The 59,469-nt window shown below is 52.1% G+C and overlaps 1 protein-coding gene across 1 annotated transcript; it reads right to left on the reverse strand.

The window, feature by feature from the left end:
• Positions 1–5,532: 5,532 nt before the first annotated feature.
• On the reverse strand, positions 5,533–32,972 carry IGFN1 (immunoglobulin like and fibronectin type III domain containing 1; the record flags this gene model as incomplete). Its single annotated transcript, XM_084245538.1, has 24 exons — positions 5,533–5,582; positions 6,150–6,476; positions 7,181–7,483; positions 8,199–8,394; positions 9,900–9,988; positions 10,858–11,160; positions 13,259–13,387; positions 14,281–14,454; positions 14,939–15,238; positions 15,666–15,965; positions 16,284–16,422; positions 16,982–17,106; positions 17,492–17,630; positions 21,909–22,189; positions 22,874–23,146; positions 23,877–24,045; positions 25,325–25,438; positions 26,382–26,559; positions 27,235–27,280; positions 27,502–27,546; positions 29,136–29,235; positions 29,995–30,134; positions 31,176–31,298; positions 32,909–32,972. The coding sequence occupies 24 exons, from the start codon at positions 32,970–32,972 to the stop codon at positions 5,533–5,535; spliced, it is 4,107 nt and encodes a 1,368-aa protein (XP_084101664.1).
• Between the last annotated feature and the right edge of the window lie 26,497 nt (positions 32,973–59,469).

The raw sequence follows: 59,469 nt of genomic DNA on the forward strand, positions 1-59,469 counted from the left end.
TAAACACATGCAATTTGCTGCAACATGGATGGCGCTGGAAGGGATCATGCTCAGCGAAATAAGCCAAAAAGAAAAAGAAAAATACCGGATGGTCTCACTCATAGCAGGAATCTAGAAAACTTAAATAAGGGACCAGGAAAATGAATAACTATAAGAAAGTGAAAATCAAAACCAACAAAAAACTATGAACCAGAGACACTTTTAGGGGGGCGGGGGTGGGAGGGGAGGGATTGGGGTCAGAATGGGGGGCTGCAATTGTATGGGGAATATAACAATAAAATTTATAAAAAAAAAAAAAAAGAAAAAAAAAATGAAGGAGGTGGGGTTGCAATGTAGGCTAAGCTGAATTTCCTGCCACATGTAAGGAAACATGATCATTTATGAGTAGTTGCTAGTCAGCTCTATGATAATCAGTAGAATAAGAATCTGCTCTGATTTTTTACTTAGATTTATTTTTGTAAATATGTGTATATATTTCTGTATGCATTTGGGAAAAAAGAGTCTTCTCTTTTGAGATGTAATGATATTTACTGTATTACATAGCGATTTGAGCCTTATTATTTTCAATAGCAAGTTAATTGTCTTAAATTTGATAAGTAATCACATTAACTAAGTGAAGATTACTTTGGATCAAGCACTTGAATGCATTCATTTCTTCAGTAAAAACTTATTGAGCGCTAGTATGTGTCTGGCAGAGTTCCACCTCTAGACTAGGATACTTTATCAAGTCTATGCAAACTTTTCCAGAAAAGGAGTAGGAAAGACAGAATCCAAATAGTGAAATAATAAACTAAGCCACTGCCCTCGTGGAGAGTAATAATTAATAAATGAAAAAACATTTATTTCATGTTGCCAGCTATTCATGTTCCCCAAATAGAACATCTTGACTTCTAGTTTTCTGAGATTCTGCTCTAAAGAATTGCCGCCATCCATAACACACATCATTTGAAGAGGAGATAAGGATGTATTTTCTCTTTTATAATTTAATTACATATAGTAAGAGGAAGGGGAGTTTCGAAGGTGAAGATAAAAGGTGTTGAAGTTTTCTTGCTGGATCCCAGATAATGAGTCTTTTCATCTAATTGATACTATTTAACATCTGTGCAAATTCTTGGGGAGACCTCCCCAGTACCTGACACTTTGGGGATATAAACTAAGGTACTTTCTGGTGCATTTTATGGCATTTGGACGCCCTCTAGAGGCCAGATAGTATACCTGAAAAAATCTTGCTGCTATGCTGAAGTGTTTTTTTTTTTTTTAAGATTTATTTATTCATTTATTTTTTATTTATCCATTTATTTCTTCGTCCACACAAGCATTGGGTATAGTCAGAAACGCGGGAGGGCGAGAGAATTCACCAGAGCCAGAGCGGGGAGCGGAACTGGTAGAAGGACCGAAGTACACTGCTGAGGGGAGCAGCGGACGGCAGGAGGGAGAGGTCTGCGCGCCAGGTGGGACCCTCCTCTGGTGGCCGGGGAGCAGCAGGGATGGAACCGGCGCCTTAGAGGCTGCAGGCAGCTTCCCAAGCCAGCGCTCAACCGCTGCGCCAACGGGGAGGCCCTATGCTGAAGTGTTTTTTTGGTGATAAATGTCTGCAATTTACTATGAAATGTATTAAAAATAAGGCCAGTTAAAAGATGACTGGACAGATACATAGATGGTTACATATGTAATAAAGCAAATACAACAATGTTATCCTAGAATCCAGGTAAAGGGTATATAGCTCACTGTGTAATTCTTTCAACTCTTCTATGAACATTTATATCATGAAATATTGAATAAAGATCTGTGTTAGACTCCGAAGAAAGAAATGGAGAAATAAAGATTTTTCCAGACAAACACCAATTGACAAGATACATTGCTAAGAGTCTTGCAAAACAAAAAATGTTAAAAGAAGCTTGTTAGGCAGAAAAGAATGATTCTAAATGGAGATTTTGATCTACACAAAGGAATGAGAGTACTGAAAATGGTGAATATGAAGGCTTTTTTCCTCAGTTAAAATATGTTTGATAGATAATTGTGTGCTTAAAGAAGAAGTAATAACAATATATTTGGAGATTATAATTTTATATAAACTAATAGATGTAAAGGGTATAACAAGGAAAAAACAGCACAAAAACGCAAAACTTGAGATCGATGGATGGAAGTATAGTTCACTTAAACTTTATGTGAAGTAGGACATTTGAAAGTAAGTGGAGGTAAATTAAAGATATTATACACCCTGGACAAATCCATAATTTAGCTGACTGTGTTAACACGCCTTTTTCAGTAATTGAGCGAACAATTAGAATGGAACTCAGTCAGGACACAGAAGATTTGAACTATACTGTCAAACAACTTGACCTAACTGGCATTTACATAATATTACTGGCATAATAATACCAGCAAAAGCACAACACATGTTCTTTCCAATGCACAGAGAACGTTGAACGAGATAGACCACATTCTGGGCCACGAAACAAGTTTCTTTAGACTTCAAATGGTTAAATAAGAAAAGTATGTTATTGAACCACAATATAAACTAGAAATCAATATAAGGAGATTGATTTGAAAACCCCACCTATTTCAAAATTTAATAACATACTTCAAAATAGTACACAGGTTAAAGAAGAAATCATGTTATATCAGAAAATATCCTGAATAAAAATAAAAACAACATATCAAAATGTATGAGATATAGTGGAAACAGTTTAAAGGAAAATCCACAGTATTAAATGTGTGATCAATGAATGAAAATTTAAAAACAATGATCCAACATTTCAACTCATCAACCTAAGAAGAAGAGAAACAAATTAAACCCAAATTAAGCAGAAGAAAGAAAAAAAAAAGGCCAGAAATCAATTAAATCGGAAACATAAAAACAATAGAAAAAATAAATGAAGCCAAAAACTGGTTGAAAAAATCAGTAGTCAAAATGATTAAGAATTAAAAAGACACAAATTATCAACATCAAGAACAAAAGAGGAGACTCATTGGGATCCTAAAAATAGTAAAAGGATAAAAAAGGAATATTATAACATGCCCAAAGAGTCAACAACCTGGATGAAATGGATAAAGTCTCTGAAAGTCACCAATTTTCAAAGCTCATTTAAGACGAAATCAACTCCTGAATAGCCCACCTACTGAAGAAATTGAATTTGTAATTCAAGCCTCCCCACAAAGAAAATTCCTAGCCCAGCAGCTTTATTTTGGTAAATGCAACCAAACATTTAAGGAAGATACTGTATCAATTCTATGCAAACTTTCCCAGAAAAGGAGTAGGAAAGACAGAATTCAAAAACAGACTCACACATATATGATCAATTCACTTTTAACAAAAGTTCTAAGATTATCTAATGGGGAAAGAAAAATCTTTTTTTCCTGAATTGGTGCTATATCAACGGAACAATCAAAACAGAAAAAAACACCTTAACTATTCCTTACAAATTATATTCCCTATGAACTATTCATTCACACCACATACAAAACTTAACTCAAAATGGGTACACCTAAAGGTGAGAATTAAAAGTGAAAAACTTCTAGAAAACACAAGAGGATATCTTTATGAACTTGGATTAGGCAACTAGGACAGTTTACAGAAGCTGTGGAAGCCACACAGCTTGTACCACTAGTAGCAGAACCAGTCTCCAAATCTTTAAATTCATGCTCAGACTTGGTCTACTGGACGGGCAAGGGATTATGGGCTTTGTGTGAAAATGAGTGAAAAGTCAGTGACTGCTCCCTTTTCCTTGTCAGCGTACCCCAGTTAGAGAAGTAAGCGAGCCCCTTCCCAGGGACACCTAACCTGCTGTCCCTGGGTGCCAGCACCCTCCTGTCTACCACCACACAGACCAGCTTTTGTAACAGAGGCAGCTCCTTGAAAGGGGGCGGTGCCACACTCCCCAGGCAGGTGGGCTCAGGCGGACACACAGGAGAGAGACCGGTGGAGAAAAGGGTGTGGGTGCATCTCACCTTTGGACATGCACCAGGAACTTGGGGGACAAGTGTCCCTCTGGGGGACTCTCGGTCTGTTTTGGACAGACAGCTTTCTCTCCAATTCAGAAAGCTCTCTAGGTCCCCTAGGCCTACTTCCCAGAAGGTGTTTAGACATCCATCCTCCATACCCCTGAGCACTCAGACTCCTTCCTTCCTGCACCTGCAAGGGGAGGGGGGCAATGGGGAGACTTAGAAAGCAGGATCTAAGCAGGGGGAGTGAAGAGTTGACTGTGTTCCAGCTCTATGGGCCACCAGCCAGGCCTCAGGGCTCACGCTCTGGGAGAGAGGCTCCCCCTTCCCCGGGGTCCCCTCCTCTCTCTGACCCCTGCAAATATTTCCTAGGAGTCTGGGAGATCAGGGCCATGCTGGAGGGTGAGGAAGGACAACAGGGGTACATCACACAGAGGTCCTTCCCCGGAAAGGGAGGTTCCCCTCCCCTCTTTGACGCAGGTCAGTGGGGACTGAGGAGAAGACGAGGAGGGCCCCAGAGCAGAGCCCAAGTGAGGGTCAGATCCCTCATACTTGATGGACTCTCAGCCCCTCCCCAGGGGCCCCCTCAGCACTTTCTGGACCCAGACTTTTTCTGGCCTTGGGAGCTACAGGCCTGAGTGTCGGTCCTGGGCGATAGTGATCCTGTGGTCCCCCCACCCAGGGGTGCCTCTGGTTCTTCTGTTCACACCCTCCCTGAATGAGCCGTCTGGGCTTTCCTGCCCCTGGGGCTGCAGGGCCCCATCTGACTCAATTCTCCTCTCAGGTCAGACCCCCTCATCCTCCCAGCAGGAGCCTGGTTGAAACACTCTGCACTGGGAATATTTTCTCTGACTCACCAGTCCCAAGTTAATCTGCAAGTGATGCATCTCGGTGGGTATAATGTTTTAATGAAGAAAGGTACAGAAAGCTCCCCGCAACACACATGCCAGCGACACCCTGCCCCCCCACCCCAGGTCCTAGGACTCTTTGGCTCTTCCCTCTTGTGGTCTTACAGTCCCCAATTCTTTCTGCACTCCTGCTAAGCCCCAGCACAGGAAAATGAGGTCTTGGCCTTCATACTGCAATGTGCTCTCTCTGGATCTCCTGGGGTGAAGAAGAAAGACACCCATATGCGAGGGTGGGGAGCATGCTGTCACCTCCACAGTCACTTGGCTTGGGACTGAGGCTAAGTAGCCCCTCCTTTTTTCTTTCCTCTATGCCCTCCTGGCCGAGCCTCCTCACTCCCAGCAGACTGGAGTGCCCGCCACTGCTGGTGCCTTCCATCCTTCCACACTTGGGATCCCCGAAATCCGTCCTCTTGGTGGCTGAGCCAGGCAGGGCCACCTGGGGAGGCAGGGCTAGCAGCTGGGTTCTGCAAAGACACAAGGCTGGAACGTTCCTACTGGTCCCCAAGTGCAGCCGCCCCACCCACACACCTGGTACTGGTGAAGGCAAAGGAGCAAGAGGTCAGCCTGGCTGCTGTGTCCTCGGGGGCACTGGTCCCAATCCAGAGCCAGCATGTGCTCTCCGAGCCTGAGTCAGGCCTCTCCCTGGCCCCGGGGTGTCCCTACCACCTCTAACACCCCTTCACCCGGTGCAGGCACCGGCCAGGGTGCTGAGAATGGCTTCCCAGGTCCCTGAGATCACAGACAGAAGAGACACCCAGTGCAGCACAGGGGCCACCTTTACACCAATTTCCATTCCATGTTTAAGGTGTACTTTTTTTTCTCTCCAAAACAGATGTTTTAAGTCCTATTGGCAAAAGGTGTTTTTGAGCCAACATAGGCTATTTGTTTTTCTAAAAGATCACAGAGGAGAGAATGGGCTTTGGGGGCACAAAATGCTTGTGACTGCATATTCGTGAAGCTGCAACACAGAGAAAGCCATAACGGCTCGACTGGAATGTGCTGCAAGGCCATAGTGGGAAGGTGGGCTCACACTCAGCCCTCTCTGAGAGCTGGTGACCCCACATCCTGCTCAAATGCAGCCTCTTAGAGATGGCAAAGTGAGGGCAGGAGGGAAGGTGATATAGCAGAGTTCTGACAGAGCCAGGTGGAGAACCCGGGGCCCTGGTGCTGACCCCCCACCCCACGCCATCACTCTAGAGCAGATAGGCCCCCAGGAGCTCCCTGAAGACCAGGTGGCCACTGCTGTGGCTCTCCCCGCCCCCGCCCCCCCGCCCCGGCCAGGACAGACACCTTTACCAATGACGATGAGGGTGGCAGTGCTGACCGCCTGACCCAGCATGTTCTCAGCCACTGCCTTGTACTCGCCGCTGTCCTTGAGGGAGACGCTGGGGATGACCAGGGAGCACACGCCCAAAACATCGGTGCTGTACACATCAGGGTTTCCTGCCAGGCTCTGGCCATTCTTGAACCAGGTGATGTGGGGCCTGGGCCAGCCCCTCACGGCACAGCTCATGCAGCACTGGCAGCCCCTGGGCAGCAGGTGAGCCCGCAGGCCCACCAGGAACCGGGGCTTCTGGCTCAGGTCAGGCCCCCGGTAAATTGGAGTCTGGACTCTGAACTTGTCTGTGGAGAGGAAGGGGGCGGGGGGTGGCCGGAGTGGGAAGGGCTGGCTGAGGCACCCATGAGGTAGGAAGCTCCTGGGGCCACATGAACATCTCCTGGGCCCACCTTTCACATCCTGCCTGCAGTCTTAAGGTCAAACACTTGACTCTCTTTTTATCCTTCACTCAAAAGACATGTTTCTTTTTCCTTTTTTTTTTAACTTCAAGGGGACACACTCACTACGGCCAATTAGAGTAAGAACCAAAAGGAGAAAGAATAAAAACAATAATCTTACTACCTATGGATGACCAAACTGTGGAACTTTCCAGACGTTTTTGGAAAAATGAAATCATGCCACCAGTTGTAGAACTTGCTTTTCCTACTGAATGTGTTCAAGGTTTGCATCTATTTGACTACAAAATACACTTTGTGTTCAGAGAAACATTAGCCTTGGGTCACCTGCTGCCCATCACTGATTTAACAAGTGCAGCATGGCTTTCTGGAGAGCAGCTACCCACAGCCCCTCAGCTCTCCCTGCCAACGTGGAACCCACCCCAGGTCAGGGCCCAGGAGAGATTGCAGGTGGGGCAGCCGGCTGGCCTCAGCTGTTCACTGAGAAGTGCTGCCAGGGCTACCCCCCCACCCACACCAGCTCAGCCGCCCCCCCAACTCCCCCGGACACTCCCCCCACTACCGTGCTAATCCAGCCACCCCGCAGAGCTCACCTCGCCACCGCCGGGGAACGCACCACGGCCAGGTGGTGTCCGAGGGCTCGCTGGTTCCCAGCTCGGTCTTGGCCACCACCCGGAAGTGGTACTCGTGGCCGGGGAGCACACCCGGCAGGGTGAAGCGGTTGGTGTGGACGCGGGCCGCCACCTCGCGCCAGGGACCCAGCGCTGAGGAGCGGGTCAGCACCGTGTAGTGCAGCGGGACGCCCGCAGCCTGGTCCGGAGAGGGCTCCCACTCAGCGGTCACCGTCCCGGGCACGTTCTCCTGCAGGCGGATGTGCCCAGGCGCCTGGGGGCTCGCTGCAGGAGGGGGCAGAGGGAGCCACATTTGGGACCACCCAGCAGCACACCCAGAAATGCCCATGGGCTTCTGCTGGGGGCCCTAACCCAGTCGGGGATCCTGGGGGAATGCAGTCTTGCAGGGGTGAGAAGAGGGTGGGGGGAGGCGCTGGAGCCACAGAGAGCCGGGTCAGGGGTCTACATTTATGCCGGAGGGGTGGACAGTGTCTCCAAAAAGAGTCAATTTAGTTCATTTTGGTTTGTAAGTAAAATGACACAGGGCATGGGCAGATAGGGACTTTCATATGGCCAGGCCACAGAATCCCCAGGTTCATTGATTATCCGTTCTGTATTCTAGAAACTTCTCCAGGTGGGGACTGTGTGAGAGGTGCACCAGGGAAGGTGACCTGTAACTCCCACAAGGAACATAGACGCACTTCCCAAGACTCATTCAGGGGATGCGCTGGTGACTGTTTTTGCTCACTGACTCAAAATGAGGAGTCACCAGGGCCAGTGGCTAAACTGTCCCTAAGTTTCTGAGGCAGCAATAGTGAAGACGTGAAGCAGTGACTCTCCCTCGGCATGTCCTGCGCTCCCTCTTCTAGCACACAGGAAGGGCTAGGGTGTGGCTACCTAGCACAGCCAGAGGGTAGGACAGCTGAGGCCTGCGGCCAGGCCCAGAGGAGCCTCCAAGTGTGTCCCCGCCAGTGTGGGGGCCCCACACCTGCTGCCTCACCTGCCACCCTCAGCAGGAAGTTATAGGTGGCCTCCTTGCCCCGCAGGTCCCTCAGCACCACTGTGTAGAGGCCACTATCTGATAGGCTGGCGGCAGGAATCAGGAGCTGGGTGAGGCCGTCCTCAGTGGAGGTCACACTTCTTTTAGGCAAGGGCAAGCCGTCCTTCAGCCAGGTCACCTCAGGCAGGGGGCCAGCCTGGGCAGCAGGAGAAAGGAGATGTGGAAAGGGAAGTTTTATAGCGAGAGGACCTGGAAGTGGACTAAGGTAATGTAGAGAGAAGCACACTCCAGGAGCGGAGCTGTCTGCTGCTAAGAGGGGCTGATGAAGTGTGGGGCTAACAAGTGGGTGTGGCTGGCATAGTGGGAGAGTGAGGAAGCTGGGTGGGAGGAGCTGGGCAAAAAGGTCAAGCGCCCTCACAGGCACCTGTAGAGATGTCTGGATTGTATTTGTAAGCAACGAGCAGCTTTGAAAGATTTTGAGCAGGAAAACATAATCAGAGCTGCGCCTCTTTGGCGAGAGTGGGAACGCAGCAGGACAGACTCCAGGGGAGGGGAGTGTAACTGGCTCGGTGGCAGGCCCATGTGGGGGTGATGTGGGCATCCCTGCAGGAGTCCAGGGAAGTCTCGGTGGTCTGGCCCAGAACAGTGGTGATGCTGACTGCACCTGTTGGGGAGACGGGTCCAGTTGCCCCATAGCCACGTTGCCCATATCCATGAGACCCTTGGTGCTGGCACAGCGTGAAATGGGGATGCTAACGGTGTCCCACGGGGCAGGTTGAGAAGTCAGGAACTTCATTACTCATGAAAGCACAAGGGCAGAGCCTGGGACGCAGTAAATGCTCGGCGTGAGTTACTTCATCACCATCATTGTCACAGTTATGGTCTGATAGCTGAGAACATCTAATTTTGGGTTAGATATAGGTTGGTTTGTTTTTTATATCCAAAGGGGCAGTTTTATTATATAAAAAAGGGAAGGAAAGAAAGAGACACCTGCATAGACACAGGCGGGCAAGAGAGCTGTCTAGAGATAGGTTTGAATCTGGTTCTGCCACTTTTGCGCTTCCCACACAAAGATGATGATTTGAATAATAATAACAACAATAATAGGGAACTCATACTGGGTGCTTTCCATATGCCTGGCACGATCTACGTGTTTTCAATATACTAATCCCTTGAATCCTCAGAACAAACCCTTGAGATAAGTGACTGTTATTACTCCCATTTTATAGTGAAGGAAACTGGGGCGCAGAGAGATAAACATGTCTGTCCAAAGTCAAACAGCTGGCGAGTGGTGATGCCAGAATGTGACCGCAGGCAGCCCGAGCTTCTAACCACCACTGCTGTACATCCAGAGACAGGTGCTGTTGGTTGAGGGTCTTCCTGAAGTCCACGGGGCCTCTGCAGACTGCAGGCCCCCTGTATTCCCAAGGGGAGGAGTGGAAGAGGAAAGTGGGTGCCCTGCAGTACCAGAAGCTACCACTAGAGGGATGTGTAGTCTCAGCAGAATGGCCACCCGGTGGCCAGGTGAGGACTCTGAGTGCAGGGAGGACCCTCCTCCTTCTTTCCTCACCTCTGACCTGACTCCCAGATCACTGACTAGGAGCCAAAAAGAAGCAAGGAAGAAAAGAGAACCACAGGGCTGAGTCTGGCTCCCTTGGCTACCCTGGGTTCCCCTCCCCACACCCCATTAGATATACTTACTACAAAGGGGACAGGCACACGAATGGTGTCCCCAACTCTGACTGTCAGTGAGTCTTTTGTGCTGGAGTCCATGAGGAACTTAGGAGAGACTGGAATACAAACAGCGTGTCACCTCCTTCCACAGCAGGCCCTCAGGCCCAGGTCAGCACCTAGGCAGGGCTGGGGCTGTGGTCGGGATGCAGCCAGAGGGAACAGGAGGGGAAGCTGGGGTAGAGCCCAGGGGGCAAGCTGCAGGACTGGTGGGGAGAGGCAAGCAGGAGAAGGATGGAAGCTGAGAAAAGGAAGGCACCTGGGAGAGGGCTAGGGTTTAGGGTGGAATAGAGGACAGTGAAAAACTACCCAACTCTTCTGTTTTGAGGCAACCATTGATCTGAGGCAGGAAGTGCCATGCCTGAGACCCCAATGAGTTAGGGGCAGAGCCAGGACAGATTCAGGGATTTTGGGCTCCAGGGGCAGTGCTCTTTGCACTGGACAAGTCTCCCAACTATTGCACTGAGAAGTAGGGTCAGCATGGGTCAAAGACCCAGCAGATTCCAGAGATGAAAGCCCTAGTGGGTCACAGATAGCTGGGGTGTCTTCTACGCTGAACCTGAGCTGAGCATGAACTAAACCCGAACATGGGCTGAGTAGCACGTATGCCTCTTGGGCCATGCTTGGAGCAGGCCTGGGTTTTGGAGTCAGGGCCTGGCTTTGGTCCTGGCTCTGCATGGACCAGGGGTGAGGCCCTGGACAAAGTACTTGGACCTCAGTTTCCTTATCTATAAATTTGGAATAAAAATATCAACCTTGTAAAATTTGTATGAGTTGTGATGAAATATTTCTAAAAGGACCTGCCTCGACCAGTGCATGGCAATTGGCAGACAATGAACGGAATATCATGACACCAGGAAGGAGCTCCTGGCTCTGGAAGTACACAGACTCTGCGCAGAGCCCTTCAAGGTATGGGCAGACCACTCACCAGTTCGGGGCATGGCTTGCACTAAGGTGTCCAGGACCATGGCGGGGCTGTGACCCCCGTCGTTGACTGCTACCACCCGCACCAAGTAGCTCTCTTGGGGCCGCAACCCCTTGGCTGTGTAGGTGGTGACAGGCACTGTGCCTGAGTGGCATGGGCTCCACTGGACACTGTCTGGGCCACAGAGCTCCACCACGTATCCCTGGGCCTCGTCTTTGCCCTGGGCATCTGGCCGGGCCCATCTCAGGGTGACACTGGTGGATGATGTGTCTGTGACTTGGAGATCCCTCACTGGTCCAGGCGGTCCTGCCCAGGCACATGGGAATGTCAAAAGTAGCCTCACCCTCTTCAGAAGGAGGCCACTTCAGGGTGGACAGTCCTTAGCTCTCCTATGGGAGACTGGGGGGTTCTGTCACTTCAGATTCTGTCTCTCGCCTTGGCTGAAGCTCTTACCTGAAACCAAACCCTTATTCGATCCTGCACTCAGTCTCAGGTACATACCTCCTCTACCAGGAAGCCTCCAACTCATTCCACTCAATTACAATCTGTTTGCCCTCTGTCCCTAACCATAATTCCTGAAATTTGCTCTTTGGGTTGATGGCTCCATCTGAGGATGAGAATTCTGTATCTTTTTATTGTGAGCTCTAAGCTCCTTGTCAAGACTGCCTTTTAGGCCCTTGGTCCATGTTCCTTATTCTTCACCTGGTAAATGTGCTCGATAATAACTCAGACTCTCCCTACCTACCCACAACAGTTTGGAGCAAACAAAAGTTGTGACATGTGTAAAAGTTCTTTTAAAATTGCACAGCAGGGCCTCCCCTGGTAGCACAGCGGTTGAGTGTTGGGCTGCGAAGCTGCCTGTAGCCTCTGCAGCGCCTGTTCGATCCCCAGCCACTGGCGAGGGTCCCACATGGCGCGCAGACCTCTCCTGCTGCGCCCACTGCTCCCCTCAGCAGTGTATTTCAGTCAGTCTGCCTATTCTGTTCCCCACTCTGGCTCTGGTGAATTCTCTCACCCTCCCAAGCTTCTGACTATACCCAGTGCTTGTATAAATAAATAAATAAATCTTAAAAAAAAAAAAATTTGCACAGCAGCCTGGGACTCTGGACTTCAGACCTGGCTGCACCTTGGAATCACCTGGAAGTTTCATGTACACTAGTGCTATATCCCTCCTCAGGAGATTCTGGTTCACTTGTCTGTGGGGGGCAGCCAAGGCATTGGGGTGTTTAAAAGCTCGGACCCCTAAGGGTTTCCAAATGCACAGTGATGTTTCAGAACCACAGGCCTAGGGCTGAGCTTCTCAAGCTTTCATTTGTATACAAATCAACCAGGGACTTTGTTTAAAATGCAGATCCTAACTCAGTAGGTCTGGGGGGAGATCCTGCATCTCTAACAAGCATCTAGGTCTCTGCTGGTCTGTGGGCCATGTTAGTAGCAAGGTCCCAGAAAGATAGTGGCTGGACCTCCTTCCCTCCCTCTCCTCTCCTTTCCACACTGCCCTTTCCAGAAGGAATACTTGGCTGCCCCTTAACAATTAAACTTGTACAATGTTCCACAGCTGAGAGCCCTGTAGAGATATAAAGGCTCTACAGGTATTTCCCACGTGGCCCAGCCAGACAGTGCCAGCCCTCTGCCCTTCCCGCCATGCCTATTCCTGGCACGCTCATGGGGACTGAGTCATCCAGGGCAGCGGTGGCGAAGCTGCATGCCTTGGAGTGAAGTTTTTGACAGGTGTTTTTTGGAAGAGGTATTCTCTACACAAATTTGGCAAATTTGGATCAAAGCAGGATAGGTTTCTTTGCTGCAGGGTTTTGAAATACCACACATGTCATAAACATCCTTGATCATGGGACTCTTGTTAGACGGTGTCTATTGTTCTCGAAATGTCCCTGAGGTTGCCAAGACTACAGGTAGGGAAATGTTCTTCTGGACTGGAAGTTTCTCAAGAGCAGATACCAGGATTTAGTCACCGAGTTCCTGGCACAAAGCCCACCACCAAGCAGATATCAGTTGACCAGATACTTGATGGTGAGGCTCCCCTATGGCCCCTTACCTGCCCTGCAGGGATGTCGACACCTCACTGGGGTGAGTGGATGGTGACAGGCCTGGGATACGTGGGCTACTTTGGGGACTGGCCTGCCCAGGAGGCAAGGAGTGAGAGCTCCTGTGAGAAAGTTCTTGTGATTCCCCAATATCTGCCCCCTCCCAGGCCTGCTTGATATCATTTGAAGGGCGTATGCCTGCCCTGGCCCCTAAGCTAGACCTCACTCCAGAGGCCTTTAGACCTTCATCTTTAGTCCTCCTAGCCATTTCCTTCAGGAAGGCCCACTGGCTCTGCCCACTGCCCTCTGCCCACTGGCTTCGGAGCTCCCCACACCACATCCTGAGTGCTTGTTCCACTTACTCACGGGGTCCCGAGCAAAGACGGCATCTGATGGGGAGCCAGGTGCTCCTGGACCAGAGAGAGTCACGGCCGTGACCCGGAACTCATACTGGCAGCCCTGCCGTACATCCACCACGGTCCACCGCCTGTCTGTAAGAAGCCCACCCCACTTAGTTCCACCCGTGGGACCAGGCGATAGGGAGACAGACCCTGCCTGGGGCCCTGACACCCCCCCTGCCCAGCCAGCCAGCTCTTCTCCAGGGGGACAGAGCTCTGTGTGGGGTGTCAGGGCCCCAGAAGCCCCTGCCAGTTCTGCCATGAACTCGCTGGGTGGCCTGTTTCCCTTTTGTCATCGTTAAATAAAATGGATGCACTAGGTAGTGACGTTGAAAGAATGCTCCTGATTCGTCTCCCACTTTCCAGAGAAGAGGAAAATAAGACCCTGAGGGCTCAGCCCCTAGCAGCACAGCCCTGGCTAGAAATCCTAGCTCCTGAGAGTTGGCCCCCCACACCAGGCTCAGAGCCCCGAACCCTGTCTTCCCTCTACTAAACTCAGCCTGGGCTTTTCAGAGCTCTCTCTGATCTGAGAAAGCAGTTTCTTGGCGATTACAAGTTGGGGTAGGGGGCACTTCTCCCCATTTAATGGATGAGGAAGCTAACTAATATCTAGAGAGAATGGAGTGTCTGAAGGCAAGATCAGGAGAGGGGCCTGTCCTGAAACTTGTATTAGACCAGGGTTCCTCAGCCTCAGCACTTTTGACATTTACAGCCAGATAATTCTTTGCGTGGGGAGGTGGGGCAGAAGGGGTGCTGCCCTGTGTATTGCAGGTGTGGTGTGTGCAGCAGCATCTCTGGCCTCCTCACAAGAGATGCGGCTCCCTCCATTTATGGCAACAAGCAACAATGTCTCCAGACATCGCCAAGTGTCCTCCAGGGAGCAAAACCTCCTGGGGGGACCCATCTGGCAGGATGAGGATGCAGGATCCTGGGGGGGTTCTGGCTTTGGGGCCCGGACATTGGGGAGCCTTGCTGGGGCTTCTCACCAGGCACTGGCTGCTTGTTCACTGCTGTCCAGGTGTTGCTCCCCCGCTGGCGCTTCTCAATCAGGTATCCTGTGATGTGGGCACTGCCAGGTCCCTGAGGCGCTGTCCACGTCAGGCCGATGCCCTGGCTGGAGGCTGACAGGATGGCTGGGGTGGAAGGGGGTCCGGGGAGAGCTGTGGCAGAGAAGGTGGTGGTCAGTCAGTGGCTGCTGCAATGTGCCAGCTCTGGGACGTCCTGGGGGAGAAGTGGGGTACACTCTGTTCTTTCCTGGGGCATGTCAGGGATGGAGTGCTGTGCCTGCTTTGGGGCCCTGTTCTGGCAGAGCAGGAATGGTGGGAGAGCAGAGAAGCACTTTTTCTCCAGATGTAGAGCCAGGCTGGGCATTCTGGGAGTTGCTACACACTGGAGAGAGCCATGGGCACGATGCCAGTCCCACTTGGGGTCCTGAGAGAGACACTGCATGCCCATCCCCTTCCCAAGACCCCATCAGTCCTGCTTCCTCTTCTGGCTGTCCGATCCCAGATGAAGCTGAGACAAGGTGTCTCCATTGCACCCTGGAAGGACCTTAAGACCCCTGGGTACTGTTGCTGTCCCCAGCTTCCGGGCACAGTGGGGAACCCAGGAGTGTTGTAGCCCAACCTCAGCCTATCCTCTCACCCTCAGGAGCCACCAGCACCTCCTCAGACTCCAGGGCCTCCCCGGCTCCCTCGGCGCTCACAGCCCGCACGCGGAAGGCGTACTTCCTGCCCCGCTCCACGCGGGCATCGGTGAAAGTGGTGCTGTCTGCAGGGGGCTCGCCCACCTTCAGCCACGTGCTCCTGCCCACCTGCCGCCTCTCCACCATGTAGTGCTCCACTGCCTGGCCCCCGTCATCCTGGGGAGGCCGCCAGCGGAGGCAGATCCCAGCCCCCTGGCAATCCTGCAGCTCCAGGGGCCCCTGTGGGGGCTGGGGCCTGTCTGGGGACCCGCCAAGAGAAGGGGGAAGAGAAGGGGCATCAGAGGAGCTGGGGCAGGTGGTGCCAGACATCCCCCCTATCAGCCTGCCATCAGGAATGTGACTTGGACTGCACTAGCCTGACTGGTACCAACCCAACGTCCAGGCCGGCATGGGCATCTGGGCAGCCTCTGCTCACAGGCAGTCCTACCTGGCTGGTACCACTCAAGGCTGGGGTTCCCCACCCAGGATTCCCCCAGCCAGTGTGATAGCCTTCTCCTCACAGAAGCACAGCAGCCCCTCCTCCCTGCAGGAAGGCCTCCCTTCACTTATCTAGATGCTTCTTCCAAACCAATCTAAGGGAGGGAGGGAGGGGGACTCTTCAACAGCATGCAGATGAGGATGGAGCCCAGGCTGGGAGGCCTGCTGGGGAGGGGGCTGCCAGGGCACCTAGGACTTGCAGGATGAGCTGGGCCTGCGCAGAGCCTCCCTCACTCCTCAGCGTCACGCTGTACTGGCCACCGTCCTTCCTGCTGGCACTTGGGAGGCCCAGCCGAGTGAAGCTGTCCCCCAGGGTCACCTGGGCTCCCCTGCTGCTGCTGCCCACCACCTGGGTCCCATCCTTTCTCCAAACGGCCTGAACGGGGAGATGACTCTGGAAAGGTATCTTCACTGTCACTGGCTGCCCAGCCTTGACCACCAGTGGTTCTTCTAGTTTCTCTGTCACCTCTGGAGCAAGGATGGGGGGACCTGGGGGTATACAGGGCAAGGAAGTCAAAGAAGGTCTGGGGTGTGGCAAGAAGGTTCCAGAGAAGGAAGCTGGGGCTGGGTAAAGTGCATCTTCCCTACTTCATAAGTGTTAAGAGAGGGAGGAACAGCAGGAGGGGCAGAGTGGGGACTTATGGACACTTTGAGTAGGGAGGGGTGGGCTGGTTTTTTAATATCATCTTCTCAGACTGAGGTGAGATCAGCTGCTGGCAGCAGAGCAGCCCCCCATGCGGGTGTTAAGAAGCAAAGCAGGATTCCTGGTGAGAGACTGCTGAGCAGGAAGGGCAAGGTGGGCCTCACCCTGGCTGGTCAGGGAGGCCTTGCTCTGCTGGCCGCCGGCTGCGGTGTACCTCCGGGCCTGGGGCCCCTGCACATGGCCAGTGAGGAGCCTGGGCTCGCGACCATCTTGCTCAAAGACCGCTCCGTCCTGGGCACTGAGCTGGAAACAAGGCCACAGCAGGAGCGGTGATCCCCCCAGCCACCACCCTTTCCCAGCCCCCCACCCCTCCCCATCCAGCTGGTTAAGCCGAGCCCTTCTCTAGCTCAACTGCAGCCACCTCACAGCCACCTCACAGCCGCAGCATCTGGAACACGACCCTCGGGCGTTGGCAGCGGGTGTTCATCTCCATATTTAGCAGCTCATTTAATTGTCATCACCTGAAGCAGGCCCTGAGGAGCCCCATGGCACAGATGAGGGAGCCCAGACTACATAAGGGGTACGTGGCACAGCTGGCGCCTGAAACTGCTGATGCCCAGGCCTGTGTCCCAAACCAGGGGACATCCTTCCTCTGAACCAATGGCACGGATGAGGCAGAGGTCCCTCCTGCTTGGGCTGAGATGGCACCGCGGTGAGGGTGAAGGGCGGGGAGAAAGTAACAGGTGCTGAGACAGGAAAGTTCCGCATTGGTAAAATGAAGACTCTTTCTTGTAAAGACTCCCCTCTACTCTGTTTTACCCCCATCCCTCTCCACCCCCCAAGATGCGGGGTAGCGGCATACCTTGACTCCATCCTTAAGCCAGGCCCCAGGCCCCAGGCCACCAATGAGGGTGCAGGAGAGCACAGTGGGCTCCCCCTGCTGTACATCCGTGTCTGCTAGGCCTGGAGAGAAGATACCTGTGAGGCCTGGAAGATACAGAGGGGACTGAGGTCTTGTCACCTAGAGATTCCCCCCAGGCCACACACCCAGGCCAAGGCCTGCACTGCACCCAGGAGGACACCACACTCAGCCAGTGCCAAAGCCACACCTCACATTCTTCTCAGCAGGGCTGGGGGTCCCTAGGAGATGCAGGGTCCAGGTGGATGGAGGGGGAAAAGGGAAGTCTGGGTAACCCATAGACAGTCCACAGCCATTCCAAGGCCAATGTTTTGGAGTTTCCTGAACTGGGAAGACATCCCTAAAAATGGGGGGCCCTGGCAGGGACAAACTCCTGGACTGGAGGCAGAATTGGGACCAAATCATTCAGGCATCCCAGTTTCCAGGGAGCCAGCCTGGCTGAGAAATACCTACCTGGGGCCTCCGTGGAGAATCGGCGAGTGCCAGGCTGGTATCTGGATCCGGAACTCTGGGTGGCCTTCCTCCCCTCACTGTAGACGCCCAACCTGTCCTCTTTGCTCCTTCTTCTGCAGCCTAGATCACTCAGGGGCACCTGGCTCGGGCCTTCACATGGAGCCTCCTCCAGGGGCCCTCTGTTCCCTCCTGCAGGTGGCCGCCCCACACCTCTGGCTTCAACTGCCCCCCCTCTGCTTGCTGCTCCAGCCTCGGCGCCTGGTGGTGTTTGACACCTGTTCCTGGGTGGGCCAGGCCTCATGTCTGACCTCTCAGACCCCAGTCTCCATCCATCATTCTCCTTTAGGGTCCCCAGACACTGGGTCTTATCTATCCCAGCCCCCAGCAACCCCTTTCTTCCTCCTCGTCCTTTGCCTAACTGAGAGCCCAGGCTCTGAGTGCCCCCTGATCTATCTCCAAGGTCTTTTCTTCCAAAGGGACCATCTAGGCCTTCCCAGGCTCCCTGAGGTCCTGAATCCCCAGGTTTTGGGGTGAGACACTTCCCCCTGCGAGAAATCTCCTTATCCAGGACACCTGAGTCCCCTAGGTCACTAAACCTGCCCCTTCCAGGACCTGAATCTTCGCTCCCCAGGACCCAGGGGTCTTGACACCCACCTGTCTCTTGGCCTGAGCACCTTCCTGGCCTCCTTGAGCCCCCCGACCCCATGTGGGTCCCCCCGAAAGTGCCTTCTTTCTCCTGTGGAGAATAGGACGCCCTGGAGCTTGTGGGCTGGTGCCCACCACCTACACCACCTTGGTCTAACCCCTGGTTTTCCAAGTCTGGCGCCCAAGCACAGATTACCCCTGGCCCATTTGCAGACCCTAAGGGCCACGTGCCCCTCTCCCCGAGCATGTCACTGCTGTCCAGAGCCTGACCTGACCCTGCTGCATGCCCCCCTTCTGCTTCCAGCCTGCTGCCTCCCAGCAGCGAGTCCCCCCCTTTCTGAGGTGCCGACCCCCCTGGGCCCTGAGCACTGCTACTCTCTGTTGTCCTTGACCCCGCTTTCCAGGAGTTCTTCTCATGTCCAGATGGCAGGGCTGTCCCCAGCCAGGTCTCTTCCTCCACAGCCCCCCTGCCCTGAAGAAGCCCATTAGGCTGCACACCCCCTGCTTGGTCTGCATACCACCCCTCCCTACTGGGAGAGTCTCTGTCCCCAGGAGCCTGGGGAACCTCAGCGCCATCTTGCCACTCTCTGTCACCTGGTTTTCCCTGAGAGCCAATGGCCCCTGACTCCTCAGGGATTCCTGAGGGTCCAGAGCCCCCAAAACCCTGCCCATCTGAAAGGCAATGTCCTCCCTGAGTCCCCAGCCAGCTCAAGCCCCTGGGGCTGTCCCTGGGTGCTGGGCCGTCTACAGTGGCCAGCGTTGCAGCCTTGCCAGGGCCCACCCCAGGACCTGACCCCTCCCCAAGCCCTGCTCCTCTGCTCCTCCCTGAACCATCCTTGGTGCCTGTGCCACCATGAGGGTCTGCTGACGTGGCCCTGCATCCTGATCTTTGCTCCGCAGCTTCGTGGCCGACGGGTGGCCCCTCACACCTCACTCCAGCCAGTGAGCCTGCTGGTCCCGATGACCCTGAACTGTCCCTAAGGGCCATCTCACCCTCTGACCCTGCTTCCACAGATCCTCCTGAGCCTTCCCTATAGCCTATCTCACTCCCTGATTCCACCCCTCTTGTACTCCCCAAAACACCCCCATGGCCTGCCTTACTCCCTAACAGATTTCTCCCAGGACCCTCTAAACCAACCCGATGTCCTGCCTCACCCCCTGACCCGATTCTCCCAGGATCCCCCAAGCCAATCCCATGACCTGCTTCACCCCCTGACCCAATTCTCCCAGGATCCCTCAAGCTACCCTGATGACCTGCCTCACCCCCTGATCCGAATCTTCCAGGATCCCCCAAGCCACTCTGATGACATGCCTCACTGCCTGAACCCATTCCCTCAGTACTCCCTAAACCACCCCAATGATCTGCCTTACCCCCAGATCTGATTGTCCCAGGACCCCCTAAACCACCACGATAATCTGTCTCACCCCCTGAACCTGTTTCCAAATCTTTCCTATGACCCACTTCATCTGCTGACCCCTTTCTCCCAGAACCCTCAATACCATCTCTAAAGCCTGCCTCACCCCCTAGCCCCAGACCTCCAGACCCAAGACCCCTTAACCCTCCTCTGTAAGCTGTTTTGTCTCCAGTTTGCCAAGACCCTGGAATTGTTGATCCAGCCTCATCACCCAGCACACTGCCAGACCCAGGAGTCCACTGGCTCTCAGAACCAGACCCAGGGTGAGGAGCTGGTGCCTCCGGGTGCCTAGCATCACCCCCAGAGCCAGCTGCAGTTTCAGAGGTTCTGGCACCAAGGCCGCCACTCCCTTCCCCCTCTCTCTCCTTACCCCTTGCTGTCAGAGAACCTGGCTCCTCAGCCTCTGGACCCCCAGAGCCATCTTCTGGGCCTCCTTCTCCCAAGGCGTCCAGAGTCCCTGTGGCTCTGGAGCCCCCACAAGCTCCAGTCTGACCCCAAGGCCTTATTTCTACAGGGACCCCTGGTTCTGTTCCCACATGTCCATCCCCAGCAGCTCCCACTGTTACAGAGGCCCTGGATCCCCCTCTGCCCCCACCTCCCGCTGCCCTAGGAGCCCCGAGGCCACCACCAGAAGAGCACCATCCCCCAGGGCCGGCATCGCTGTAGGCTCTGGAGGCACCCTTGACCCCTAGGAGCATCTTGGCTTTATCCAGGGGCCCTCCCTCAGGGCCACCTGAGCCATTCTCAAGACTAGCAAATCTCCCGGACCCCCTTCTTGGAGGACCATGACCATCTTTGTTCCCAGACCACATTACCCCAGGCACCCCCAAGCCCTGCCTGTGACCACCCCCTCCTGCAGGTGCCTCAGAAGCGATGCTACCACCAGTGCCTCGGCTAGATCCCATTTTCCTTGCCAGCCCAGCTCCATTTTCAGGACCTGTTTCACTAGAATACCCTACGCCCTGGCCATGCCTAGATTCCATGCCTCCCAGGCTGCCTCTGCCAGCCTCAGAGCCCAGCTCACCCCTGGGCCCTTTGGCTCTGGAGCTCCATGACCCAGCCCAGAAATTAGGTTCAGATTCCTTTTCCCCTAGGCCTCTTAATCCATCTGTGTCTCCTCGTGTCCCCTGAGGCCCCTGAGCACCCAGGCCAGGAGATGCAATTAGCCTCTGGCTTCTGACATCCACCCTCTGATCAGACCCCATCAGCCCAGGCACCAGGGTGCTGGCCACACCCCCTTTCCCTCCACCAGACCCTAGCACTCTAGGCCCGTGATGGGCCCCAATTTTGCTGAGCCTGGACCCTGTGTTATCCCCAGGACCTGTGCTCTCAGCCTCCACTTTGCCAGCGCCACCTGCTCCCCTCCGACATATTGTCCCGCCTTGGGGATACTGGAGGCTTCCGGCCCCACCCCCTGCCTGACCAAAGGCCTCTGCTGTGTCCTGGCCCTCCCTTCCTCTGAGTTCCTGTGTGTCCCCCTCAGGACCTCCTGGGCCTCCAGGGCTAGTTTCATAGCCCCTTTCTCCAATTTCAGACTCCCCTAGGCCTTGAGTACCTGCCTCCTGCAGCAAACCTTCATCTTGGGCCTTGGGATGCCCTTGCTCCAGGAGGAATTTTCTGCCACCAGACGCCTGAAAGTCCTGGCCCACAGCCTCCTGGTCTAGAGATTCCCCTGGGTCCCAGTAGCGCCCTGTCTCCCCACTGTCAGCATCACCGCCTCCCGCGGAGCCCCAGCAGCCAGGGCCCACAATGGTCTTGCAGTTAGGGCCTCTTCCTCCAGGGGACTCTGGGGCACCAGGACCTCCTGCACCCTTGCTATCTCTGGCTTCCCCAGGGCCCATACAGCGACCCCACACTGCCCCTGCTGCTCCTCTAGTCCTTTCTCTGCTTAGATCATCACCCCTCTTTAGCTCTCTCAGGTTCTCCTCCTGCAAACTCTTCAACATCACTTCCCCTTCTGACCAAGAAATCACAGTACTAGACTGGGGTCCCTGCAGGGCCCTTTTTTTAATCCCAGGTGCCAAGTGAACACCCCAGAGAGGTCCTTGGTCTTGTCTGGCTGGCTGACTTCCACTGTCCTCTCTGTGCCCCTTTTCTTTGTTGTTGCTCCCCAGTCCTGCAATCTGAGGGGGCCCAGACCCAGCCTCCCAGCCTCCTACTATGCCCCCGCATCTGTTCCTGTCTCTGTCCCTGCCGTGATCTTGTTGCTGCTGACCTTCCATGAGACCCAGCCCTGGTTCTGGGCCCTCTTCCTGTCCTTGGGCCCTCTCTGGAAAGGAACCTCCCTCTCTGTGGGGCTCATTTTCCCCAGAAAGAGTGATTCTGTCTCCCTCTACTTCCAGAAAGCTCTTTCCCACCTGCCCAGGCCCCCAGGCTGAGTCAGCTGCCCCCTCACTCCTCATCAAGGAGCAGCCATGCTCACCAAGGCCACTTCTGTCTAGGCTGGCTGTGAGCTGTGGTCCAGAAGCAGGCCCCACCCCTTGAAGGGAACCCCCACTAGAGGCCCCCGAGCCCTGCTGTCTGGGTTTCCCTCTCTTGCCACTGATATGCCTGGAACCTTCTGCTTCTGAGGCCTGGGCTCCTTGTGCCAGCAGCTGGTGGTCAGCCTTTGCGGTCAGAAGGCCTTTATCCTTCCCAGCTTTTATCCTTCCCAGCTTGGGTGAGAGGTCAACACCCCATAGAGAGAAAGAGGAAAGATCCACGAAGTCAGGTCAGGTCAGGTCAGGGTGTCTGTCCCCAGCTGCTCTGTTTGGCCCACAGCTTCCCCGGTGTAGGGAGGGGGATAGGAGGAAGCCAGAATGTGCCACCTCGTTCTGGATAAGTCCCATCACCACCTCCTCCAGGCCTATACTCAAGGGCCACCCCATCCTGCCACATAGCCCCTGAGGATTTGGAGAGAAATTGTGTAAGCCACAATCACTTCCTTATCAAACTAGAATGAAGAGTTGCATTGGTTTTTAAAGCTCCCCTCGCCCTCTGTCCAAATTAGTTTCCTGGGGCCACCTTCAACCCAAATCCCTATGGGGTTTAAAGATGTTCCTTGGTCTGGCTTGGGGCTACCCCATCCATGAACCTGGGCCCCAGGGCCATCTGGGATAGAGAGAAGTTCCAGAAGCTCATGAAGATGCAGCTCCAGAGGCCTGGGCTGGTGAGAAGAGCCTGCACTGAGTGGGTCAAGGCCAGGTCTGAGGAGCCCTCCCCATTCTCGAGAGTACAGAAATCACCAAAGGGAGCCCCATTGCTCTTACTTCCTCAGGCCCTCCCTAGCTCTGAGAACTTGCTTTGGTGGAGCCAGGGGGAGGGGGAGGAGGGAAGCACTCACCTTCAACCACCAGCCAGGCGCCGGAGGTGTGGAGCCCAGTGCCCAGCGAGTAGAGGCCCATGTCTGAGAGGTCAGCTCTCCTCACAACCAGCCGGTGGGTCAGACCATCGGGGGCCACGAACACTTCATATTTGGGGCTGGGCCGGAGCGGCCGGTGCTGGAAATGCCAGGCAGCATTGGGGCAGGGGCTGGACAGGGTGCACTCGAAGACAGCATCGCCCTGCTCCTCACAGCGGGCTGTGGCCAGCGGGACCACCACTCTGGAGGGGATGGCTGCCAGGAAGCAGGGAGGGGACGTCAGTGTGACAGTCTGACCAAGTGGGGACAGAAATCCCAGGTTCACACCAGCTCAGCCACAAACTCCTCGTGTTCCCTTGGAGGGGTCACCTCCGTGCCCCAGGCACTTCCAACCCCCACCAGCAGGCCAGGCCTCTGCACACCTCCCCACTTCCTACATCCTCAACTTGATTCTCCCAAATGATTGTTCTTTCTGAGCTTCCCACCCACAACCCCCCCCACCACCCCAGGCCTCCTCTCTCCCTCCCAGAGCCCCTCCGAGCTGGCAAGCGCTGGGGTGATGTGGACAAGCCCTCGTGGGTAGGGGATAAGGAGGAAGGGACAGCCCCTGGGCAGCAGTAGGTGGCGGGCACAGGAGTGCCTGATCTGGTGGAGATGCTGGGGTGGGGGCTGCATCAAAAAGGAACAAGGTCCTGGCTGGAGGCTGTGAAATTAGTTTGGGATTTGATCTGAAAATGGTCGGTTGCTGCAGAGACCTGTGAGCAGGTTTGGCAGGCGCGTTCTTTGTGACTGACACTCAGCAGAGCTGAGCTCAACTAAGAGATCCCAGGCCTTGGACCCAAGCCTTTGGGAAAAGAGACCAGCTGGGCGTGCATTCCTCTCCCCAGCTGTCTTTGTCACGGGGGCCATGTCACCCTACACGTGGCACTCACGTGGCCCCGCACTCATCTCCCCTACTCAAACTTCTGCAGGGAAGCCCACGCACCAGCAGCCTCTAGTTCTGTGGAGAAGACCTCAGCCCCCTCCACCTTGACCTGGTAAAGGCCGGCATCCTCGGGACGCAGGTCCCGGATCTGGAAGTGGTAGCGCTTCCCCAGTCGCCGCAGACAGTGCTTGGTCTGGTTGTCTGAGCCATAGGGGATCATCTCACCATCCTGAGGCCAGAAAAAGAAGAGGGGTCCAGGGCCCCAGCAGGACCCCAGCACCTCCTGGCCCACCCCTTTTTCCCCACTGGCCCAGGCACCAGGCCATATGTTCCTGGAGCCTTGAAGGGAGGGGTAAGTGGGTGCTGCCGTGGGGGAGGGACCCAGGCCCGGAGGACAGGGGAACTAGGGTGAGAAGTGGAGGCGAATGAATGCTCTAGGACTGCCCTTGACTCTTAGAGGGTAAGTCATGGGCAAGGGTTATGCAGGCGGCACCTGGGGTGGCCATACATTGAAGGTCAGAGTAGAACTACCCAGCGGCCCTCCAGGTTAGCAGGGGGCAGGGAGGCCACACCGATGGCCTGGAGGCCCCAGCACATTCATTCAGAGGAACAAGGGTCCTCTCTGATCTTTGTGGAGGTGCAAAGCCCAGTAATGGAGACACAGGCCACTTGCACTAAGCTGTCAATAGATTTTCTGCTGGCCAATAGTCACCGTAGCCAGGTACTACTTCAGGTACTGGGGATAAAACCGATTCCTGCCCTCAGGGAGCTCAAATTCAATGGGAGGGATGACAAATGATCAACATCATAAGTACATAATATAATGTATGTTAGAAAGAGCTAGAATTGGGGCAAAAGGAAAGGAAAAGAGGGTCAGGGTTCTCCTGTGTGGGGAACACAACATCTCCACAGGGTGTTTGGTGGAGGTCTCAAGGGGAGTTGAAGGAGGGGAGAGAGATGAGCCATCCTTGTGGATAACAAGGCAACAGAGGGGACAGGTAGAGCTAGGCTGGGGCTGTGGGGCAGCAGGCAGGAACAGAGGTGAAGGGAGAGGCCACTCAGGTACCATCTTGCTGATCATTTCCATAATAGCCTCATTTCCCAGATAAGGAAACTGAGTTACCATGGAGCTAAGCCTCTTGCCTGAGGTCACACAGCCATTAAGTGGTGGACCCAGGATGAGTTTGGCCACAGAACTGGAGTCAACCCGGCCCCCACGTTTACTGGAACCCAGGGATTTGTCATATCTCTGCAGAGAGAGCTCAGAGGGGTTGGGGCACACCTTCTCAGAACCCTCTTTGTACCCCTAAGCCCTGGCTGGAGAGCCAGTTTGCTCAATAAGAGGTAGAGATCTCTGTAGACTGTCTTCAGAAGGGTTGACCTGACTCCATCCAGGAATTACAGGGGATGTCAGGGTTGTTCCCACAGGGATCCATGGGCCCCACAGCTCCTCCCCAGACCAGAGGCATCTCCTCCAGGTCCTCCCACAACAGCCCCACCAGCCTCACCTTATACAGGTAAACCTTGCTCTCAGGATCCTTGAGGTCCAGCTCCAGGTCAAATGTTGCAACGCCCTCCTTGGTGACCTTGATGTGTCTCAAGTTGGAGACAGCGTTGACATACTGGGGAAGAGAAACCCAGCAGGGGAGCTTGCCATGGCTCTGCAGAGCCCTCTGACCTCCCAGACCCCAGCCCCTGACATCCCAGTTGAGCCCTTTACAAATGAGTGACTTAAGGCCTGTGAGGAAGGAATGTCAACAAGAGTCAGGAAGACAAGCAAGGGGGACCCCAGGTATCCAGGTACCCCAAGAATCTGCTATGTTTTTCTGCTGGTCACTGCGCCACCCAACAGAGAGCAGAGCACCCCTGTGCGCGCCCGTGCTGCCAGATCAGAGCAGGTGAGAAATCTCAGAGGAGAAAACCTGATCCCCAGGCAGGTCTGATGAGCCAACTCACAGTGCGGAAAACTACTTGCAGGATATTCAAAACCAGCCGCTCTGTGTTTCCAGAAAAAAAGTCAAATATAAGGTTAGGCACAGGAACAGAACTTCCTGCACAGTTTACAAGACCCTGGGGGTAAGAACGCTCATGGGAACAGACAGACCTTTCCCCAGGGCCTTTCGAAACAAGGCAGGCACCCAAGGGCTGGTGACGATGATGACATGGATAAGGATAGAGGCGACAGTGGTGATGACGATGATGGTGGCGACACAGCTGACTTGAGTCCTTATTAATGTCAGACACTAGGCTGGGAGCTTTAAGAACATTCCTTCATTCATTCTCTCAATAATCCTGTGAGGTTAGCACCACCCGACTCATTTCACAAACAAGGAAATCAAGAGGCTCCAACTTTGCCAAAGTCCTAGAATTTAGTGTGTGTCAGAACAGGTTCAGAGGCAGGACACCACTCGGAAACTGGGTCCTGAGATGGATACTGACTGGGGACTAGAGGTGGTGGGCCTGTGGCCGCGCTACCCCAGGGCCCGTGCCACCCCCGGCGCCTGCGCCATCCCGGGGTCTGCCTCCACCAACTGCAGGTGCCAGGGCTGTGGGGAGTGAGGGTACCTGGGCCGCCTCATCCTCCTGCACCTGGTGCATCTCCCGCAGCCGGCGCAGCATGCCCCGATAGTCCACGATGCCGTACCGCAGGCAGATCTGCTCGTAGTCCTTCCGGTCCGCGGCCATCAGCAGTTGCCAAATCTGCTCAGAGTCCATCTTTTTCTCTGGGGCAGGAGGTGGGACCCTGGGGAGCAGGACCAGTAAGTCAGAGGCTGGGGGGAACCCCAGGAGCTGGCTGTGGTACCCCAAGAGGTTCTGAGGAGCTGCCCCTCTGCAGTGAAGGAAAGGGCAGGGTCTGGGATGTGGCACTGACCACTGTGGGGACAGGAAGGACCCAGGGTTGGGCACCTCCAGCTTGCCACATGGCTCCAGCTTTCAAGGGGGAGACTCAAGCCCTAACAACTTGCTCTGTGGACTTCGGGGCAAATCACCTTTAGTCAGGAGGGGGAAGAAGGAAGAGGATTGTTTGGTTGCTTAACATTATTTGAAGGCAGTGCCTTCTCCTCGCTAGATGTGACATTACCCAATTCACAAATCATTCAATAAAGCCTAGGAGACTTTTTAACTTACAAGATTGATTAAAAAAAGTCTTGATCACTGTTCTAGCAGGGCACCACATTTTATAAACACATAGATCAGGACTCAGAGAAGAGAGATGATTAGTTCAAGATATGGAGCTTGGTCCACACCCCAGCCCAGCGCTCTTCCCCTCTCACACTCCCACTTGCAGTCTGGCATCCCGCATGTGCTGAGGGGGATGAAAGGGCCGAGACCAGCTCTCGTGGAAGTAGCAGGGGAGAGGTGCATGGGGGCCTCCACTCTCCTCCCCCAACCCCACCACAAACAGGCCCAGACCCACCTCTTTTTCAGCATCTTCCGAAAGTCTATCAGCGACATCCTGAGATCTAGAAAAGAAGCAGGACTGAAGCCCCAGTGCCAGCGTGGGGCTCTCAAGGGCTAATGCAGGCCTTTTCTATAGGAAGGGAAGCATTGCGGTGGGAAGAGGCCCCGAGCTCTGTGGCTAACAGTGGACTTTCCACTGTGATGCATCATGAGGTATTCTTGGGGGATTGGCTTGATGGAGAGGGCCAGGCAAGGAGTAGCTCATCCACCAAAGACCACTTACCCTCCTGGGGTTCCTTGTGCCTCTTCCGATTCTTCCGAAAGCCAACTGCACCATCGGGGAGGAGAGGAAGGTGTTAATGTGGACAGGCAGGGAGAGAGGCCAGACACAGTTATGGTGCCCTGAGAAAAGGGCTGAATGGTGGGCCCTGACCTCCCCTCTTCTCTAAGGTACAGTGACAGCCCCACTAAAGGGCTGAGCAGGGTGGGGGGTGGATCTGTCCATCCAAAGCTTTGATGCCCTGGAATCTTAGCATGACGGAGGTTCCATCTCACACAGGGGAGCCCCTGCACGTGTCCATGGGACACAGCGTAATTGAAGGAGGGAAGCAGCATAATTGAGGGAGAAGGCAACCGCCACAGCCAGAACCACTTCTGCAGGGACACAGCTGCTCCTTTCACTCCATTTCAGGGTCCAGACCCCACAGTGCCCAATGTGTCAGCACTGCTATTTGATCCCGCAGCCATTCCACAGCTTCTTCTTCATCACCTACTTCCACGAGCGAAGCTGAAAAGGCCACACCTGCCTTCCCAGCTTCCTGCAACTGGGAAGCCATGGACATGGCTCTGACCACTGAGGTGTAAGCAGGAGTCTCTGGGGAATTTCTGAGAAAGGGGGGGCCTTATAGAGAAAAGAACCAGAGGGAGCTGAAACCTTCTTTTGTCCCTCCTGCCTGTCTTGAATGTGGATGAAGTTTGGATCTGCGGGCAGCCCTCTGACGACCGTGAGGGGAAGGGTGCCAGAGCCCGAGATGGGAAGACTGGCTTCTAGTGACAGACGGAGCCCTGGGCGCCATCTTTTCTTGGGACCCAGGAAGCATCTTTATTTCTTGGGCTACTCACAGTGGGGCTTTCTGTTACTTGTAGGCAAAACAACCAGTTGAGAGAGTAACTGCTTTCCCAAGTCATATCTACCTTCCAGTTATTCATGTTCATCAATTAAAAATTTTTGAAACACTGTGCAAAAAACTAAGCAAACAGGGGGCCTCCCTGGTGGCGCAAGGAGTTAAGATGCAACCTATGAAGCTATCCACAGTCACTGCAGCATGAGTTCGATCCCCGGCCAGTGAGGTGACCCACATGGCGCAGCAGACCTGTCCTAGCTCGCCTGCTTCTCAGCAGTGTATTTCAGTCGATCTGTCTGTTCTGTTCCCCACTCTGTCTCTGGTGAATCCTTTCACTGCCCCTCACCACAGCTCTGGCCTGTACCCCAGTTCTTATATGTATAAATAAACTAACCTTAAAAAAAAAAAAAAGAAGCAAACAAATCTCAAGAAAGGATCTGACCTATTACCCGTTTGCCCCTCTGCTGTAGGCCTGTGAAAGCATCCTCTGCCCGGTGGAGAAACTGAGACCCAGGGAAGGAAATGAAGGCCAGTGATGAGCTAACAGAAGATCCAGGACTAGAAACTGCTCCACTGGCCAAGAACTACCATTCAGAGTGTCTGCAGCAGGTGCCTGCCCCGTACGCTCCTTCCTAATTCTTAGGAATTAGTGTGTAAATTGAGGGCTTGGGCCCATCCCCTCATCCCTCACCCTCTGCCCAGGTACATGGCCTCTGATCCCTCTGAGGAGAAAGCCAGGGCTGAGACCCTGAGACTGATGACACCGGGTTGGAGGGACAGCGGGTGAGCCCACCTTCGATAACAGTGAGCCTGGCGGAGCACACGGCCTCTCCGTACATGTTGGTGGCCACGCAGCGGTACAGGTCCGTGTCCTCGCCGGTCAGCTTGTTGATCTGCAGAGAGGCCAAGGGCAGGACCATTTATGGGGCTACTTGTTAGGGGTGTAAAGACCATCCTTGTCTTCACAAACCTCACAGTCCTCATCAGGACAGACAGACATATATTCGGACATGGGGGGATGTGCCAACTCTGCCATCCGGGCAACATGATGTAGCAGAAAGAGCTTGTTTGGGACATCTGAAGGCTCAAGGGCTGAATACCATTGCTGATTTGCATTATGGATTGTGCAACCTGGAGCAAGTTACCTAACCTCTCTGCACCTTAGTTTCTTTATTTATGAGGATAATGACACTTCAAAAAGTAGTCAGAGGGTCAGCTCAGGGCCGGTGTTCTGTGATCGTGGCTGTGACCGTCCCTGACACTGACTGACATGGGCTGAGAGCTCAGTGCATCAGGTACTGGCTAGACTTTTTGCAGAAACATTTCATACCATCATAACTCCATGAAGTGGGTGTTATCACTCCATTGTACAGATGGGGAAACAGAGGTACAGAAAAGTAAGTAGCTTTCCAGGGCCGAGGTGGTGGGCTGGGAACTAAAACCAGGCAATCGGACTCCAGATCCAGATTTCTTAGGCTCCGGTCCCCATGGCCTCCCAGGTTATCAGCAGAGCTACCTGGGAACCCCTAGGTGCATACCTGGCAACCTCAAGCCCCACCAGTCTCTCACTCCTCTGGGGACCCGGCCACCCCGAGCCCTTTGTGAAACAGGGAAGAGGGCAGAGGGCTGACTTGGGGGGCTGCAGTCCCTACCTGCAGCGTGTGCTGCTCCTGGCCGCTGGGGCTGGAGATCTGGTACTTGCTGGAGTTGCTGAGGGCTCCTCTGCTGCAGAGCCAGTGCACCTGGGGTCTGGGCTCCCCACGCACCACAGCTCGAAAGATGGCATTTTTGCCTGTGACAGCAAGAGGCAGGGAGCTTGACAATTTGGGGGCAGGTAACAGTGTACTCTGTGGAGATTTTAATTTGGGTGCTTCACTGCTAGGGATTTCAACTGCCCATTCCAAGAAGGGTGCCAGGACTTGGTGCCCTTGACCAAGGGCACCAGAGACAAGCCAATCCCTGGGTCCCTGCCCCCTGGAAGGATGCTGCTGGACTGGCTCTGGTGAAAGGGGGCAGGCAGGACTTGGGGTGGGATGGGGTGTCTCTTAGCAGGTGGGTAGAATAAGGAGTCTGAAGGACTCCCCCCAAAATGGGGAGGGGTGACATTGACTTTCATTCTAGAGGGAATGATGCCTTGGAAAAGAATCATTTTTGGGTCCAGGGCAGCTGGTCCTCAGACACATGGTTTTAGTCTCAGAAAATCCCCCCAAGCGCCACGCTTGGACAGGATGCTGCTCACCCTCAAGGACCCCCTCAGCCTCCCACCAGGAGTGTTTCCCTAGAGAGCAGTATGAATACCCAAGGGCCTCCTCCAAATTTCTCATGATCTGGTTGACTGGGGAGTTGGAGTAAGGTTTGGAAAAACAGAATGTTGTTACTTTTCTTACACCAGGATGTTGCAAAGTGAAATTTATTGCAGGAACCAGTGTTGGGGAAAGAACCCCCAATACATGCTTGTCCCGTCACAATAAGCCTTGTTCCCACCAGTTTCTTGGGTACTTTTCTCATGTGACCTTCTAGAATGGGCTTCCTGAGTCCCTGGGGTGCATCTGTCTGGAGGCAAGTGTTGGCGGGAACCCTAATTAATTCCCATGTTTCAGGCCTCTCTGCAGCAACTATTTAAAGATGGGAGGAGAAAGGGCCTCTCCTTATCCTCGTTTCCCAAATATTTCCTGCAGCAGCACTCCATGGTATGTCTTCACTTCCTTTACCCAGTCTGCTCCTCAGGCCCCTGCCCTCCTGGGGAGCCAAGCAAATGTCACCAAGTGTAGGGAGATGTGGAGGTGGGGCAGCAGAAACCTCATCCCCTCTTGGCAGTCCCACCAGGCCTCACCCTCTTGCAGTGCCAAGGTGACAGGCTTCTGCTCAAAATCAGGTGCACTGCATCCCTCAGGGACCTCGTCCACCAGCTGCCGGGTGCTCACCCCAGGGGTGGAGGACTTCTTGAGGGGCTTCCCTGGAGAAAGTAGGAGAAAGGGAGATGGGTCGTCCCCACTCTCCCTGGTGGGTGGCCCTTCAACAGGATCAAGGATCCACTCACTCACTCAAGAAGCAAGAGCCCCTTTCTGCCTCCCCATGGGGGGTGGGGAGGGGGGAGGTGGGAATGGGGGGGGGCGCGTGGGGCTGGCAGCGGGTTTGTCAAAGCCCCTGCCTTCGAGCAGTGCTTGGCTGCATCCTCCAGCAGTGTGAATGGAGCCCCTGGGAAGTAGGGGGAGAGGGGTGCTGGGAAGATCTTAGGAGTGTCACTGGGGAAAAGCAGGAGAAAGGCCAGTAGGAAATAAATGTTCTTTCTGGAAAGCAGGGTCCATGTTGGGGAGGGAGCTCTGCACCTTTATTTAGGAAAACAAATCAAAACCCACAGCTGAAACTAAAAAATCAGAGACAGTTGAGCATGCAAAGATCTCTGAGCCTCCCCTCCTCGCTACCCAGTGAGGAGCCCCAGAAAAGGGTTGGGGGAGGGGAGGTGACCCCTTCTCTCACCTGCCATCGTCCAGGTCCTCTTTGGCTACTCTGAAGGTGGGCACTGGAGGCCTGAGAATAGAAGATAGAGTTACTGATGAGAGGTGCAGCTGGTCTACCCACCCCCACTTCGCAGAGCACCAGCCAGCCTGGGGTGGGGCTGGTAGAGCTGCTGCCCCAAGGGCTTGGATACCCCCAACTAAGGACCCTGATGGGCTTCCTGCAGTCCTCACCGCAACAAAACCGATTTGCTAGGACCAGGGAGGGATAAGATGTTGACCAGGTCAAGGAAATCATTGGGCAGAGCCTGCAAACTGTGCTGGTGGGACCCCAGGGCCCATGCCCGCAAAAATGGTGAGACTCAGCCATCCCAGATCTCGGGAACTTGCACCCCAACATCCTGCAGCTGTTTTACAGCCAGGGGGCCCCTTGACTCAGGAATGTGGTTTTTCAGGGACAACTTCTGGGATCCCTGGCTCCTCCCCCAACCCTGAGATTTTCTAGCAGGGCCCAGCAGCCTCCTGCTTCCCACCCCCAACGAATCTGGCATCTGGAATCCTTCAGGGCGCCAGGGCTGCAGGGAGAATTCCAGGCTCGGCTGCTCTTAAGCTCTTCTCAGTCCAGACCATGGAGCCCCATAAATCTACCTGCCCCCATAAATCCCTCTGAAGTCAGTGAATTATAGCATCAGTGAACAAGAGTGCTTTCAGCCTCCCCAGTCACCATCACCCCTGACTCCCCCTGATTTCCTCTCAGAGGCATCCATCTTTGTAATGATGATGGGGGGAAGGAGGGGCTCTCCAGGAGAAGGAGGGAGCTTGACTCTGGGATGGGATGAGAACCTTGATGAGAGTCATGAATTTGGAGAGGGTGGGGTGGGGGATGGAAATAGCTGAAAGAATTCCCACTGCTAAGTAGTTGGCACATGGCCAAAGGGTTCCATTTTAGAGACTCCAGTCCCCCTCAAAGAGCCCTGTCATCAAGATAGATGACACAGATGGGGCACATTCCCCCCTCCAACCGACATTTCCATATTTCCATGTCACAAGCCTCCCTTCCCCCTCCCCCACCCCTGCATTCTGGCTCATGGTGTCCCCTCCCCAGTACAACCCTTGGCACCACCTGCAGCCACCAGCTCAAGTTCCACGGATGCCTTGGTCGTCACCTTCATGTCGCCCTCTCATCATCCCCACCAACCACCCGTCAGTCCTTGGTGTGCGTGACACAGCACAGGTGCTATAACACCGCTCCTCTCCCTCTAGCCTCCCGCCTGCAGGCCCCAGGTGAGGAGGAGGGAACTTAGGTGTCCCTGGATCTCTGTCTCTTCAGAAATAAGCCAAATTTGGTAATAGGTAAATGGCAGGTGGGCGCGAGACCTGTTTGGCTGAAGACTGCACAGAGGCGGTCTCAATTGGAAGAGATGAGGAAGGAAGTGAATTCTCTCCAGTGGTTCACCCCACATTTGAGAAGAGCCTCAGCCTCTCCTGCACCAAGCGGCAGCTTGTGCTCTTGTGTCAGCCTCTGCCAACCAGACTCAGCCCTTTTCTCCTGGACCCACAGCCCTCCACCCCTTGCCCACCTGCTGTTCCATGCAGCAGGAGTTGAGTCAGAAAGTCAAATGGGGTTTCTTTCCACTGCTCTGGCCATGCAATTGGCCAAGTCCTAGGCCTAAAGCCCTTACTCTGCAGCTCACCAGAGTTTTAACCTGGTCATCACCTCCCACTCTTAGCCAGGCAGTGCCCAGAAAGTCAGCCAGGGCAGAAGCAGCCAGACAGGACTCTGAAGTTCTCTGCCCACTATTCTGGTGCCGTCACGAGGGCTGCACACCAGCCAGCTAGGGAGCGCCCCTGCCTGATTCATGCCCACCGTCAGCCTTTTCCCCAGTAGAAAAGTCAGAGCACATCCTAGCATCTCCACCGCTGCCCTAGCCCACCACTGTGGATGGCATCCAGGTGTGCAGCGCCCACTCACCTGAGCATGGAGCCGGCCTCCAGCCCTCAACTGCTCCTGCCTCCCGATCCCAGCTGCTGAGCTGAAGGAGACTCTGAGTGCACTGCTGGGGACTGCCAGGCTGGCAGCAGATGTAGGGGCTCAGGTCCTGGCTGCTCTGCCCCTCCCACTTGCCGTCTCCCTCCTCCTCCAGGGCAGGCTTGGCTGGGCAAGGCCCCCCAGGGGTAATGCCTGAGCCTCAGAGGGCAGAGATGAAGGGTCCCATGACACCAGCTCATCCAGCAACTCGTTTCTCAGAACTTTGAGCTCACTCTTAAGCAGACGGCTTAGTGCAGTTTGCTCCTGTGTTGCTCATTAGATAACTCATTTTAGCGGGGACGTTTTCATCATCCAAGGCTGATCCCTGGGGACCCTTGACACCATAAGTCACACTGATACATGAAGCTACTGCCCTCTTGGCACTCACAGTCCAAGGTGGCACTGAATAGGCAACACATTCCGGCACTAGTCACAGACCCAGACAGAACAGAGGGCGGGGTCCCCAGGACTCCTGTGACTGTTCTGCTTAGGGGTTTGCCTCACTGAGAGTGGGGGCAGGAGAGTGCCTGGGAGGCCTTCCAGGAGAAGGTGAACTTTCTCAGAGTAGCAGGAGTGACTGGCCAGCTGCAGGGTTAGGGCAGATGTTTGGTCTTGGCTGGAAGGCGGGAATGAAGAGAGGATGGCTGGTAACAGGTTTTCTTAAGGAGAGTGGAGGGCAGGCAAGACCCAGAGGCGCTAAGGTGACACGGCCACCTGCTCTCTCCTTAAGGACAGAGAACTGGTTAGCTGCTGCCAATAACTGGTTTGCTACCACCAATAGGCTTGATCAGTGACTCGGGGAGTAGAAGGAAATAGGGCTGATGTTTCCTTCAAGGGTAGGCACTGGATAGTCATGCTTGTGAGCACCACAGGATTCTACAGGAGCTTCTCTGCCTGTGTTCGGAGAGGGGAGTGCTTGACCTTATATGCTCAGGGCGTGTGTGCGTGTGTGTGTGTGTGTGTGTGTAATTGCGTGTCAGAACTAGTGTTTTATTTACTTGACAATCTGGGTTGAACATGTGTCTGGTACTGTGCTAGCCCTGGAACTACAAAAGGAAGCAAATGACAGGGCCCTCCCCTCATGGAGCTTACAGTCTGATGGGGCAGATGGATGTTAAATGCCAGTGCATGTGCCACAGGAACCCTCAGAGTAGGACGTTGGAGCTTGGAAAGCTGGGGAAAGAGCAACATGAGGTGAGTCTGGACACGTAGGCTCTGGAAGACACTGAAGTTTGATCTCTACCCTTAGGTAAGGTTTGTTTCTGTTGGAGAGTCACAGGGCTCGATTTGCGTTTTTAAAGTTTATTTGCACAGAGCAGAAAAGGGAAGTGAGAAGCAGGAGTCCAGCTGGAAAGGCAGTCCAGTGGCCCTAAGGGGCTCTTTCTTAGAGGCCCTCAGCTTCCGGGGACCTCATCCCAGGAGGGGAAGGGGGACTGTGAGCAAGGGCCCCATATGAAATCTTGCAGAGCTCCAGGTGCCTTGCCAGCCCTGCAGGTGGCCCGTGGGTTCTTCCCCGAAGCCTGGGGTTGGCCAACAGACCACAGCATGTGGTCTCTGCTCTGCCTGTACCATTCTGGGGTCCCTTTCATTGCATTAAGATGGGAATTTTCGAGGTCTTAAGGAACTGATGGGTCACACGGTTTTCACCTTCCCTCTACTCTCCTTTCTCGTCCATCAAATGGGAAACCGAGTCATCTTTAGCTGGGCCTGTCATTTCAGAGTCTGCAAGGAGGTGAGAATATTCAATAGTATTAAAAGGCCAAACACTAGCATTGCTCCCTGTGATTGGCAGCAGCTAACAAAAAGGGCCCATATCCCAGCCCCTTTAAGGAATTCCCTGGGTACCACTCGAGCCAGTGACAGGGGGGTACTGACTACTCTGTGGTGCCAGATTTTAGCTAATACAGACATTTTCACACCATCTCTCTCTTTGGCATAACCTGTGACATGTCCAGCTAGACTTTAGACTTTCAGGACTAAAGAAACAAGCCCCTGTCTCACTGAATGTGAGGGAAAATCCAGATCCAAAGCACTCTGGGGATTTGTATATATTATTCATTTTCCCTTAATGTCGTATGGGAAGGGCTCAGTGACTTTGGGTAGGAAAATGATCACAATTTATTAAAGCTCTCTTGTCCCCACAGAGGAAAATGAATTATATGACAGTTTCCAAGAGGCTCAGCCCCATAAAGTCCTCTTACTCCCCAAGGCCTGGGTTAGATACTCTGAACTCCGAGGCCCTGGCCTACAGAATATTCTACAGTCCTGTCACTGCTGAGTGGGCTCCATGGGCAGGGCCCTGTGGACTTGAAAAGCGGGGTAATTAATTCCATGTGACTCATGGAACTTTGAGTTCATTTGTATAAAGTCATTGCTTCTATTTCATTTTCATCTCAGCAAGTCACTCTCCATGGGACAGTGCCCCCCTCAACCCCCCAGTGTCCAGGTAGATGAGCTGGGAAGGCATGGTCCTAATCTCACACAGACACACACACACACACACACACAGACACACACACACACACACACACACACACATACAAACTCTGCCACTAACAGAACCTGACTCTCCAGGATGGCAGACCACATGCTGCCCTGTGGAGATGGTTTCAGGGATTTGGGCCCATTTCTGACCTGAGGCTAAAGCACAGGATTCCATTCACCAGCCTCTCTGGGCCACTGTCAGAGCTGCCACTCTGTCACATCACACACACACACACACACACACACACAGAGAACTGCCCCCCCCCACGCTGGTCAGTCCACATCTCCAGTCCAGCCCATGGGTCAGCCATGTTCATGTCTTTCTCACTTCACCGGTATGGCATGTAATTAATCCCTTGTGACCGGGTAGGAATGAAGACCTCGGTGACCCCAAGGGCGATTTCATGCTTGCAAAACCAGCTTTCAGCCTCAGAGGAACTCCAGTCAGAAGCCACAAGTCCCCTAATCTGAGAGGGCCTAGCACAGAAGGCCCAGTTGGCCAACAGGCCACAAAAGGGGCCTCTGGACCCCTGGGGGGAGAGGCAAAGAGGCAAAACCTGCTCTAGTTTCTAGGAAGGTTGAGGCCACACAGACGCTTGTCTGGCTAGAATGTGCCTTAGATGTGTGTAGGTTTTCAGGCCTCTGTGGACCTGCTTTGGACCAACAATGTTTGACTGGGCATTTACCCACAAGGGGATGGGTAACTTCAGGTGATTGATTTGGAAACTTTATTCTTTCCCTTTTCTATATTGCACATTAATTGTATTAAAGTTCCTGTCCATTGAAGGTCTTATACACTAGAGTATGTTTTGTCTTGATGCAGTGGATGGCAGAACCTATTTAGAATAGGCAAGTTTGGGGCCTCTGGGGTGTCCCTTTCTCTGCCCTGTAACAGATTTTCAACCAGTCTAGGACCAAGAAGCAAGTACAGTTTCTTCACATCTCTGCTCCATGTGACTTCTCCAGGTCTCCACCTGGCTCTCCTTTCTTCCCTGGTCTCCTCTCCAGCTTCTTCTCCTCCCTCCTCAGCTCCACTTTCCTTTGGGTGGGGGGTAGGGAACCTGGGGACCACCTGTTACAATACCCTCAAAGGAGACTCCAGATTGCTTAGTCTGGCTGAGAAGAGCCCTTCCCAGTCACCCACGCCTGTGAGCTTCCCGTCCAGGAAGGTGGCAAAGTGTCCTTGTGCTTTGCAAGGGAGTTTGGTGTTTATTTTGGAGTGGATGTAGGGTAGAAGTAGTTTCAGGTAGGCAAAATATGTTCGTGTTTTAGAAAGAGCCTAGGTGGTTTGCTTTGGTTAGACTAGAATGAGTGGAAAAAAATATGAGGCCAGAACCTGTCTCCTCCATTAGACTGGCACTCCTTGCACCTCAAAATAGGAGCTCCTAAGGACAGGGGCTCCCAAATCCTGTGCCTGAGCCCAGCCATAGCCAGGGAGAGTTCGAGGCTTGATTTATCTGATAAGCAGATTGATTTACCTGAGGGAGAAATTGAGGTCCAAATGGGGGCCAACTTGTTCCTGGGAGACTTTTTTCCCATAGGCCAGCTGAGACCAGGACCTTGGGGATGAGACTGTGATGCAATCCCTCACCTTCTGTTCCCAGGGCAGCAAAGCACCTTCCCTGGGATCAGTTGTCCCCCATCTGGCACCAACTTCCCAATTCCCAGCAGCCAGACCACTCACAGCTGGTGGTAAAGCTTAGGCTGAAACCCAATCCCTGATCAGTGGGGTGGTGCTGGGCACCTCACCAAAGCAGACACTGTGGGCGGAGGCCAGGCTGAGGGCTGGCCAGGGGAGCTGAAGCTTGCTGGGGACTTCACCTTGGGTGGCCCAGCCACAGGGAGGAAAAGCAGCTGTCAGCCCCATCACCCCTTAGAAGACCACCCAAGGGCAGGACCCTCCCAGGGAAGGGGACTAGAGGGGAGACTCAGGGGACTCCCATGATGGGGAGTCCCAGTCCTAAGTTTTCCAAGCAGTGGTGCAGTGCAGGCCCAGTGGGGAGACATCATATCCACTGTGGGGTCACCGTTGTGTGAGCCATGTCTGTCATGACGGTCAGCTCTAACAGCGGCTCTCAGACAAGCAAACGTGGAAACTTGCCTGAATGAAGCATCTACTGTGGGCAGCTGAGCTGGGCCCTTGGCAGCGTGATGTCACTTAATTCACTTAATTCACCTTATTCACTTTCATGGTTCCGCTGCGGAGGACTGGGGGGTTTGTACATGCTGTCGCCTCTGCCCAGCTGCCTCCCTGTCACTTTCTCAGATTATCCAGAGCAAAGCAGCCAGCAGTCTCCTTACTGAAACAGTCCCCTTCATGTCTTTGTTGGCCCTCAGGCAAGCCTCAGAGAGATTCTGCTTTGTTGACTGAGTTGAGAACTGCCCTCGGCCTTTATCTGTTGAATGATGGGGCTGAGAAAGTCTACGAATCATTTACTTGACCAAGAGTTTCCCCAGTTCCCCTGCTTGATTTTAGATGGGCACGTTTGGAGGCTGTCCCATCACTGGCCATGATACACATGGAAAACAAAAAGGAAACCATGAGACTCAGAGAGGGATAGGTTCTCACAGGGAGTCTCACAGCCAGTTTGGGAGCAAACTATTTAAATAGGTCATCAAATTGAGAATGAAGAGAGTGACCACTTCTTGCCTTGGCCTAACAGTGTTATTAGTCACCCTCCCAATTCTGGAAGGAGTTGGTAAAGGGGAGAATGTTTGAACACACATGAGTCGTTTTTGGTTTTGGTTCAGAAAGAATAATCAGGGGCTCAGCTCCCCAACCAGATTTTAAGACATAATATTTAAATATTCTCAAACTATAAATTCTAGAGCAACAAAAGAAAACAACCTTTGAGTATAGAAGGAACAGCAGTCACTAGTGAGCACAAGAACTTGGGGTGTCTGCTACACAAGGCGTTAGTCTCCACTCAGGGTTGAGCAGCCATGTGTGAAGCCTCAATGTCAAGATTCACATCATTTCACGTCATTTCTTTGACCTCCAAGTGTTAGCACTGCAATTGATCCTCACCTGGTTCATTGCTCACACAAGGCTCCAAATAAATGATTTCTTTTTCAAAAATTAAATCCAACATTCCAGGAGAGAGTTGCTGTTAGGTCCAGTGGGTCCAAAGAACATGAAGACCTTACCAGGTGCCCTGACTTCGTGCCAAGTGCCACATTCCCACAACTCCCTGCCAGATGGGGTTCCTGGCCCCACCTTGCAGAGCGGGAACCTGAGTCAGGAGAGGTGAAGATGAAGTCAGAGACTGAGCTCCGACCGGTGGACAGAGACAGAATTGGGGATGGGGCCAGCGGATGAGCCTCTGAACCTCTCAAAATGTAGGCTTCCCCATGTATAAGACAGGAGAGACTCCAGGGGGCTTTGACAGCAGCCTGTGCAATCTCCCTCCAGAACTTCCTCCTAGAGTGCTAGGAAAGACCAACAGAAAGAAAGAGACGGCTCATCAAAAAACAAAAACAAACAACAACAAAAAACCCAGAAAGAAAAAGAATCCACCAGAGGAGTACTGAGGAGTACCACTGATGAGGAAAGGCAACAGTTCCCTTCCATTTGTTTAGCCCAGTGACACCCTTTGGTGCTGTCCCATCCAAATGCCCAGCCAGCAGCAGCAGTGAGTTCAGGACCCCGAGGGCTGGTTTCCTGCTTAAGTCTCTACTTCCTTTCCCTAAAACTCCATGGCCTCCCTCCACCATGGCAGTTAATTCTGGGTGGTGCCCCAAGCTCCACTAGACCTTATCCCCAGAGGCCACCTGTGGGCCTTGGTCTCTGCTAGATGCTTGCCCCTGGGGCACCGATGGATGGCTGGATGGATGGTTGGGTGGACAGCTGGATGGATGGCTGGACAGACTGCTGGGTGTCACTAATGCCCGAGGCAGAGAAGGGTTTTGCTGCCAGCTGACTGTGCCTGTGGAAGAACTAGCTCAGGAACCTCTTCCCAGAGCGCCAGCATGGTGCCCATGTCCTGACGTCCACCCCAGTCTCAGCCTTGCATCCTCCCAGGAACTGTAAGTCTCGTGTTCATCTCTGTGCTAGAGAAAGTTCTCCAGGCCCCTGTGCCCATTTCTTCTCCTTGATCTGACCCACAGGAGAGGGGCGGTGCCCTGCACCTCTGGAGTTGATTCCCCCCTGGGGTTGTCTCTGTCCCTACAGTGGCTACACCAGTGGCACAGAGAAGACCTTCGCTGCTATTCCCGCACCTGGCCTTGAGTCATCGCCCTGCAGGTAGCTGGGAGCAAAAGATGTCATCTTAGATCTCAGGAAATGATGCAAATGAACAAAACCACCCTTACCTTGTGGGTAGCAGGAGAATTTAAAGAAAATATTTCATTTCCTAGCTGGCTTTCTGAGATCAGTTTAAAGTAACTTTATCTTTCTAAAAGGCCCAAGACTACACACTGAATAGAAATGAAAATTGAGGGGTGTTTGGTAGGTAGAGTGACTTGAACTGCCAACAACATTATTTCCTGGTCTGTACTGGTGGACTTATATGATCTTCTAAAAGACATGGCAGGGGAGCTGTCGAGGATTGGCAATTATGCAGATCATTTCAGGCATGATTTGCTATCACAGTTGCATTTCTATTGGTATGTGTCTGCCACCCATCTCCACCTGTGCCACCTCCTTCACTTTGGATTCCACACACTCACCCCAACCTCTTCATCCACCCACATCCCACAGAGACTGTCCTATAGCGACCAGGGTACAGAAAGGGCAGGATGCCAGATGCAGACCTTTGGCCTTGTCACGGTCCCCGGCTCCGAGGCTGGCAGGGCTCCTCATGTGTAGTCTGTTCCCACAAACTAAGTCCACGCCAGCCAGCCAGGTTGCTGTGGGCGGACCTCAAGGGAGCGCCACATGGACATCAGCCATGTGGCTCTAATGGGAATGCCTGTTCCTCTGCCCCCCAGGGTCCCGGCCTCCACCTCCTCCATGATTCCTCTCCATCACTCTGCCTCCCTTTGGCCTTGTGGTTCTGGAGAATGGGCACACATGTGCACACACACACATGTGGGGACCAGGTGACTTAGTCTTCAGATCCTACCTAGGTCCTTCCCAGGAGCAGGAAGCTGGCTAGCCTCACCGTTCAGATCTAGAGAGAGAAATTTCTGATCTAGAGAGAAAATTCCTGTGCTGCTGGGTTTAGATTCTACCTAGTCTATCTCCAAGAATGTTATTCCTGTCCTTCCCACGGAAGGTCCTGTTTAGAGGTCACTTAATCTGGCCTGAATCAGAATCTCTTTCTTTTAATGAAGCACCTTTCTTCAAAGCTGGGAAGGCCCTTCTCTGCCAGAATCCTTTCTTGGTTAATTACTCTGGACTCAGTTCCCACCCACTTTCCCATCCATCTGCTCTCCTTCTGGCATCACACAGGCACAAAGAAGTTGGCCAAGGACTGGGCTGTGTGTCTCCCCTACCCATCTCCTCCCACACTCTGTACAGTCCCCTGAGCTCCCCAAGGAGGGGACAATGCCTCCTCCTCCCTCTGTTGATCCCCATAGTAGCCTGTATTGGGTTCTGTCTGAAATTACGGTCTTGGGTGTTTTGCACTCTTCCTGTCTGCCCCTCCCATCACGTGAAGCTCCAGCAGCTCCTCTGAGTGGACAGGTGATCATGGAACAACCTGGAGGCTATGAGCTACTGCCTGCAATGTCCACAATAGGAGAATGGGACCACTATCTGGGCAAATTGCTTGTTTACCAAATGCCTGCATGATGAATGAGGAGAGCTGGACATGGTAGGCTGGGTAGTAAGAGCTGCTGCTTCAGGATTGTAGCACTGCAAGGAAAACTTCAGGACTTGAGACCTTCCCTCTTGAATGATCTATAAGCGGTTTCCCTGGCCTGGCTGAAGGATTTAACATCTCTCAGTTCTAGTTATTTAATCAGCTGCCTGGATTATTAATTGTTTTATCAGCTTTTTTTGCCAGGGATGCTCTCTGGTGAGAAGAGAAGAACCTAGAAGAATAAGACAGCAGGTCTCATATGGCAGGGAGTTGGGGAGGCCTGAGCCTCAAAGGGAAGACATTAAGTCTCAAGGGCCCCAAGAGGCAAGAGATCAGAGTCAAAGACCAGGAATAGAAAAAGAACAGCACATTTTCTTACAATCTATCTTTGATATTCCACAAACATGCCTGGGTTTTAACCAAGGGCTGGCTGAGCTGCCAAGCAGGCTCATTCCAGTTAACCCCCAAATATCTCAGAGGTTATCCTATTAAAGGCACAATCCTGAAATCAAAAGAGGCAGTAAGTCCCGGTCTTGGGCCTGGCATGACCCAAAGGCTGAGCATGAGACCATTTGTGGCTGACCACAAGGAAAAGCGTGACAGCGACTAGGGAAGGCTTCCCAAAGGAGAGAAGAAAGCCCCTGGGGGAGCAGGCCTCCTCTCCCCACCCCTCCTGTCTGCCCCTCCCACCACGTGAAGCTCCAGCAGCTCCTCTGAGCAGACAAGGTGATCACGGAGAAGCCTGGAGCCTATGAGCCACTGCCTGCAATGTCCACAATAGGAGAACGGGACCACTGCAGGAGTGGGGGCACCCGAAGGGGGCTGCTATTGAAATTCAGATTCTCAGTGGCTTTCTGACCTGATTTTCCTCAATCTGTATCCTGGTCTCTCCAGCTCCACTCATCCCTGTTCCTCGCCTCCTTTCTGGGGAAGTTGGGAAGGTGAGTGTGATATCTGGGAAATTCTTCCTGCCCTTTGGGAGACAGTTGTTGTGCTGGAGGGGTATTATCAGCTATTAAAATCCCAGACTAAACCTGGGGTTACCCCGTCTGGTATAAAGAGCAAGGTTGGGGGTGCATTTGCTTGCAGAGGTGTCAAAATCCTAATTCCAATTACAACTGTAATTTTCTGAAGAAAACACAAACTCAGAAACTCCCCTTTCAAAAGAAATTCCCACAAACTACTCCAAATGAAAGCTTTTTTCTCTTGAGGGTTTCCTCTCTCTCTCTCTCTCTCTCTCTCTCTCTCTCTCTCTCTCTCTCTCTCTCTCTCTCTCTCTACTCTTTTACACACAGAAGCACATGCACACACACACACCACAAATACAGCACCTCCCTGTGTATACAGGAGAAACTGAATCAAAAGAAATAATATAACACCCAGGCACAGAGGGAGACAGGAAGTCTTCTGTCTAGACAGAATCCAAGAAAGTACTTCTATCACTTCCCTCCCCAAATGATGGTCCATAAGACAAGATGTCTGCCTCCGTTCAGTCAACCCCTAGGACATCCGATTAACAAGCTTGGCTTTCAATGAATAAAACAGAAGATAAAAGGAAAAGGCTGGTTCCGAAACTACCGGAAAGTATCTTTGCTTCTTCCAATTCCTTGGGAGGTTTGTAGAGAACGTGATGGATACATTTATTTCCAAGACAGAGGGAAGTTTCTCCCAGTGGTGTGGGACAGATTCACTTAGCCACCTGATATTTATTGAGCAGCTCCTGAATGCCAAGTACTATTCCAGGTGCTGGGTCCCTGCCCTCACAGAGCTTTCAGTGTAACTTACATTCTAGCAGAAGATATAGGCAAGCAAGATCTTACAACGAAGCACAATAAAGGTCCCATTTGGGGACTGCCAGGACCTAACAGGAGCACATATGGCAATCCTAACCCAGACTTGGGGACAGGAGCAATCTGTGGAGGCTTCCTGGAGGAGGTGACAGTATGCCCTAAGTGAAGAAGGTGGAGGAAGAGTGTTCCCAGTAGAGAGAACAACATATGTAGAGCCCTGGGGGTAAAAGAGGGAGAGAGGTGTAGAGAGGAAATGAAATGAGCCCCTTACATCTGAGATGATCCTTGAGGTGCCACTAAGCATCAGGTCCTGGAAAAGGAACACCTCACCAGCCACATCAGCCTCATGAGGATTTGCTGTGTGTTTTTTGCCTTATCAGTCTTTGGGGTTTCCTCCCTTGGGGTGAAAGCTATCTGCACAGTTCAGGACTGACCCCTTTATCTCCTCATCCTGGAGACAGCTCCCCAGCTCCTCTGCAGGTCTCTCAGGACAGTAATCCTGGTCCTGTTCTGTTCGGTGCTCCCCAAAGACTTCTGTGCACATATGACCTCTGATGGTTGGGTGAGGCAGGTGCCCCCTGCTCGGAAGGATCCAGTGTTCTGTAGCCAGCAGCAATGACTGTTGCACAGTGTAGCCTGCTCACCCACATCCCACCCCTCAGTTGTCTTCTCTCAGGGGCCCATTATGTCCCACAGGCCCCAACTGGTCTGCAGCCAATTTTCTGTAAATGAGGTTTATCAGGAAAAACACACCCGTCCATTTGTAACAGGGTGGTCCCAGGAAAGGGGGAGGTTCCCTGCCCCACCCAAGGAAGGGTGGAGCTGAGCAGGAAGAGGAGAAGCTGAAGAAGAGACTAAGGAAGGAAGAAGCGGGATGGAGCCAGGAGACCTGGAGGAAGCGCATGGAGCCTAGAGACACGTAAAGAAACTGTGCTTGTCTTTTGGTCGTGGAACTGGGTGACACGGATGTGGGTGAGACCCGTGGGGAGGTGACAATGGCAGCTTTCATCTTGATGTTGATTTTGCTCTTTTCCTTCCGGGCTTGTCCGGTTGTTTCTGACCCTTTTCTGTGGGTCCCCACTGGAAGGTGCTTTAGACTCATGGCAGGCTTTGGGGCCTTGTTCTGGGCCGATCCCATATGGATGGAGTTTTACCCACGAGGGGACGGGTAACTTTGGGTGCTTCACTTAGAAACTAGACTCTTTGCCTTACCTGTATTGTTTCCTAGTTTTATTAAAGTTCCTTCCCATTAAAGTCTCATGTGTTTTGTGTTGATGCGGCGGATGGCAGAACCCATTTAGAATAGGCAGGTTTGCGGGGTTTGGGCTGCCCCTCTCCCTGTCCTATAACAGATTTGGCGTCCAACGTGATTTAGGACAGAGCCATCCGTGGTTAGTCAGCCCCATGGGGAAATTGGGCTTCCCTATGGCACTGGCTACCATAAGCGCAAATGTGATTTTTGGTTTCTCTAGTGTGTTTGTTTCATATGTCGTTTTGCTGTTGAAAAACTGGCTTGGGCTTTGTGAGGAAAAGAGCAAAATCAACATCAAGATAAAAGCTGCCATTGTCACCTCCCCACGGGTCTCACCCACATCCGTGTCACCCAGTCCACGACCAAAAGACAAGCACAGTTTCTTTACGTGTCTCTAGGCTCCATGCGCCTCCTCCAGGTCTCCTGGCTCCATCCTGCTTCTTCCTTCCTTAGTCTCTTCTTCAGCTTCTCCTCTTCCTGCTCAGCTCCACCCTTCCTTGGGTGGGGCAGGGAACCTCCCCCTTTCCTGGGACCACCCTGTTACACATTCACATAACTCCTGTGGCTGCTTTGGTGTGATCCCTGCACAGCTGAGTAGCTGTCACAGAACCTATCTGGCCTGCACAAAATTCTCACTCTCTGGTCCTTTGTAGACTCCTAAGTTAGATGAATAGAGTACTTTAAATTCTGATCTGTGCCCCCATCAAATTCCTGGAAGGCTGCCCCCAGAAATTCCATCTTACCAAGAGCGCTGGTCTCTTAACCCTGCCAGTGCCGAGACATGTTGCTTGGCACGTGGGGATTTTCAGAAGACCTTTCAGTGGGCCTGGGGGAAAGGGTGCCCTGCCCAGGAGCAGGGGTGAACTTCATAACCTTCTAGCCCTTGCTGTGAGGCGAGGCCAGGTGACAGAGGGTCATGCAGAGGATCTGACAAAGCATTACAAGAAGGGCAGCTGTGACAGGAGGGCTGGATGGACACCGAGGGCCTTGGGGAGGCCGGGCGGCCAGGGGAGAAGAATGAGGCTCCATGCTGGGCCCTGTGAAATAGAGATGCTGTCTGATAGCTGCCTCATCAGCACCCCTAATCCTTCAGGGGTTGGCACTCCCCCCCGCAGCTGGTCCCACAACAACAGCTGAACACAATCAGGAGACCCAGAGCAGCCTGCTGGACAGTGCAGAAAGAGAAGCGAGTGAAGTCCGAGAGGGAGGTTTTCTCCAGGGAGAGTGTTAGACTGGTTCATGGGCAAGGTCCAAAGGTCATCCTGCTCTTTCCCATCTCCAGGGAGCACTGCACACCCTGCTGGACGTGGGGGATCTTGTGGGTATTTGACCTTTGAGCCTGACAACCACATTCTGGAAGGTTCTTCCCAGACCGATCCTCTCTAGGTGGGGGACAGCAGAGATGGAGTCTGGCAGCCTGGGTATGAAACCCAGCTCTGCCACATCTGTGCTCCATGGTTTTGGTCAAGTGATCAACCAAGATCTGCACTTCTATTTCTACAGTTGCAAAACGGGGACATTGGGGGACTCAACTGGGAAGAAAGGGGTAGGCATCAGTGTCATCATATTGACAGCACTGCTTCTTCCTGGGTCTGATTTTCAGAGCTCTGGGGAAACTGAAGGATGCCCTTCCCTGTGCTCTCCTGCCTTCCAATGCCACCCAAAGATGGTGCCAGACCCGTCCCAGGCTGGGCCAGCTGCAGTTGGCTGTGATTAATGTGTTCTATTAAGAGCGAGGTGTAAACTGATCAAGTGCAAGGTGCCCATAAAGATCTCAGCCCTGCGGAGTCCCACGCCAGGGCACCTCCCGCCTCCCTGCTTGAGAGACAGCACCAGAGAATGGCTCTTCCAGAGGAGGGCAAGCGGGGAAAGCCTCTGCTAACCTTTGGCCCAAACCCTAGAGCCTGATTTCATAGGGGTTGGAGGTTGGGGGAGGTAAGTTCAAGGTCCAGGTCAGGGAAGCTAGTTTCAACAGCCTCAAAGAAATTCCAGCACTGCCTCTGGCCAGCAGCTGTGTGCCCTTGGGCAAGTCACATCCTCTGGCTGGGTCTCAGTTTCCTGATCTGTTAAAGGAGGGCATAGGCTCCAAACAACCCTGCTTCCCACCCCGGGCAGCAGACTTAACAATGAGCCATCACAGGCATCTGGACACAAGTAAGGTGGGGGCCTCCCATTCCCTCATTCCCCGGGGGGGATCCCTGTGCATCCTCCCCCTCCACACCCTCCCTCACCTCCCACCCTCACTGACCAAGCACTTAGGTGGGCTTCCCTCAGGTGGATTGTAAATGAGATGGTCACTCCTGGGTGAGCAGACGCTCATGGCAGTGAGGGCTGTGAGATTCTGACAAAAGAAAAGCACCTCTGAAGGGTTTAACTTTCCAAACATGCTTCAGAGCCTCTTTTATTCTTAAAAGGCAGCAAGATGCATGGGGTTTAGTTCACCCAATGATCAGGTGAGAAAACTGGCGTCCAGAGGGATGATGTGCCATAGGTGAGAGGCAGGGCCTCTGGTCCCCCAAAGAGTCTGTCCTCAGGGCACCTGAAAACATGAGTTGGAAGTGCTAAACCCATAGATCCCTCCAGATCCAGCTATGAGTGTAGTCTGCTGTAGTGATCACTCTCATGTGAGGTGATTATGTGTAAAAACTGCAGATCAGTGTGTTCCATGCTGCTGTGTCTCCTGGGATCAGCAGGGGTGTCTCGCTCCACCCGGGAAGTGCTGGACACACAGGAGCAGGGACCTCAGGGGGCCTGGAACCCATGGCCATCGAAACCCCAGCAATGCTGCCATCTTAGCCTTTCCCAGCTAGACACCCCCGCTCAGGAGCGGCACCAGGGTCTGGAAGCCAAGACTGCCCACACGATTCATCTCAAGTCCTCCTACCTATACCCCAAGAAAAGGAGGAGACACCCCCACCAAAGGTGCAAAGATTTCTCCCCTGCACCCTTCCAAGCTCAAGGCCTGTCTGGCAAAGGCCAGAGGATTGGGCTGCTGTTCTGGAAAGCAGATGCCTCTGAGCCTGGTCACATTCTTCCTGGGTTAATTACCTTGGGGAGGGAATCTGAGCTGTGCCTGCCTTGAGTACAAGTCTTGTCGTCTGCTGGGGGAATCTCAGTCTTTCTCAGGTAACAGCTGCTGGCGTGGACAGAAATGTCCTTATTCTAGGGGCGTCACCTGTCCCCCCCCCAGGGCTGCAAAAGTGGGGGGCCCACTGTCTAGACCCTGAGTGGAGCTTCCCAGGGTGGGGGAGGAGATTGGAGTGCGGTCACTCGTGGGTGGGGCTGGCTTGATCTGCATGAGGTCCAAGTCTGGGGGCTGAGGAATCCTCCCTGGCCAGCCCCACCTTGTTTAGTCCCAAAGCACTACACTTGCCCTTGGCATCTACTCTGGGCAAATATTTAACCTTTCCATTTTTGTAGTGGCTTAATGAGTCTGGGTGTCTAGCACAGGGCTTGACACATAGTAGGCATCTGATAGCTGTTTGTTGATATACAAGTTCATGAGCTTGTCTGTCTCCCAGGGAGTCATGTTCTCAGGCTCGCCGGCATTTTCACCACACAGTTAAGGCATGTGTCACATGTGCTGCTAGTAAAAATGCAAGCATCCAGATGGGTACTTTTTAAACTTTTAAATATAAATTAGAACAGATTGGAGATTATCCCTACCAGGCTATTCACTCTCTTGAGTGTGCATGAGCTGTCCTGAATGGGAGAGAAATGGTGAAGATTGAAGAGGACACTCGTCCACTCTTCTGGTAGCAGCTTCTGATTTCATCTTAGGGGATAACATTGGGCTGATGATTAAGATGTCCTGACCTTTCTTGCCAAGGGGTAGGTGTGACGCCTGATTAGATCCATGGAACTCACTCCCTCTTTTGGATATTCGATACTGGACAGTGACCTGAGGATGGAGGGGAAACCCTTGGACAACTAGCTCACCTGGGTGGATACACCAGTTTTTGCTCTCTTCATGCCTCTTTCGTCAGCCATTTCTAAGATTACAAGATTTTCTAGCAAACTCCCATTTTCCCTTAGGTTAGCCATTAGTTTCTGTTGCTTTATAACCAACGCACCCTGATTGCTGGAGTCACAGCCAGTAAGAAAGCCCATCATCACCCCCTCCTTTGGGTAGCCACTTACAGTGAATCGTGTCCAGTGTTAAAGAATCCTTCATCCATCTTCCATTTTATAGACGAACATCTGAGTTTCCAAGAAGTTCAAGATCACACCACCAAGTCACATACAGACCTCAGAATTAAAAGTGAACTTGGAGTCATTTGTTAAACTTTTCATCAGATACTTGAATTCCCTCTGAAATAGCTTCAGTCTGAGTAGCTGTCCAAAAGATGTGTGAATACCCTATGTCACAGCAAAACAGTCAACCCAGGCAATTGACTCCTTCTTGAACAATCTTGCTAAACATTCTTCCTGATACTAACCTGGACATTTTCTCTGTTAATGTCTAATCCAGTCTCCATTTCTGCAATTGTGCCATTTGAGAAAGTGGCGTAAATGGCATCACACAGTGTGCAACCTTTTAGAATGGCTTGTTAAACTCAGCGTAATCCCCTGAGGTCATCCAGATGTTTGTTGCATGTATTAAGAGCTCATTTCTCTTCATTGCTGAGTACTATTCCATGGTATTGATGTACCACATTTAACTATTCACCCATTGAATGACCAGTAGGCTGTTTCTAGCTTGGGGACATTTTCAAAAAAGCTTCTATTAACACTTGTGTTCACAATCACAGGTCTTTGTAAAAGTAAGTCTCTCTTTCTCTAGATTAAATATCAAGGAGTAAAACTGCGTAGAGTTGCAAGACCCTTCCAAACTCATTTTTCTTTTTTGCCACTCTGTGGATCCCCTTGTTCCTTTCTCTCCCTCTCTCTGTTAACCTCAGAGCTCTCATGGTGTTTATTAGTGTCCACAAGTTTTTGCAAGTATTTTACTTCATCAGATTTCCAGCTACATAAAGTCTGGTTTTGGTTTTTATCACTCTGACTTGCTTTACTACACACAATTCTCTCATACTCCCTCCATTTTACTGAGAATGGCTGCAATCTGTCTTTCCTTATTGCTGAGTAGTATCCAGAGTGTGGCTATACATCTTCATGAGTCATTGTCTATTGCTGGATATTTAGATGCTTCCATGTCCCATCTATTATAAGTAATGCTCCTGTGAACATTGTAGAAACATTGTTTTTTTGCATTGATCATATTCTTTGGGTGATCCCCAAAAGTGGGATCACTGGGTTGTATGGTGTTCTCATTTTTAGGGTTTTTTTTTAAGATAAATCCAGAGTGTCTTCCATAATGGTTACAGTAGTTTGCTTTCCCCCCAACCACGCAGTAAGGTTCCTCTTTCTCTGCATCCTCTCCAGCACTTGCTGTCAGAGGTCTTTTTAATATGAACCGTTCTTATAGGTGCACATTGGTCTCACATTGTGGGTTTAACCTGCGAAACATGAAACAATGAACATTTTTTCATGTCTATTGATCTTCTGAATATCTTCTTTGGTGGATTGTCTGTTCATATCTGCTGCCCATTTATTTATTGGGCTGTTTGATTGTTTATTGTTGAGTTGTATGAGTTTTCTGTATATTTTGGTTACTAACTGCTAGGTTTATTTTGAAATGAAACTGCCAAACATTTTTCCAGAAGGCTATATGATTTTATGTTCCCACTAGCATGACATGAGTAATCAATTTCTTCACATTCTCACTAACATTTAGTACTATCTCTTTTTTTTTTATTTGCCAATCTAGTAGGGATGGAGTGATATCTCAGTGTGGTTTTAATTTACATTTACCAATTTTAATTTGCATTTTAATTGTGATGTTGCGTGTTTTTCCATGTGCTTATTTGTATCTGTATCTTTCTTTCCAGTGAAATGTCTCTCCATGTCTTTTGCCCATTTTCTAATTAGTGTTTTTCTATTGTTGAATTTTGAAAGCTCTGTATATACTCTACTACTAATCTTTGGTCAGTATGTGGTTTGCAAGCATTTTTTTCATTCTCTTAACAGTCTTTAACAGAGCAAATAGTTTTAATTCTGATGAAGTCTGATTTATCAATTTTTTCTTATATAGAAAATGCATTTTTGCTAAGTGGAAGATGTAATTGTTTCAGGTTTTACATTTCAGTATATGATAAATTTTACTTCGTTTCTTTGTAGATGTAAGAGCAGTCAAGCCGCTGCTGCTGCTTTTTTCTTTCTTTCCCTCTATGGATGTCTATTTGCTCCAGTATCATTTGCCAAAAAGGCTATCTTTCCTCCATTAGGTTACTTTTTACACTTCTGTCGACAATCAATAGGTATTTGGGTCAGTCTATTCCTGGATTCTCGATCCCATGCATTAATCTAGGTATCTATTTCTCCACCAATCTGACACAATCTCAATTACTATATTTTTTTAAAAGTTTCCTCATAATAGATGCTCAAGAAATGAAAATTATTATTCATTCACTCTACAAATACATACATTATTACATAATAATTCTATTTAATTTTCAACAAGATGCAGCTTATCCAGAGGCCAAAATTTTTAACAACCTGAGCTTCTATTAGCCTTGGAAATGACCCCCATAAATTTTCTGCATTAAAAGAAACAAAAAGTGTGCATGCAGAATTTTATTTAGAAAAAAAGTTGGATTCCAAATAATAAGCTCCAATCCTTAATACTGAGGAAAAAGAGCTCAGAGCAGCTTTCCCAAAGTTTGTCCCTTAGCACACGGGCCTCAAAAGTTGTTCCTCAAAATGATGGAGAAGCACAATACACAATATATTTTTTGAGGGATTCATTATATGCTAAAAAGCTCTACAGTAAAATACTTATGCTTCATTTACTTTATTTTTTTTTAAGATTTATTTATTTATGCATGCAAGACTGGGGTATAGGCCAGAGGTGTGGGGGAGTGAGAGGATTCACCAGAGACAGAGTGGGGAACAGAACAAGCAGACTGACTGAAATACACTGCTGAGGGGAGCAGCGGGCAAGTCAGGAGAGGTCTGCTGCGCCATGTGGGTTGCTCCCTGGCCGGCCAGGGGATGGAACTCATGCTGCAGAGTCTGCGTCATAATTTGCGTCTTAACCCCTTGCGCCACCGGGGAGGCCCTGATTCATTTACTCTTCCTGAAAGCACATTTCCTGCTCAGATAACATCCTAGGAAATTATTCCTGAAATAATTTTGAAAACACTACCGTGGAATATTACCACAAGGTAGAAACACTCGGGTCTTCTAAACCAGCTATTTTCAAAGTGTGGTCTGAGGGTCTCTGTGGGTCCCCAAGACTCTTGGGGAGATCACAAGTCTCACATTTTTGAAGAAATATCAAGAGGTTATCTGTCTTTTTCACAAGCATACAGTGGAATTTTTGCGAGGTTAGACGACATGTGATACCACAGCTTACTATGTGCAGAAGACCGTGAACAGCTGTCCTCTCTCAGATCAGACTTTAAGGAGATTTACCAAGAAAAGTAAAAAAATGCCATTTTTCTTGCTAAATATTTCTGGGGAAATTGTTGGTTTTTTTTTTATTATTATTAAAAGATGCTTTTGAATATAATGGGTTTATTATTGTTATTTAAAAAAAATGTGTAAACAATTCTCAGCTTTATTAAGATACTACTGTTGATAGATATGACCACAGAAACGAAAGTCCTCTGGGGCCTCACTGATAAAGGGGAAAAACTCTTTTTCCTCTACTCACTCAGTCACATGTCAACACTTCAGAAACCACAGGTGGGTTTTCCTCACTTCAAGCATTTCTGCCGCACCCCTGGGCGGGTCTCCATCTCATTCGATTCTGGAACGAAGTCAAATTAGTGCGGACCCCACAAGGTAGACTTGTGACCCCACAAGACTCGCTCCCTACTTCAGGCACCAGTTGCAGTTCTAGGTTGTCATTCGTGCTTCTGTCACACCTGCCAACAATCTGGACCTCCAGGGCCTCCCCCTCAGGCTCAGGGGTGTGCTAGAATGACTAGACAGAACACAGAAAAGTACTTTCCTGACCAGATTAACAGTTTATTATGAAAGGAGACAGCCAAACACAAAGGAAAAGCCAAACGCAAGAGCTACAAGGGTGTGGGTATCGGAAGGAGGGCCACAGGACCTCCCTCTCCACAGTCATCCCCCAAGCCCTCCTCCTGTTTGGGAAGTCAGAAGCTCTCCAAACCCTGTACTTTGGGGGTCTTCATGGAGACTTCACCACATAGGCAGGATACAAACTCTCCAGAGGATGGGGGTGGGGTTTTTCACTTCCAAGCTTCTGATCAGGGCTAGGTCTTTCCAGAGGCCAACCCCATCCAGGAGCCACCAAGGTCTCCTCATTACAAGATACTCCAATCACCCAGGAAATTCCAAGGCCTTCTGGAGCTGTGTCTGCACCAGAGGTAAAGACCAGGATGTAGAATTACTATTTCACGGACATGAGATCAGAATGTTTTTAAATTGCTATTTTCAACAAATCCCTTTGGGGAAAACTGAGGCTCCAGTGGGCCAGTGATCAGATAGGAGGAGTTCAAACTGAAACCCAGCTCTTGTATGCATATGTACGTATATATTTATATCTCAAAGACATATATGCATATGTTAAACTTCAGAAAGTACAATGTTTTTATTCAAAGATACATACAATTAAATATAGTTATTTTTTGACATATGGTGTTGGGAGAGTGTGTCTGTGAAAGTTAAGTTTAGGTGCCCTGATTAAAGAGTGTGCATGTCCAAGCTGGGAGACTGTGTAGAACACGCTCTGGCTTGCCCTCACCTCAGCACCCCCAAGTCCCTGAGGAATCTGGCTGGGGTCAGAGAGAGGAGATGTGCCCAGGTACCTGAGGATGGTGCCCACCCCACCTCAGGAACACCCACAATCCTGACCTGTCACCTGTGGGCACAAGGATAGTTTTCTATCAGAAGCGGGTCAAGGGCTCCTCTGTACCCCAATTTACTGCCCCTTCCAGTGTATTACAAGTGAATTCATGACTTGAGCATCACTCTCTGTTCAGGTTGGATGACCCTCTAATGTCACTATTTCCTGCAGAGTGAGGTCATAGTTGCTAATTCAAATTAGGAAGGTCTTTGTTTCGTTGGAGCCTGAGGCTAGAGACATGGATTTATAGTTTGGCTGGAGTCAGAGAATAGCAGGGGCAAGTCTTTGATACCAGAAAGAGTAGGCACAGTTTGGGGTGATGACTATTGTCTAGTCCTATCCAAGAGCACTAAGAGTAGGAACAGAGAGTGAGACCCTCAGTTCTGGCACAGTTGCCAAGACCTGGCCTTGAGTTAAAAGCAGGTACCAGAGAGGAAACCAAGGGTCTGGGTTCTGACCTAAGTCCTAGGGCTCCAAACCCAGAAGGAGAGAGCAAGGGTCAGGATAAAGACCCCCAAGGTTGCCTACTCTCACCCCTCCCCTCCCAGTGAACCCTGAGCCTGAGCCAGCACCTCACCCCCAACACCCCCCCCCCCCCGCACCTCATTCCCCGGCTTACACCCAGACTTTGCAGCCACCAAGGCCTGGCTCCGGATTATCTATCTACCCACCCTTCCCACTCACTTGTGCTGGGTTCCAGCCAAAGAATCATTGGCTCTTTCCCTTCATGCCTTTGCTCAGGGCCTTGTCTTTGTTCTTCCTACACTCACTTCCCACCATCAACCTGCTCCTGATCCAGCCCCGAATCTTGCCCATCCAGCCTTCCTGGCTGTTTTCACTACTGCTGTAATGAGTGACCATGAACACTGCAGCAACACAAATTTATTATCTTCCAGCTATGGGCGTTAGAAGTCTGACAGGTGTCACAAAACTAAAATCAAAGTGCGAGCGGGGCTGTGTTCCCTTTGGAGGTCCAAGAGACAATCCATTTCCTTGCTTCTACCTACTTCCAGTGACCACCATGTTTCTTGGCTTGTGGCCCTGTCTCTACCTCCAAAGCCAGCAGCGTTCTCTCTGGCCCTGCTGAAGTGCTCATATCTCATCCTCTGACCACAGCCAGAAAATCTTCACTTCTTCTGAGGCCCCCAATCAGATGGGCCCACCTGGATAATTCAGGCTACTTTCTCCACCCCCATGGGCCTTCAATCATTCATAGCTGCAAAGTCCCTTCACACAGAGGGCAGTGTATTCGCAGGTTCTGGGGATTAGGACTTGAGCATTTGGGGACAGCATTATTCTGTTGCCATACTAGCCCAGCCCTAGCAGCCCCCCACTACCCTCAAATCCTCTCTATGATGCTGGGCTCCCCAAGTCCTTGGTCTAGGTTTCCCATGGACCTCTGCAAGCCCTTTGCTCTTCTCCCACCGTAGCCCTTAGCACCCCGATTTGTAATTGCTTGTGGATTTGTCATACTCCTGCAATAAGCTTCAAGTTCTGTGAGTGCGGGGATCAGGCTTGTCTTGTTCACACTTATTTCTCTAAGCAGCACAGGTTCTGGCACAGAGTGCTCAAAACATGTTTTGGGGCAACTCTTCTGGGATTCAGCCCCTTCCAAATGAAATAACGTCCTGCCCCTGTGATTTCTCCTCTACAACACTATGGACTTCTTGACAGCAGGATTCACACGTGACTTGTGTGTTGCTTCTCCCAGAGGATCTAGTGCTCAGCACATGTTTATGGAATGAGATTGAATAAATAGGTGCAGATTCATCTCGGTGGCATGATTCTTAAGCCCAGGGCTCATGGAGCACGGGTGGGAATGAGGTGCCCAGGGTCAGGTTGGGTTACTTGGGAAGAGTTTCTGCGTGGGACAGAAGTTTGAAAGACATGAAGGATAAGGATTAGCAGTGCTGCGGGGGTGATGACATCCTTTGGGAGGAATGGTCTGAGCAAAGTCAAATGTGGGAGACAGCTGGTAGGAGTAACCAGAGATGAGATGGCTGGAGGAGCAGACATGGTGACCAGGGCTCGGATGCCAGGTGGTGGGGTCTAGATTTGGTGCCATAGGGTGCTCCCCGAAATTCCTGAGCAAGGCGTGGTGTGCTGAGGACAGGACTGAAGGCCGGTGGGATGAAAGAGCAGGATGAAGGAAGGGAATGTTTCAGGGAGCAGCATGCAAGCTGAGGCTAGATGCAGCTCCGGGTGGTGATAGCTGCCGAGGGGGGACACCTAGGTAGACCCAGGATAGAGCAGAGGCAAGATAATTCAACACCACAATCTTGACCTGAGAATATAGGAAGATTGTGCAATGAGAAATTGGGAGACTTGTGTCCACATGACAGGGAAGGCAGTGAGCTCAGTATTGGGTGCTTTTAGTATCAGATGTCAGAGGGCTGAGCATTGAGGTGACCCAAACTCAGTTTCGTGCTTTTGGCCCATTGAAGGTTCCCACCTCCACATGGGAGGCATTTAGGGTGAAGAGGGTGTTCCTGCTGCCTCCTTGTGACTGCCCCAGCTGCTCACCAAAGTCATTTTGACTTTCAGGATGAACTGTTTCCATTTATAACCCTCCCCCCACTTTACACCACTCACTGTTCCAGGTGCTTTGCACATCAGACTCATTAAACCCCCACGTAACCCTGACAGGTAGGTAATGTCCCCATGTTATGGCTTTAGAAACCAAGGCTTCCCAAAGGATAAGCCAGCCACCCAAATTCCCACAACTGGGAAATGCAGAACCAAGATTCGTGGCCTAATGGTTGTGCCACACCCTCCTGCTAGGCTTCATCCTACTGTTAGGGGGAAAAGGATGTCCCAAAGCAAATTCCATATAGGCTTTGTGGACTCCACCCCCACCCCAGGTCAAAGCCAAAGACACTGGGAACTCCAAATCCCATCACCACCAAAGGGAAGGTGGCTGGGACCTGAGGGTGGGGTTAAGCAGCCAGGTGGATACAAAAGGCAGACACGTGGGCTTTGGGGCCCCCCATTTTGGCTCTCCACCAGCTCGCAGCGTCCGGCTAGCTCGGAGAGTGACTTTGGGTTTCCAGGTTGTGGGATCGGGTAGGACGCATTAAAGACTTTATTTCCCTATTTTCTCCCTGAGTTGTACATTTTCCTTATTTCCTTTTCTCTTGTAAATAAACCTTTTATTAACCCTTTTGTGTGTGTCTGTAGTAGAGTATTCATAAGTCCCTTTAAAGCGCACGGGTGAGGACCCACAGCCAGGAACCCGTTTAATATCGGGGTTGCTCTATAACACTACCGGCTCAGTTTAGCAAACCTTTCCTCAGCACCGAGTACAGGCACTCTGCCAGCGGTGAGGCTATGAAGAGGAATAAGACATGAGGAGAGACAAACACAAAGCCATGTAATGTCCACCACAGTCCACTGTGCCCTAGAGGGACTTTGCCCTGCAGGCCCACAGCCCATATAATGGGAGCAGCCACCAACCTTCAACATAGCGGTATCAAGTCATCCCTCCCATCCCAAAATATCTGTTACAGGGCCGGGAGAGGGTCACCCTTTTCCAGATCCCAGGCGAAAAGGAATCCAACCAGCTCCTTTTATAGATAAGGAAACCGAGGCCCTGAGGGAGGAGGTGTCTTTACAACAAAGAGCTCTTTGAGACACCACCCCCAGGGCCTTTGGAGCTGCTTCTCAGGTGGGTTCCTGCAAAGCAAAGCTCTCTGGCTTTTCCCTTTGGAGGTCGGCTGCTGGATGCTTTTCCTCCCCCCTCCTCCCTTTCCCCTTTTTCCCTTCCTCCCGCACCCCTTCCCCTTCCCCTCATTCCTTTGGAGACCAGAAAAGCCAGAACCCTCCTGGGAGAAAGCCTGAGGTCCTACACTGGCTCCCGCCCTACCCCTATATCTTCTTTCAGCACCCCCCCACACACACACACACAAACTTGTTTGATGGACCGCTTTCTAGTCTCAGCTACTGATTGGATGATTTTAGGACCAACCAACCCATTTGGCGCCGAATAATTAACCAGGGGATGGACATGATAGGTTCATTTCGGTTGCACCTCATTCTACCATCCAGGGCCAAATATAAAGATGCCAGCGCTGTTGCCATCAAGCCCGCCCTCCCTCCCCCCGTGCTGGACCTCGGGGCCTTAGGGTCTGGGAGGGCGTCTGGGTGCTGCCGAGGCTGCCCTCTGGGCAGCCAGCAGGAAAACTCCTGCATAGGCTCAGAGCCCAGGGGAGGGGCAGCCCACAGGCAGCACCTTCTGGAGCTGCAGGCAAAACCGCCACCGCTTTTCCAATGGCTCCTACTGCTTGTGGGGAGGGTAAGTGGGAGTGGAAGGTTGAGAGGGTGGCGAGGGTGGGGGTGAGAAAGAGAGCTAGCCTTGCCCCTCAGCCCTTGCTCTGGGGCCCCAGTTTCATTTGCAGCCACCAACCTCAAGCATAGACCTTACCAAGTCAACCCCTATCCCCAAATATCAAAGATGAAAAGGAATCTGTATCCAACCAACTCTTTTATAGAGAAGGAAACTGAGACCCAGAGAGAGGGTGTCTTTTCCAAGGGCAAAATGGGGAGCAAAGCCCTGATGTCCTCACTGGGCACCCTGGACTCAGAGGCCTCTTTCCTTGGCAGTTTGTAGAAACAACACATCTGCCTCTCAGCAGCCTTGACCCACCTCCGCGCCGCCACCTGCCAGCACGCCTGTCCCCAACCTCAGGCCCAGAACCAGCCCTGTGAGCAGGGAGGCCAGGCTAAGGGGTTGCCGTGCAGCCCACCATAGCTGCCCCAGGTTTCCCCCTCCTCCTAAAGGGGCTCGTGGGAGGGGAGAGGCGGAGGAGAGATGGTTGGGGTGAAGCCTTCCACAGCAAAGTTGCAGATACCTAAATAACCTTTCCAGATTGTGAGGACAAAGCCCTTTAATTTGTTTTTATCGTTACTGTTTTTATTACTAGTTTGTTTATGAAGTGCTGCTTCTTTAAAACTGCGAGATGGAACCAGATTAGCCCCTCTCCGAAGTTTTATAATGAGAGACAAATCACCTCCGTTGTTTTTACAGGCTAGCGGAGGCCAAGACCTTGGTCTCTAGTTTGGAAGGCTGACGCTCCCTTTTCTTGTTTGGTCGGGTTTGAGAAATGCCTCGCTCTCCCTTGCGCGGGAGTGTCCACGCCCAGGCGAAGGTGGGTCTTGTTGCCATGGAGATAGCTAGGTTAGACTGATAGGCTGCTCCGACAGCCAATAGAAGCCAGGAGGGGGCGGATCCAGCTAGGTCTTGTGCTGCTGCGGCGGGGCTCGCAGGTTTGCGGACGGGGCGTTGGGGGAGGGGTACGGGGCTCTCGGGGGCACTGAGGGTCCCCACTGGGGCCAGGACCCTTGCACAGGGTGGGCACCGGCCTTGGCTGTTGGAGCAGCGCTCCCAGACTCTGCACCCAAAGTTTTCTTCGGGCCTGAGCGAGGAGAAGCTGCTGGGGCGGGCGGAGGTGGAGATGGCGGAGGGCGGTGGGACGCGATGCCTGGGTCAGAGCCAG

The sequence above is a fragment of the Talpa europaea genome (genome assembly GCF_964194135.1).
Source record: "Talpa europaea genome assembly, chromosome: 10".
NCBI classification, from domain to species: Eukaryota; Metazoa; Chordata; class Mammalia; order Eulipotyphla; family Talpidae; genus Talpa; species Talpa europaea.